The following is a 72,089-nucleotide window of genomic DNA, read 5'->3' on the forward strand; positions in this document are numbered from 1 at the left end:
GAAGACGGAGAAGAAGAAGAAGCTTGGCTCGTGGTGTCCGGAAGAAGACGAAAGCTTGGCTCGCGGTGTCACGGAGGATCAACAGGAATGGAAGAAGAAAAGAAGCAGCAGTGGTCTTCCGAGAAGAGGAGCGCGTTTTTAAATTTTTAACTTAAAGGGCAAAATGGCCATTCACTAAAATTGCTGGGTGCACCAGCAATATTGCTGGGTGCACCTAGCATATCCCCTAACAAGGTCAACCTAGGGCCTTGATTTGAGGGGCGGTGGTCCATGACTAGGAGTAACCCAAAAATTTTAAAAAATACACAAATATATAGTAGAAAAATCTATAGAATTTTTATTAATGGATTATAATTATTGTTTAATTTTATATTTATTTTATTCAAATTAATATATGATGTGATTAAAAGGTATCATTTTTTGGTGGTTAGTTTTTTTTTCTTCTAAAGGTTCTATTCATAAATTAATGTGAAATTTTTTTTAGTTAATTGTGACATATCAGCTTGTAATGGATATCTAATAATAGTCGTGTTTGTTTTTTTTAAGAAGATAAAAAAACACAAATTAAAACTTAAATTATAATGGAATTAAAACTAAAAGTTAGCATGTGAATAAAGAACATAAATATATTTAAGTTTTAATCTAAAATGATGATATTTTGTTGATTATAGATGATATGAACATAGTTAAACATTTCCTTTGAAGGGCTAAATACGAAAACTAAATTATAATTTTGAAATTAATATATTAAATTTAACAAACAAATAAAATAATCATAATAATTAGCCATATACCATAAAACCAAATTTATATAAATTAAACAAAAAAATACAAGACTATAAAATTGCAGTTAGAGAAAATATATTTAGTTTTAAAATTCATTATAGCAATTCAAATGATAAGAAATCTCTATTTTATTTAGATATCATATTTAGAGTTTTAAAAACATAATTGGCACTCATTTCTTATTAAAGTAAAATTAACCTGAGAATAATAAGAATAATGTATTTTTTGCTTCAAACAATGAAATGATATTTTTTATTTAATGAAATTTAGGAAAAAAACAGAGAATCGTTAAAAATTGTTGAAAAAGATTGTTGTATATTATTTGGGAGGTGTATCATATTTAGCGATAAGAGAAACATGAAGAGTAGAGGGAGATAAAATGTGAAATCTAATGAGAAATAAGATGAGAAAGGAATATAAAGAAAGACAGAAAAAGCAAGTAAAGAGGAAGTTGTGAAAAATAAAATTCTATAAAATTGTGTATATTTGCTATTTTTTAGTGGTGTCCTTATATATAGATATTTGTGTGCGAATAGTTTTCGAGGTGTAAATTAAATGATAGATAGTAACGTATTAGTAAATTGAATAAAAAATATGATGCACCTTTTAGAGATTTATTAAAATCATGTCATTCACTTAATATAATAAAATATATCACTTGAAGAAAAATGTTAGGAACACTCTATTTGCTAACACTCTTTCTACTCATCCTCTTATGCCTAGAATCAGATTTATACAAACCTGGGATCTAGCTCTATTTATACAAACCTTTTTGGGCCTTGGTAGGCGGATTATCATCTTGGTAATTTCGTTCTAAGTTAGATTAGATGGCCTAAGCCTTTAGTTTATCTTAATGACTTATTAATCCCATCTTCGTTGGTGGCGAGAGGAGGTCTTAATGGGTGTTTAGTTATAATCGGTCGAATACCCTATGCGACACCTTAGTCCATTAGAGGATCGAATAGGTGTTGATCTCCCTTGACTGAATACCTATTCAGTATACAGGCCCCCAAGCACTTTTGATCTTTTAAGACTGAGCGGGGTTACTTGCAAATGAGGGATGGGGGGGGGGGATTCGGGTGTTGAGATATATACATTTTTTTTGGGCTTGGTAGTTGGATTGTAAGAACGTGATCTGACACAATGTATTTCATCTTTAGTCATTGGTAATCAAAACGCCCTTGATTTCCAACCATTGATTTGTGTTGATCTAATAGTGTAGATCTTGCTAGGAATAGGGCCCATTGCCTATAAAAATGGACTTGGAAAGCCATCATTGTACAAGAGGATGATAAATTCACACAGTTGGTGGAAGTTCGTTCGAAGAAGCATTGGCAAGTTGTTTAAGAGAAGAAAGAGTATCCTCCTATCACCCTTCCCTATTATACTTGGGTGAATGGGGAAGTTGACACATTTTTCTCTCACTACAATGACAAATCTAACATATAGAATTTGTTGAGCTGGCTTACTATTTCTCTAATAAAAGAACCTCAATTATGCCTGCTTACTATGCCAACATGTTGGACCGATGTTGACCCTCAAATTGATTTTGTATATCTAAATAAAGAGAAAAAGAAGCATCATGACTTTTTTTTATGTATGATTGTATATTCTGGGACCTGCATGTGAGAATCCCATTTGACGACTTCACCACGAGGATTCTACGAATGCTTAATATGGCTCCTTCATAACTGCACTCAAATGATTGGATTCCATTCCGAGCCCTTTGTTTGTACAGTTACATTAAGGCCATGCTTGGCCTCTTTCTTCACTATTTTTGTTGTTGGCCACAAAAGATGGCAAGGTGGGTATTGTTAGATCAAAGCTTGATGCCCTTAGTTTTTGGTTTTGGTTTGATAATTTTTCAATGCCTAACATGTTTAATAGATGAGGCATTTGTATTGAATGTTTTAGACTAGGCATGTGTGTGATATAGTCTTAGTTTTTTTCATGCTTAGTGATTGATCAAATATGAAGTGGATGAAGTATTCTTATTCTCTAAGTTTCTTAACAACTTACTTCTACTTGGAATTTGGCTAGCAGCATCGAATTAATCAATTGCCTCATTTGGTAATCGAATGCCCAAGGTAGTTTCAAAAGAAAGAAAGACCTATAGCTTAGTGTAATCAATTACCCAACTCCTAGAAACAAAGAAAAGCTCTTTATGTGATTCTATAATTGATTACCGCACATGATAATCGATTATCTTGTCAGCACCGAAGGAACAAAAATTCTTAGACCGAAATGAGTTAATTGATTACCCTTTTTGATAATTGATTAACCAATTTCTAGAATTGCATAACAAAGGGGATTTTGACGAATTAATCAATTATCTAATTTTATAATCGATTAGATCTGTTTTAACTATAAAAATTTTATAAATAACCCTATGTGTTTTCTAAGTAAAAGACTCTTGATTGGTGCAGTTTATGGAGAAAAACATGTCAAGAGAGTCTTCTAAAAGAATGACACTGTAATTAGTCTGAAGAATGAATTTGATCAAAGAATCATTCATTTTACCATCATGATTTGATCTTCTTGTGAAAAAACACTGAAGATTAAAGATCTACACATTTCAAGTGTATTCAATCCTTTATCTTTTATTCTTTTAGGTTGTGGTTCTTGGTTAGGGTTACTAGGGATATTAGAGAATTTATAGAGTTTCAATTCTGGATTTTTTCTTGTAAGGTTCAAGAGAAAGATTAGATTTCTATTAGAGATTTCTGTATGCGTAGTGTTTGTACTTGTGTTCTCTATATAGTGGAAGTTCTAAGAGGACTTAGAACAACTGGATGTAGGTCCGGATTGGACTGAACTAGTATAAGCTTTTGTGCGTTTCTTTTATTCTCTATAACTCTGAGTCTTGTAATCATATTGGTAGTGGAAATAATCTTAAGGCTCATCATAATAGTTTCTATTTTCGAGAGATCTTTTGAAGAAACTTTGATTGATTTAAAGGGGTGTTCTTAATCGGTGTTAAGAATGAATTTGTAAAGTTTTTGAAAGAATCTATTCAACCCAACCCTTCTAGATTTTTTGCTTGATCCAACAATTGGTACAAGAGCTTGAGGCTTGAAAGTTAATCAAGATTTAGGTAATTGCTGGGAATCAATTGCCATTCACTGAGGATGCATCCATTAACATACCGCCATTGTTTTATGGCACGAACTACCCTTTCTAGAAAGTTCGGATGAAAATCTTCATGGAGTTTGTAAATAGAGGCATTTGAAGTGTAGTGGTTAATGGATATACCATTCTAACCCATGTAGTTGATAACAAGGATGTAGAGAAACCTTACCAATCTTGGTCATCAGAAGAGATTAAAAAAGGTGAATATGATTCCAAGGCAATGAACATTATACATTCCCTATTAAATTTTGATGAGTTTTTCAGGGTGTTCGTGTGCACAACTACCAAAAAGATGTGGGATTTAATACAAGTCACACATGAAGGAACACCAAAAGTAAGGAGAGCTCAGAAGAATTCACTTATCCAAGAATACGAAACCTTTAGGATGAAGCAAGGGAAAACTATATGGGATGTGTAGAAAAGATGTACAACATATTGTAAATTATCTCAAGTGTCTTGGAAATATTTTTGAAGAAGAAGACATCAATGTCAAGGTGTTGAAATACCTCAACAAAACATGGCAGCCAAAGGTCACAACTATTTCTGAATCAAATGACCTTGCAACTATGACACATGCTGAATTGTTTGGGAAGCTGAGGGGATATGAAATGGACTTGACAAGAATGGTTGAAGAATAAGCTATAGATAAGAAGAACAGAGGTTTGGCATTGAAGACTAGCATTCCATAAAGTGACGCAAGTGAGGAGGGTAATGCAGAAGGATCGAATGCTGAAAATCTAAACTTGTTGTTGAGAAGGTTCAACAAATTCCTCAAGAAAAAGAATAACTATGGAAACAAAACCTTTTAGCCTAAGAAGAATCTCAAGAAAAGTGAACCATATTCCTTCAACAGATTCACTTGCTTTGATCACGGAAAGGCAAGACATATTAAGGTAGACTACCCCCTCTAACAAAAGGAGCAACAAGAGTGAAGAATAAGGCTTCATACAAAAAAAAAAAAAAAGAAGGCGTACATTGTTGATGTTTTGGCAAGTGCACCAAATGTCCAAATAGTAAAACTCGGAAGTCCGAGTGTCGAATTCCACAGGGATTTTGTTTTGTACTTTTATTGTATAATTTTCAATTCATAAGGGAAGAAATAAAGAGTGGTGTAAAATAAGTAAAATAATAGTAATAGATAACAACTAATGGTAGAGAAAATGATAGAAAGCAAAATAATTAATTAGAGAATTCACTAGAATGCAACTGTTAGGACCTAACAGGCCTTGTTTGCCTAGGATGTATGATTTTTGGATTTTTCTTTGTCAATTAGGTGAATTTATCCTACCCACATCTATTCAATTACTTGCCCCTGATGCCTCACGATGACAAGCCTACTTTACCTACCTATCTTCCAAATGTCTTTGCAAAGATTCAATAGATAAAATGCATGAAGATTTGATTCTAGATGTGTGCTTTAATGTGTGGGCATAATGTTATCATCCTATGTCTAGCAATGATTTCATTATGATGTCTTTTTCTTTTAGTTCTATTAGAAGTTATCCTCTGTCGAGTGTCTAACCCCTAAAACTGATGCATGCATGTCTTCTTTATATTTTTATCAAGAGTTACCCTCTATCGAGCATCTAACCCCTAACATAATGTAAAAAAGATTAATGCATGAAGTATAAATAGAAAAAGGACAATAGGATAGAAAACACCTGTTGCATTGATAAATATGGAGTACATCATACATCTTTTTGGCTTTTTAGGCCTGTCAAACCCTAACTAGGGGTTTGGCCTCTCATGGTCATGATGACCTTACACTGAAATGGGGGTTTAAGAATTTGTGGAGGAGAAGGGATGGAAGAAGGGAATAAGAAAATGATGAAAGAGAGGAGAGAATTCCCTTAGGAAGAGTTCTCAGGCTTTGGGTATCTGTGAGAGTGCTCTGAGACTCGGTGTGTCCTTTCTCATTGGCTTGACTCTCTTTTTATAGTTGCTGAAGTGGATTTGGGTCTTCGTACTCGCGCTTAGCGCGCTCTGCTCGCTCAACGCAGATGCAAGTTTTCGCGCTTAGCGCGTGTTGTGCGCTTAGCGCCAGTGCTTGCTTACGCGCTTAGCACGGGCAGTACGCTAAGCACATCTTGAGCTGGGCTTGATGCTAAATCTTCAATTTTTCTTCGTAATTTCTATAGCTTTTTGCTTTTAATCCCTTCAGTTTTTATATCTGCAGTCATAATTTGGAAAAACATCAATTCTTAACAATTAAGCACAAATAACTGCTATATAATTATTTTTAAAGACAATTTCACTTTATTTCTCATTATCAAAAGCACATTTATTTAGCAGTTATCATACATCGATTGAGATGACAATGAATCAACAACTTCCAATGACTTTAGTGAAGAGGAACAAGCAAATTTGTGCTTGATGGAAAATGTTAGGGTGTTATTTCATGTTAAATTCAACTTATAGGCCAAGTGTAATCCAATCATGATGTAGTAACAACACTATCGTCCAGGTCGTCTCTCAAAGGAATAAAGTAGGGATTTCATGTAACTATTTAACTAAGAACTGAGTTTTTGTATTTTTTTTATTATCATGAAATAAATAACATAAAATAAATTGCAATAAAAATTAAATGACAATAAAACAATTAAGTAAAGATAGAAATACTAGACTTGGATGGTGACGTCGATCTTGATGAATGAATGTCTGGGTTTGGACTTGGAATTCATTCGATCCACTGTAACTTCACAATTCTCTACTTATCTCTCTTGCTCATCCCCAATTCACTAATGTATTTTACCCCCAACTCCTACATGGTTACAGGTTCTAAACTACTTTCTCGATACCTAATCCCTTCAACATACCAACACAAGCAATCAACATTATTGATCGGGAATTAGCGAGGCTTAACCAAGATTATTCTATCCTTAGAGATAATCCCAATTAAGTACTTGATTCATGTTTAGGTTTCAAAGAGGCTCACTTAAGCGTAATTCAATTCCTAAATTCATTTATAAGATGACCAATCAAATAAAAACATTAAGTACAAAAATAAATAAAGAACTCAAGATGAAGTATTGAATTGATAGAATTAAATTGAAACAAACTTCATCCTTTCCTCTCCTACATGGAAGGAATTTCACTCATAAAAATAATGCAATGAAACCTAAAGTGTCTAATGGAATAATGCAAGTGTCTAGTAGGTGGAGGTCTAAAATATAATTTTAAGAATTGCTCGAGACTTCTACACTGTTACAACGAATGCCTAGCCTCCTATTTATAGAATTGTTGTTAGGTTTAATTAAGGAAATAATCATAGACGGTCTCTCTCAGAAAATAGAAAATTAGTAAATCATATAGGATTGAGAAAAAAAAAAAGAAGCAAAAAGAATCTTGTAGACCCACTAAATGGAGAAGAAGAATAATAAAGGAAGAACTCGTGAATTACTATGTACTTCAAGAGGTGAGTAAAACAAAATTTTCTAAACTTTCATGGTATAGATTTTTTAAAACACATCTTCTTGAGTTTACTGGTCATAAATCAATAAATTGATACATTGATCCTTCCGTGAATTAATCCCTGTGATGATCGTAAAATTTAGGTTATGTAGTATTCTTACGTGAAGTTATTTAAGTGTATGATATAGTCATACAAATATGTAGGTTTTACTATTCATTGGGTTTAATTTAATTTTACAAAAAGGGGTATTGCAATGTATGAATCTTCACTGGTTGCATATTAAATCTTGGAATTTATTTGGCTATCATATATATCATATATATCATATATATCAACTAAAATATATTATGATACGTGTGTGAGTGTGTGTGTTTTATTTCATAGATAATTATTAATTGACTCATATGACGCTATAATTTGGGGTATGATTTTGTGAGTTATTAGTGTGTATGAAATTAGAGTCTCTATTTGGTAGTTATCAAGAATGATATTTTGTAATTATGTGTAAATTGATCATCATCTTCTAGAAGTGGCAACATTGTATATTTTATTTTGAGAATTGAATATGCATGAGATACCTCCATCTGGGATGGGAAAGAGATTCTAGATAGCTCAATATATGGGATGGGGAAGAGATTCTGGATAGCTCCATATATGATAGGGAAGGTAGTGGGACACCATTGCATGAATATGAGCTCATAAACACCTTGAAGAATCTAAGATCCACACCAGTTTTGGGAACCAAAGAGTTGAGTCTAGTGATTATGGGAATCACTAAGTTATGTTTGTGATGATTGTTTGTTCAAGAATTGAATGCAGTGAAGTGTTGGTGTTTATTTACTAGAATGTGCTTTTGTTGTGTGAATAAATTTATGGTTGTTTAATAAGTATGTGTGTGTGTGTGTATTTAATTTTGCAGATACCATGGCTGGATTTTTCGGTTACTATGTTGGTTGAGAATCATACTATTTACAAACTCTTTTAAAACTTGTTTTTATTCATTGGGACTGTTATCTCATTAAAAGTGTTGTTTTTAGAGTTTGAGAAAGAAGCTTTTGAGACAGGGGAGAATTAAAGACTTAGTTTAGTGTTAGTTTTATTGGAACAAGAGAAAAGATAGAGCTAAAAAATAGGAATATATGAAATGTATTATTTAGAAGTTATTTCAATTACAACATGTATTGAGTCTATTTATAAGCAACAGTAACTATGCCTATTTACAAGGTTAACCAGTAAACCTCTTGGTTACAGACTAGAGGTATTGAATTACCCTTTTAACACCCCCCCTATAATTCAAAAGCTCTAGACTTATACAATACTGAACACTGCTAAAAAAACATCAGAAACACACAATGTTCAACATCTTTCTTAGCATAAAAAACCTCTCAGTCTTCAATCCTTTGGTCAAAATATCAGCCACTTGAACTTCTGTTGGACAATGATGCAAACCTATCCTTCCTCTGCACACTTGATCCTTGAGAAAATGAAACTTAGTCTCTATATGTTTGCTTCTCCCATGGCTCACAGGATTCTTGGCCAAATCTATGGCAAATTTATTGTCAATTTACAACTCAATCTTCTCAAAACTGCCACACTTCAACTCAGCTAGTAAGGATAATAGCCAGAGGCTTTGACACGATGCATTGTAGGCAGCTACACACTCAGCCTCATAGGTTGACAAAGCAACAACATCTTGCTTCCTTGAGCTCTAGGATATTGGAGCACCTGATAACAAGAACACAAAACCAGAAGTGCTTCTTCTATCTACTTTATCTCTACACCAGTGTGAGTCTGTATAACCCATGAGATGTAGATCACTCTTCTCTTTCTGACTTGGAAACAAAATACCACAGTTTTTTGTCCCCTTCAGGTACCTCATGATCCTCTTGGCTGCTGCTAGATGAGATTGCTTTGGACGAGTCATAAATCTGCTAATCACTCCAACACCATAAGAAATCTCTAGTCTACTGTGACAAATGAACCTCAAACACCCAACAATTTGTCTATACAAAGTTGCATCTACATTTTGTTCACTTTCTGAGTTGTCAATCTTCAAATTGGCCTCTACTGGAACTGCTACTGAGTTGCAGTTTTGCATGTGAAACCTCTTCAAAGTTTCAGTGATGTATTTCCTCTTATGCATTATAATGCCTCTGCTAGTCTTCATGAACTCAATGCCCAGGAAGTAAGAAATTTCTCCAAGGTCAGTCATCTCAAATTCTGACCTTAGTTGTGTCTTCAAGTTCTCAATTTCCCCCATGTTGCTTCCTGTAATTACCAAGTCATCTACATAAAGGCATAGCAGCAGAGCTTCATCATTCTTGAGAAATTTCACATAGACACCATGCTCTACAATGCATTTCTTGAATCCACTGTCAGTTAGGAATGAGTTAATTCTCTTATTCCATGCTCTAGGTGCTTGTTTGAGCCCATAGAGTGCTTTCTTCAACTTCAACACTTTATCTTCTTGTCCTATAGTCTCAAATCCATGAGGTTGTTGTACATATACTTTTTCTTCTAGGGGTCCATTTAGGAAGGCATACTTTACATCCATTTGCCATAGTTTCCACCCTTTCCAACTTGCCAAAGCAACTATCTACCTCACAGTCTCAAACCTAGCCACCAGTGCAAAGACTTTTTTGTAATCATAGCTTTCTTTCTGCATAAAGCCCTTTGCCACTAGTCTGGCTTTGTGTTTAGCAATACTCTTATCTGGTTTGAGCTTGTTCTTGAAAACCCATTTGACCTTTATAGCTGTTTTTCCATTTGGTAGACTAGCCAACTTCCATGTCTTGTTCCTCTCTATGGCTTTCAACTCTTCTCTCATAGCTTCTAACCATACTTCCTTTTTAATTGCTTCTTGGAAAGTGACAGGTTCTGCTTCTCCCATTAGTGCTAGATGAACCAATTTACCATCATCATCTATTGCACTATTAGGAAACATCTCATAGTCTTCTAGTCTTATTGGCAAGCTTCTAGTCCTTGTGGATCTTCTTCCCTCTACTGCTTGAACTGCACTTGTAGGTTTAGCTTGAACTTCACCTGTAACATCATCAGGTTCTGGTTCACTTAATATTTCTGCATTGATATGCATCATTGGCTTCTTGCTTGGATCATGCTTGTCCTTCATCCATGTGTTCAGCTTATCAAATTGCACATCCTTACTAAAAACTATTTGATTCGTTCTTGGATTTAAGAGTTTGTATGACCCTATGGGATTGTAGCCAACAAAGATCATGTGTTCACTCTTGTCATCCAATTTCGCCCTTGTTTGATCAGGAATATGTCTGTAACATGTTGAACCAAAAACTCTCATATGCTTCACAGATGGTGTTTTCCCTGACCATACAGCTTCTGGTACTTGATTTTTAAGTTGTTGTGTGGGGAACCTATTCAGTACATATGTTGTTGTGACAACTGCTTCTCCCCATAGGCTTTAGGTAGGTTCTTTCCTCTCAACATGCTCTTCACCATGTTCATGATGGTCCCGTTTCTTCTCTTAACCACACCATTGTGTTGTGGTGTGTAGGGGGCTGTTATTTCATGTAAGATGCCTTTGTATGTGCAAAAGGCTTCAATTTCTCTAGATTTGAACTCTCCTCTTCCATCTGTTCTAAGGATCTTCAACTTCTTCCCTGATTGTTTTTCAGTGATGGCTGTGAATTTCTTCAGGTTCTCAAATACTTCACTCTTAACCTTGAGTAAGTATGTTCACATTTTCCTGCTAAATTCATCAACAAAAGACACAAAGAACCTGTTCCCACCTAGAGAGGGAACCTCAAATGGTTCACAAACATGAGAGTACACTACATGTAGTAAATCATTGGCTCTAGTGGGTGTGTAGTTGCTAAAGGATGCTCTTGTTTGTTTACTAATCATGCAATGGTCACATATAGATTTGGGGATTCTAACTTGTGGCAAACCAGTCACCATATCTTTTACATTTAGAAGGTTTAACTCTTTGAAATTGAAATGTCCATGCCTCATGTGCCAAAGCCAAGACTCATCATATTTGGTTTATGCATTTAGGCACTGAGAATCAAATGCTCCTAGCTTCACTTGGAAGGTCCTGTTCTCTGAGATTTTGGCCTTCAGTATTTTCTTCTGCATTCTGTCAAAGATCTCCATTATGCCATCATAGAGCTTCATGTTGAATCCTTTATACAGTAACTGACCAATGCTTAACAGATTGTTCTTCATTGTGTGAACATACAAAACCTCTGTTATCAAGGCATGGCCTCAATCTTTCCTTTGGATAAGCACATCACTAGTTCCTTCTACTTCAATGACTCTATTGTCTACGAATTTGACCTTGCTTTTCTTCTTCATATCAAAACTCACTAGCCACTCTTTATGTCCAGTCATATGATTGGAGCATCCTGAGTCAAGATACCAAGTATCATCGTTTCCAACCTCTGTATTTGTTGTCATCATCAATAACAAGGTGTTATCTTCTACATCATCATCTTCACCTTTTGCCAAGTTTGCTTCTGGATCTTGTCTCCCTTTGGACTGATTCTGATTTGGTGCCTGGCATTCTGTATATAAATGCCCAATTTTACCACAATTGAAGCATTTAAGCCTTTTTCTATCAAATCTTTTCTTTCCTCCTCTATACTGCCTATACCCTCCTTTACCATTGGACGATTCAGGCTGTTCTGAGTCATGTTTTTCAGGTTCTTGTTGTTGAGGAGCCTTTCCAGCATTTGATCTTGGATCTCTACCCCTACCTCGTGTTTTGTTGTAGCTTTTACCACTGCTTCCTCCTCTTTTGTGAGTTTATGCTTGCAACGCCTGATCTGTGTGCCTCTTAGTGGTTCTTTCATTGATTCGTTGCTCATGGGCTTCAAGGGATCCTTGAAGTTCTTCGATCTTCAGAGACTCTATCTTTCCAGATTCCTCCATCGGTACAACGATATGATCGAATCTTGGGGTTAGATTTCACGATATTTTTTCAACAATCGTGGATTATGTGATTGTTTCACCACACGATTTCATCGAATTAGTTAGCTTGATAATTCGATTGAAGAAATCTGCAATCTTTTTTGTATCCTCCATTCACATTAGCTCGTACTGATGCCTCATGGTTTGCAACCTTACTTTCTTCAATTGATTTGCACCGGAATTTCCCTTTTCCAGAATGTCCCATGCTTCTTTGGAAGTTGCAGCTCCTGCAATCTTCTCAAAATGGGGAATATCAACACACTAGTGAAGAAGACATATTGCCTTACAGTCTCTCTTCTTGTTCTCCTTGTGGATAGTTTTCTGCGCCTCCGTGGCCCCTTCAGGAAGGCTTGGGTAGCCTTCTTCCATGATGTCTATGACATCTTGATAGTTGAGAATCGCCTTCATCTGGATGCACCATCTTTCTCAATTCTTGCCATCGAGGATGGGGAGGATGGTGGAAAAGCTTCTGGTGTTAAGAGCCATTATTGCAGTAGAGTCTCCCTGGGATTCCTTGCTCTGAATACCAAATGTTGGAACCAGAGGAAAGATAGAGCTAAAAAATAGGAATATATGAAATTCATTATTGAGAAGTTATTTCAATTACAACACGTATTGAGTCTATTTATAGGCAATAGTAACTATGCCTATTTACAAGGTTAACCAGTAAACCTCTTGGTTATAGACTAGAGGTATTGAATTACCCTTTTAACAAGTTTAACTTTGTAGATGCCTATATTTGAGAATAAAATTGTTTATTTATGTAAGGACTCATTTATTTATAATATTTAAATTATTTTGAACCATTGAAATTTCTAAATTCTTGTTTTATGGATGTTTTGAAGTATATTTTTACTATGGGTTATTATTGTAACAAAAGGTGTTCAAAAAATAACAACCATGATTGGATTATATTCTCCGGGGCATTTAATGATGTGCAATGCTTCAATTAGGTAAGATATTACAATAACATCCAAATAATTGCTACAAAAATACTATGTTCTAAAAAAAGTAATATTCGAACACACCATTTGGGGGGGGGGGGGGATCTGTTACCTTTATTATGTAAAACTTGTCTAAGTTATGGAACTTATATATAGTTTCAATGAACTTGTCTCGAGAGAAACAAAAAAGTGCATTCAAAATATCAATTGAAGTAGTTATACAAGAAGTTGAATGTCCCATCAAAGGAATTTATTTTGATAGAGATTGACATTTTCGACAACTTTATTAAAGTGCTTAGAAGCAAGGCCATTTAAAATTTTGAAATTTCAGTTGAAGTAGTTATAAAAGAAGTCACACGAAGACATCAAATAACATTAGCTCTGTGAATTTAGAGGTATTGTTGTATTTATAAATAAGACCTCTGACTGTTAATTTTAGGTGGATTAAATCATTATCACTTAACTCCTAAAACACCGACAATGTCATACATTGAAATTGGTTGCTGGTTCAGAAGTTCATCATGTATGTATTTATTTCCACCTTTTATGAATTCATATTTTTTTTACTTTACTACATCTTTCCAAATCCTTTACTTTTCCAATCTCATTTCTTCTTGAAACCTTTACTATTTCAATTTCTATTTATGATTAATTATAAAGTTACTAGCAAAATCGAAATGATTATAGAAATAACCTTTAAATTGAAAACACTATTATAAAATTTACTTACAAATCATCTTACAAAGCATTATACGATATTATTATAATTATCTATGGATATCTTTATTGAAATTACTATTATATATATATATATATATATATATATATATATATATATATATATATATATATATATATATATATATATATATATATAGTAAGTATTAGATCATTCTTTGATAAGTTGAAAACTATGAATCTGCTTGTTTGATAAAAAAAGCTTACAATTGAAAATGGATTCTGCCTCATCGTTAAATATTTATTTTTTAATAGAATGATTTAGTGAAAATTACTCAGTTGTTATAATAATATGTTTCTTTTGAAGAGTAAGTACAATTTTCACGATTAATAGGTGGGCAAGTTCATTTTTATAGTTGATTTTGTAATTTTAAACAAGGCAAATGAGGATGAACCTGTCATATTAGGATGACCTTTCCTTAGTGCTTGTGATTTGCTTGTTGATGTTAGGCTTGGTAGACTCACCCTTAGATTAAGGGATGACAGAGTAGTGTTTAACTTGTCTAATACTTTGAAACAACCATCCTCATTTGCTTCTTGTAGTTACATTGAGTCTGTTGATATATCTGATGCATTGATGGAGGGTATGTTTTCAAGTGTGGGAATGTTTGACCTTCTAGAGAGAATTCACACTGATGAGGACTTTGAATAGGAGTTGAACCAAAAAATGAAAGAAATGCTGACGTTTCTCCACTCTCAACATGGTCCTAAACCAATTAGTTTTGAATGGTTGAAATGGAGAAATGGCCCAAAGCCAAATTTTTCTGTTGAGGAACCTTTTAAATTGGAGTTGAAGCCTCTTCCTTCCAACCTCAAGTATGTTTTTCCATCCCCTTCCCATCTTTTCTTCTAGTTGTGATTTCTACAGGTTTACATGAAACTGAGGAGGACAAACTGTTGCGGGTTCTCAGGGGCAACAAGGAAGCCTTTGGGTGGAACATTCATGACATAAAGGTTTTGGACCCCACAATTTGCACCCATAAAATCAACATTGAAAAGGGTTTCCACCCAAACAATTATCCCAAAGGAAACTTAATTCCAATATGATGGAGGTTGTCAAGGGAGAGAATGCTAAGTCCCCTTTCAAGATGAATGCGTATAAATTCAAGGTGTATTATGAGGGATTCCAACAGGTGTTAAACATTGTACACCTTTCCAACCTTTAGGTGACTTAACATTCACACATTAAGCTTGTGACATTAAACATGTGCTATCCGAGAGGCAACTCATGATTGGCATACATTTATTTACTGTTTGTTGCATGTTTTCTTTTAAATTATTAAGACAAATTGTCTATCAGTACAACGGTCGTGATCATTTGGCCGTAACCCAGGCAGTTAGCGTAGGTGTCGAGTACGGCCATGGTGACTTTACCACGATCATAGTCGGTTAGTTTTTTAGTTTCGGCATTTTCATTCAGTTGTTATTTCAGTAAACTAAATTAGTCCATTTTATTTAAATCTTTTATTTATTTTTTTTCTTATTTTTTTATGCATTGAGGACACTACATATATTAAGTGTGGGGATGGGTATCATTGCTCCCCCAATTTTGAGTTCTCTAACATATATGTGACCTCTTACATTGTTTTGGTTCTAGTAACGTGCAAATATCTTGGGTTTAGAAATTTGTGTTTTATGTTATTCCCTTGATAAAAAAAAAAAATTGTGTGTATACTGGGGTAGTTGGGGTTTTCTTCATTAGGGAACATTAGCATGCATGATTGTGAACTATTCTCAAAGCTATCCTCATATAGGTGAGTTTTGAGTCTTGATTTTCTTGGTGTGTGTGAATTGATCCTTTCAATAGAATTATTCTATTCTCTATTTTGACATGCATATCCTTGAATGAATTCTGAATTTTCAGAAATGATGAGACATTGATAGGTTTTCTTGAGAGTTGTAAATCTTTGATAAGTTTTCCCTAGTCAATCACTTTGAGTCAAAATGATTTTTTTTTTGTCCTTGAACTATATTGTGTGAAATATTGATGTAAGGAAAAAAGGGGAGCTAATGTACATTAGAGGTTGTGCTAGTGAATGAATTATAACTTCTTCTCTCAAGTGAAATCAAAAACAAAAAGGGGTTGATGAAAAAAAAAAGAAATAAATAAAGTTTACCTCGAAGCAAATAAAAAGAGAGAAGGAAAAGGGATCAAAAGTTGAAGTGAAAAGAAAGGTGCAAAAATAGGTAAAAGTTCCCTTGCTTTCTAAGAGTTTTCATATGCTTGTCTGGAACCTTTTATTAGCCATTTTTTCATTCAGTACCTACCTTACATTACACGCATGGCCCCATTACAACCTAATATGTCTCACTTGTTTTGAATTTTTGGGATTTATCTGGGTTGAGTTGATTGATCTACAAAGTTGTGTACTTGTTCATTGAATTCTAATTTTGAGTGTCACTACCTATTTGTATAACACTAAGATGGTGAGCGGAGTGAACTTGAAGCTCTTTAAGAATGTTTGCATGTTGATTATAAACCTAATGGATTCCTGAGTAAATTTCTAATGACCCAACGTGTGAGTTTTTACTTTTGAATAAATTGGGGGTTTTGATACTTGAGTTCTGGCTTGGGAGAATTTATTTTGATTAAGATAACTAGAAAAATTGCTTGAGGACAAGCAATGCTCAAGTGTGGGGAGGTTGATAAACCACTTTTTGGGTGACATTTTGTGTGAGTTTTGTGTCATTTTCATGCATTTTCTTGGCAAAACTCATGCTTAGACACTCATTTTGTCTTGGAAAAGTATAGCCGCTCAATGGAGTGAAAGAGTTGGAAAGTGCATGCTTTATGAAGATTTGAACAACTTTGTCACTTGACCACTATCGTGGTAAGTAGCACGGCCATGGCAAAATGATGACATCCCTTTTGAACAATGTCAGCTTTCGACGACAACTATGGTAAACTCATCATGACCATAGTCCACACCATGACGATCGTAGTCATTCCACAATGCCCCAAAGCTTCAGTGTCACAAGTTTCCGACCACGACCATGGTGGAGTTCAACACAATTGTAGTGTGTTTTCTGGCTGATATCTTTAGGAAGCTATAAATAGGGGTTGTTTTCTGTATCTTTGAAATCTTTTACCTAATTACGAATTTAAGAGTTTTGAAGCGTGGATACCACCATGAGGATGAATTATGGTCATCATTCCTACCTTGCCGGTATGTCTATGCTAATTTCATATATGTTTTTGAGTTGTGCTTTGATCATGAGCGACCAGTCACCATAGTCCAAGGGTTATGATGTAACTATCCAATGGTATCCCTTTCTCTGTTCTTAATGAAATTCCTCAATCTTTTATGTTAACTAATTCTCTTCTTTATTCTTATTGTTTAATTGGGAATTAGTCAATCCTAAGCTTAATTGAATGTATTGTGGTGATGATTTTGTATGTTGGGTAGACCTAGGTAGAGAATGTTTTACAACAAATTACATGATCAAACTATTTAGGTAATCTCTTATAGAATAGTTAATCCTTAGTTGATTATATCCTTTGACTTAAATTGATATATCCATGATCATTGGAGTATTAATTTAAGGCAAAGATCATCCTTTGACCTTGATCATAGGCTTTGGTTGAATTTGGAAATTGGTAATTAATTGTGGAAGGAACTTCATTAGAACTGGGATTGGGGGGAAAATTGGTAATAATGAATCATAATCCCTAGTCGCTTTTACCATCACTTAAATCTCTCTCCTGCAATAGTTTATTTGTTTTCTTTTAAAAACCAAAAACCACAAAAAATACCTAAATCTTCTTTTGAATTATCCCAACTATTTAGTTTAGTAATTTTGACTATTTGAGAATACAATTGGTCTGTAGAGTTCAATAATTGGACTTTTAGTTCACTATTACAACTGCATAGGGTATACTTGCCCTTGTGCGAGCATTATTTTTTACACATCAACTTTGACATCTCAAAATAAGAAAAGGAAGAAGACTAAGGATGTTGAGAAAAGGGTATTCTTAGCATAAGAAACAAAAGAGGGTTAAAGAATTTATTTGCTACTTCTGCAAGAATTCGGGACACATGAAGAAAGAGTGTCCCATGTATGTCACTCGGCATGTAAAGAAAGGTAAATTTCGTACTTTAGTTTGTTCTTAAGTTAATTTGACTTTTGTACCTAAAGATACTTGGCGGGTGGATTTTGGTGCACTACTAGCATAAGTGAGTCTTTGCAGGGTTGCCTATGGAGCTGACCGCCAAGTGATGATAAAAGATTCATCTTTGTGTGAGATGAAAAAAGGTTGCGATAGAAGCTATTAGAACTTTCAAATTGAAGTTGAAAACTTGATTTTATTTGGATTTATTTGAGACTTTTGTTGTACCTTCTTTTAGATGGAACTTGATTTCTATTTCTAGTTTGGACAAATTTGGATTTTCTTGTTCATTTGGAAATAATAAAGTTATTCTCAACCCAAATTCAACTATTTTTGGTTCTAGTTGTTTAGATAATCTTTACATGATTGATGTTGTTATTTCCTATAATGAAATATTGCAAACAAGCACACGTGGTACAAAATGAAAATTAAATGAGAATTCAACCACCTTATGGCACAAGCATTTAGGCCATATCTCTAAATAGAGAATTCATAGACTTGTGTTGGATGAGATTCTTTATCCCTTAGATTTATCGGACTTTGAAGTGTGTGTTGAATGCATAAAGGGAAAACAAACAAACATAAGGAAATTAGGTGCCGAAAGAGCTTATGACGTCTTAGAACTAATAAATATGGATATTTGAGGTTTTTTCCCTACTGCTTCTTGGAATGGAAAACTAATAAACATCAAATTTACCGGATTTTCATATGCATTTTGTGATGTTTATTTTGACATTTTAGTTAACTTTGGGCCCTGTTTTGAATCAAAATAGCTTTAAATTCAGTTTTTACTTTGTCTTAGGTAGAATTTTATGTTTTAGTTTTCTTAATGAATTTTTTTATAGTTTTTTAGCAAAAACAAGTCATTTTGGCCAAAGTTCTAGATGTCCAAAATCAGCATAAAGTTCTAGAAGGAGAACTTGCGAAAATTGAAAATAGAAGCTAAGAAAATTAAGTGCAAGATATATTTCAAGGATAAATCAGCTGAAAAAGACAATAATTACTTGAATTAATTAGATACATTATTTGTTTGTAATTTCTTGTGATTATCTCCTTAACTAAACCTAACTACAATTCTATAAATAAAAGGCTAGGCATTCATTGTAACGGGTAGAAGTCCCGAGCAGTTCTTAGAATTATATTTTAGACTTTCACTTACTAGACACCTCTATTATTCCATTAGACACTTTAGGTTTCATTGTATTATTTTTATGAGTGCAATTCCTTCCACCTAGGAGAAGAAAAGATGAACCTTGTTCTACTTTAATTCTATCAATTCAATATTTCATATTAAGTTCTTTATTTGTTTCCGTACTTACTACTTTTATTTGATTGGTCATCTTATAGATGAATTCAAGAATTGGTTTGCGCTTTGGCAAGCCTTGTTAAACCCGAACAAGATGAATCAAGTACTTAATTGGGATTATCTCTAGGGATAGAATAATCTTGGTTAAGCCTTGCTAATTCTGTAACGACCCACCTCTCTGCGATATCACTAACTCTAAAATGCAATATTTCAATTTTACATGAAAGCTCCATTAGTTTGATTATCAAAACAAGGGTAATTTTTTTTTGCGATATTCTTTCACTAAACCATGCGCAAATACATGAATAAATACACACACACACACACACACACACACACACACATATTAAACCACTATGCGTCATTCACATAATTAAGTTTTTACGTGTATCTAAACCTGGGATTTACATGCCTAATAAAAAAAAGTCAAGGAACAAACTAAGGAAGTGTTGATAACAAAACACAACTCTCTCCCAAAATAAATTCCAACGTTATCATGTCTACTTGGCAGCTCCAACAGAAGACTTCCCTCCAAGATACCTACTACTACTCATCTGCTCCCATGAATAGAAGTTCAAGATCATCACAGACACCAACCACATGGTACAAAAATTACAAGGGTGAGTTTATTATAAAAGATCAACAAACACTAGATGACAATGATTGGCAAGAAAATAATAACAATAACCACGATCATTCTCAATAATCCATCAGTTCAACATACATTTAACAAACTAGTCATAAACCTTTTGATAATTCAAATCAATTATACTCAGAATGATGCATGCACTTGACTCAACTCTAAAATGTAATGTGGTACCATTCATCAAGAAATAGCCTAAGCATGTCCACATGACACTCTTACTTAGGAAAACTAGGCATCAAGTGTCGATGTCACCCTGTCGTGCACAGGCAACTTCCCCACTAGGGTGATTAGCTTGAGTCTCAAGGAAGTTCCAACTCGAGTAAAATGCCCCCATGTACCAGTATTTTTTCCTCATAAAAAATTACAAGTACTTACTAACAAAGTTTATACTATTTTCATGCAATTATAAAGTATAAAACATGGGCAGCATCAATGCACTGACCATGGATAGTTAAAAATTCTAAGTGATCCCCTTCCTTCTCCAGGGATATCCAATAGGTCAGTGCACCCCCCCCCCCATGTACATACACAACATACATTCATCACGATGGCATCATCAGCATCAACATCAACATCATCTCATCTCAATGTCATCATCAACATCAATGTTATCTCATCCCAATGTTATCATCAACATCTCATGTTAATATCATCATCAACATCAACAACATCTCATCTCAATATCATCATCAACATCAACATCATCTCATATCAATATTATCATCAACATCACAAGCAATCGTATTCCACCTACATACATATAGATTCATGCTTGAGATTCACATTCCCCAGGTCTTTAGATAACACAAACCTCATATAACAATAATCTATAATATCACGAGAAATCTAAATTAAAGAGGAGAACTATGGTATTCAAAACAAACTCTTATGCCTATTTAAAATTTAACAAAGAAGTAAATAGAAGAACAAATATAAAATTTTGGGTAGAGTCTCCTTTGTAATTAATACTTTTCCCAAAAATTTCAATTATTACAACAACAACATTATTCACAAACTCAATCATCAATAACAAATATATCACATCCCAGTAATTACAAAAACATTTTTTCTTAAAAACCAGCATGCCCAGGGACAGACATACATCCCCATAATTGGGTTCCCTGACCCCAACTATGGTATCAAAAGCTGTAAACAAACAATAAACTCCCTTCACCTATCTATATCTCTTCGTTAGTTCCTTGCGGCGTTGTTCTGAGATCTCTTAGGTTCATGTCCATTCATCCAAATGCAGAGCTCTATATACCAAATCAAAGACAATTTAGTAAAGATTTCAAAGACAAGGTTAATATAAACTTTTGGAGTCAAATACCCATTCGATTAAAAAAGGGCATAAAGGGGTGTTTTGAGATCCACATCAAAGAGACGTCATTTTGAAATTTTGTTCACATCATTATGAATGGGGTTTAGCGAAGGTTACAAAAATGAAGTCTATTTTATAAAAATGCAACTTTTACAATGTCTGATTTTCAAGGGTTTTTCAAAGGAAGTGTAAAAATATCCAATAACGGTACCCAAGTCACAAGAAATGCAAAGATAGGCTCAAACTAACTAGGAGAAGGCTTAGAAATCATGATTACCTTGAAGAAACATCAAAGGGAGGATTGGAGGCTCCATTCTCTATCGAATCCTCAAGTTGAGTTTTGAAGATTCCGCTCCGATTAAAGTGTTCCTCTCTGTGCGGTGGTCTGGTGACAAGCAACAGTAACTCATGGCAGTCACTGGTGGTCGTGGGTGGTGGAGAAGGAGGTTTGGGGGTGTTGGTGAGGGTTTGGGGAAAAAGAGGGGAAAAATGTGTGTTTTATGCTGCTAGATGTATTTGTAGCTTGCAAGACTCGCCCAGGTGAAATTTTGCTTGCCTAGGTGAGCTAGCCCAACTCAAACTTGCCCGGGCAAGTTCTGGGTGAATTCCTGCTCCAACATATTTCACTGCTTCTGTGCAAAGGTCATATCTCAGGCTCCAGATGTTATTTTGAAAATCACAATGGTTAAAACCTGAAGACGTGGATTTTGAGCCTACAATCAAATTTGAAAATGATCCAATGGTTAACAAATCTAAGATCATGGTTTTATCGAAATAGGTTTTGAGTCAATCTCAGAATCACACAGTTCCAACGTAGATCAATCAAACTCCACATAACCTAATATCCACACCAAGCAGTTGCCCAAGGATAATTCACGCAACACTTCAACTAATCCAAATTAATCAAGCAATCAAATAACACAAGAAATACATCAAACATCTATTTTCAATTATCGAGATTTCAGGGCATTGCAACTCGACCATTAATGATGACTACTTGTGTCAGCATGTCCAAGGGATTGGGTATCGGGCAAGTAGTTTAGAATCTGCAACCATGCAAGAGTTGGTGTAGAATACAGTAGTGAATTGGGGATAAACAAGAGAAATGAGTAGAAAATTGTGAAGTTATAGTGGATCGAGGGAATTCCAAGTCCAAACCTAGCCATTTATTCATCAAGATCAGCATCACCATCCAAGTCTAGTATTTCTATCTTTACTTAATTATTTTATTGTCATTTAATTATTTTTTCAATTTTTTTTGTTATTTATTTTGTGACAATCACAAAACAAAAATGCAAAAACCTAGTTCTTAGTTAAATAATTACATGAAATCCCTCATTTATTCCTTTGGGAGACGATTTGGATGATAGTTCAGTTATCATGATTGGGTTACACTTGGCCTATATGTTGAATTTAACATGAAATAAAACCCTAACAACAAAAATATTTCATTACGTTCACAGATGACCACTCTAGACATGATTATGTATATTTGATAAATGAGAAGTCTCAATCCTTAGATGTTTTTAAGACCTTCAAGGTTGAAGTTGAACTTCAACTTGGAAAGAAACTTAAGGTTGTCAAATTTGGTCATGATGGTGAGTACTATGGCAAATATGACAGATCAGGAGAACAACGTCCATGGCCTTTTGCACTTTTTCTCAAAAAGTCTGGAATTGTTTCGCAATACACTTTGTTGGGCAAACCTAGCATGAATGGTGTAGTAGAACAAAGAAATCAAACTCTTAAGGATATGGTGAGAAGTATGATTAATCATTCTTTTTTGCCAAAGTCACTATCGGGAGAAGCCTTAAAGACCATAGTTTACATCCTTAATAGGGTGAGAAGTAAAGTAAGCAAATAACAAAACCCCTTAGGAACTTTGGACTGGCAAAAAGCCAAACATTAAACACTGGCACATTTGGGGTTGTCCAGCTAAGGCACGACCTTATAGGCCAAATAAAAGAAAGCTCAATTCAAGAACAATTAGTTTTTATTGCCTTGGCTATGTTAGACGCTATTGGGGAAATAACTATTACAATCCCATTTCAAGATCTTCTTTCGAGACAAAAAATGCTAGATTTCTTGAGGAAGTTGAGTTTGGGAAGGAAGAGAACATAGGGATGTTGCCTTTGAGGAAAAACCTATTATTGACAATGATCTAGTCCTCATACCTATTAATGTTCAAGACACAATCCTGTAGTAGAAAACAACGATTAAACTATTGTTGATGAAATTGTTCCAGAATAAGACAACAATGAGGTTCTCCCTCAAATACCTATAAAACAGCCTCAACAACCTGAAGAAATGTCATTAAGGAGATATATTAGAGAGAGGAGAAGTGCAATGCCAAATGATTACATTATCTTTCTCCAAGGACACGAGGATGACATTGGTTTAATAAAGGAAGATACAATTAACTTTTGTCGAGCTATGCATAGTTCTAACTCTAAAAAATGGATTGATGCCATGAAGGATGAAATTAAATCTATGCAAGGCAATGACGTTTGAGATCTCGTCAAATTTCCTGAATGTGTGAAACCTATTGGTTGTAAATGGGTATTTAAAACCAAGTAGGATTCAAAGGGTAATATCGAGACATATAAGACTCGTCTAGTCACTAAAGGCTTTACTCAAAAGGAAGGCATAGACTATAAAGAACCATTTTCTTTGATGTATTCAAAGGATTCTCTTATAACTATTATGGCACTGGTAGCTTATTTTGACTTAGAGCTGCATTAGATGGATGTCAAGATTGTGTTTCTAAATGGTGACATTGAAGAAATGATTTATATGGTGCAACTAGAAAACTGTGTCAGGTGACTCAAAGTTTGTGGTTTGCAAATTGAAGAAATTCATCTATGGTCTCAAACAGGCTTCCCGTCAATGGTATTACAAGTTCCATCAAGTCATTATCTTATAGGATTTTGAAGCAAATGTAGTTAATGACTATGTATATCATAAGTTTAGTGGGAGTAAATACAAATTCTTGGTATTATATGTTGATGATATACTACTTGCTAGCAGCGATATAGGCTTCTTGCATCAGACCAAGAGATTTCTAACAAAAAAAATTGAAATGAAAGATCTTGGGGAAGCTTTTTTTGTATTAGGTATCAAGATACTAAGACATTGCTCTTAAGGTATCCTAAGGTTGTCACAAGAGAGCTATATCCATAAGGTCCTAGATAGATTCGGCATGAAAGATAGTAAACTAAGAGATACCCCAATAGCTAAAGGAGACAAATTTAGTCTCAAACAATGCCCCAATAATGACCTTGAAAAAGTTGATATGCAAAAGATTCCCTATTCATCAGCAGTAGGAAGTATAACGTACCCTCAAGTTTGTACTCGTCCTGACATATCATTTTTCATAGGAGTTTTAGGCAAACACTTGAATGAATCTTGAATGCAACACTAGAAGGCAACAAAATGCGTGATGTGTTACTTGAAGAGAACAAAAGGGTACATGCTCACTTATCAGAAGTCTGATAATTCAGAGATCATCAGGTACTCAAACTCTGATTTTGTTGGATGCCAAGATAGCAAAGGCTCCAAATCTGGATACATATATATGTTGGTTGGTGGAGCTATCTCTTGGAAGTATGCTAAACAGACTTTCATAACTTCTTCAACCATGGTTATGGAGTTTGTTGCTTGTTTTAAGGCATCCAACCATGGGATATAGCTGCAAAAATTTGTCACCAGTTTGCATGTGATCGATGACATTGAAAGGCCATTGACAATTTATTGTGATAATAACTCAATGATTCAATACTCCAACAATAATAGGGTACAACTAAGTCAAAATTCATTGACATCAAGTTTTTGGTTGTTAAGAAAAATGTTTAGAATAGGCAAATTTCCATTGAGTATATAGGGATTGATTCCATGATAACTTACTAAGGTTTGGTACCTAAAGATTTTCATGAGCACACTACTCATATGGGTGTGATTCCTTATAGTACCTTAGTTTATTGAGAGTCTTATTTATGTTGTATATCCTATGTTTTCCAGATATTTGTATTGTTTGGATTTTCTACAGCAATAAAGTTGATGTTTATCATTTTATTATGATCTTGTTTTGTGTGCAATATTTATGTTGCATTAGGATTTATCTTTATAAAGAATAAAGTTTGAACTAGTTGGAAATAAACATGATTAAGATCACATTGCATGTAAATTCCATTCCACTTATCTATATTTGATTTGTCATCAAGTATGAGTGATAGTGGTGATCATTATAGCTTTGTCATGTTATGTTGTCATGAAAACCACAGTGGTTCCTTGTTGCTATATATGAGATGGACCAAATTGTTTAAAGAGAAGTCTAAAAGTAAATAACATACAGTTACACGCCTAAAGAATTCTATAGTATAAATGTCTAAGGTTAATATGAAGCCTAAATGGAAAATTGTTAAGAATTTTATGATTCCTAATTAATAAATATGGGCTACATATTATATTATAACATTTATATTAGTTATTTACATTTGGGTGGACTTAATATAAGTGATCTAATTTAGTGAGCCCATTAGACTACCAATAGAAAATAAATATAGGCTCAGTGAGCGGAACCCGATTTGACCCATTAAGGGATAATGAGAACCCTAATAAGTTAAAAACTTGAGGCACGATTATGGTCCCCAACACATCAAATCGAGAAATAGTTTCTCATCTTTCCATCTAAAGAGAAAATGGTCGTCCCATAAGGAATAAGGTGATTTGATTGAGGAAGATCATAAAACCAATTTTTCGTGATCGTTCTTATTCCGCTGCATTTGTTTGATCAAGCTTTATGAATCCAGGTATTCCTTAAACCCTTCTCCCTATAATCTAACAAAATGTGTTTGGTGCTCATTTGGCATTTTATATGATTTGTTAAAATTCCAACAATGGATGCTTTACGCTTTAATGGAGAAGACTCTGGTAAGTAGCGACGACCTTCAGTGAGAAGCGGAACTTGCATACATCTATACAACCACTTTGATGCCAAAGTTATAGAGTGTAAAAGATGTATAAAATGAGCTTATTACCAATAGGCATGAAATGCTTTATATAGTAGTGGTGAAACAATTAGGCATAGTTGTCTAAATGGCCCATCAATCACATGGGAAGCCTAAAGGAGTCTAGAACACACACCACCCTACAACTAGCTAAAAATTTTATTTCTTAACTAATCGCAAACTATCACATTTTACCTTTATCTGAATACTTGATCTTTTTAACCGTTTATACCTTTCAATTTATTCTCTATTATCTCCATCCCAAAATTGTATTTCAATAATTCTTTTAAAAGATATTGTCAACAATGATGCATAACTTTATATTGCAATTTAAATTATTCATTATAAATTTAAAATATATTTTATATTTTTGAAATATTAATTTATTATAAATTTTAATTATAATATAATTTATATATTAAAATTATTTATTTATTTATTACAAAATTAGTTATATAATTTGGAGAATGCATATGCTAAAATATTATTATTATATATTCAATTTTTTATACATAGTATATATATTCAAAACTTATTTAGATGGACCAATTTCAATTACCTAGTCAACAAGGGTGGAAATAGGCTAGGCCAAGCATGGCTTTGCTTAAATAGGTTTAGGCTGTTTAAAAAACTTGAGCTTGAGCTTGGCCTATAATCTATCATAGTCTTTATTTTTAGGCCTAACCTAACCTATTTGGAAGCTTGACTTGACCTGTTAGCCTACTTAAAGGACTATTTCACATTAGGGTCTTTATATAAGTCTAACTTCTCTTTACATGGGACAATAGGTGATAAACCCAACTTTGATGATGCTTTTAAGTAAGTTTTCATGTGGTAATCATGCATTTTGACATACCTTTCTTGGCAAAACTCTTAGTTTTTCTTACTAGTTTGTGTCAGATAGGTATTTTGTAGCATTTGTTTGGAAAAAAGTTGAAAAACATGTAAATTTGAAGCAAATGGAGCATTGTATGAGGAACCACGATCATGGAAGACTCAAGACAGTCTTGGTAATCAAGACGGGCAAGGCCAGTTGACCTTGGACTCAAGATCAACGCTTACAAACTTTACCACGGTCATGGTGGTCCCAGGATGGTCATGGTCATCGTCATGGCTCTAGTTTGTTGACCACGGCCTAGACATCATTGTCTTCAAGTTTTACCATGATTGTGGCTCAAAAACCAAAGTCATGGTCCACCTGCATTGATTTTAGATAGAAATTTGATATCTTTTGATCTTTTGTGCATTTTTGGAGTTTCTGAAGAGATAAAGGGGGCATGAAAGAGTCTTTACCTACAGAAGAGCGTGAAGATCATAAATGAGATCGATTCTTGTAAAGTCTCTTTCTCTTTTGCTAAGTCTATGTTCTTTATTAGGTTTTCTAATTTTGTCATGACCATGAGCAGCTAGTTCCTCTCTAGTCAAGGATTGTGATGTAACTATACCCCTTTACCCATTTTTTATTTTAACGGAATTCTCAATGTTATTTAGTCAATTAAATTTCTTCTCCGTGTATATTTTTATTTTAAAACTGATCATTTTGAATCTTAATTAATTTTTTGTGAATGGTCATTTGTATGTAATTGATTGACTTGAGAAGTAATTGTCTTCATACGACTTGCATAAACAAACTAGTTGTATGAATTCCTAGTAGATTAATTGTTAATCAACCTTGGTTTGAGAACTTAATCCTTTGAACTAATTTGATAGTTCTATGATCAATTGAGTATTGAATTAGGGTAAATAGCATGATTAGACCATGACCAAAGGCTAATAATTGAATTGAGGGATATTGGTAATTGAAGATTAATTGGGGTTTCGTTAGAAATAGAATTGGGGAAAAAGGGGGTATAATTGTTTTCTCACAAACTTTTCTACTTTAATTCTTCTTTTCTCAAAAGGATAATTGAGCACAACTCTTTCTTAAATTGATAAAAACACATATTGCTTAGTTATTACTACATTGATTATTTAGGAACACAACTGGTCCTCTAGGTACGATATCAAGACTTAAGTCCATTGTAAGTATTGCATAGGTTATGCTTTGCCCTTGTGCAACACTATTTTTATGCATCAATAGGCTCATAGATTGTTAAGATTACATATTATTTTATTTATTTATTATTAGATAGTAATTAATGATTTAGTTCTTATTACTCATTATTAGATTGTTCCCATGTAATCAATACTGATCCTATTTGCTCATTATAAATAAAGGCTTAGTGTGGTCATCCTTGGCACACAAAAATTATAGTAAAACTATTATTTGCATGGCATCAGAGCTTAAGTTATTTTTGACATAGGAATAACAAAAATCATGCTCCATCGGGGACCTATTGTCCCCAATTTGACCTTTCTATTTGTTGCCCATCTTATAGTGACCCTTTCTCCTTTCCCAATGCGTTTCCTGGTGACCGCTGCCACTGCCATCACACACCAAATAATTTTGGTTCCCTTTTGTTTTTTTCCTTCTTTTCTTAGCCACAACCCCATTTGTTGCTTGAACAGTATCACAACTGCTGAGAGCACTATTACATCACCACCACACTACCTTTTGTCGATGTTCCTAGATGATTGAAAGTGTCTCCCTCCAGCGAACCTAATGTTGCCAACCTCCCCATTGTGTATTGCTCCACACGTCGCCACACTCTAGCGTGTGACACTCGTGTGCTTGCATCGGATCATCGCGTGGAAATGTTTTCCATGCGACCCATCCTTCGACAACCTCCTTGTCGTGCTTCTTCTTCTCCTGCAAACCTATTTTGGTTTAGTTTGGCTCATAAAACATTTGGTTGGCATTGTTTGGTTGATTTGGCTATTATGTCTACAAACTTAGTAGCCAAACAATTATGGGATACCTTTTATGGACGTCTAACGACTATGCCATCATCCTCTTCTTCCTCTAGCGACCATATTTTGTTGTTGTTTTGGCTCTATTTTACTGATGTTTGGCTGACCCATAGCCTAGCGACCACACTATCGTGCTTTGTCTCCCTCTAGCAACCTGTTTAAGCTTTTTTGGTGACCTCTCTAAAGACCATCAAGCTGTCCACATGCACAACCAATTCAAAACACTGCCGCACTTGACCTGATGTAGGGTTCTAGCGTGTGAAGTTCACACACACGATACATGACACATCTTCGGTTAGTGTCACACTAGTCTTTTCCCCCGCTGCCTCAAGGCATCCTCAACTAACCTTTCTTCTTTTTTCATCAGTGAACAATGCCCACTATCATCGCAAAAGACTACCATGTCGTCCACATGCACAACTAACTCAAAATATTGTCGCATGTAGGGCCCTAACACGTTAAGTTCACGCATACGACATGCGACACATCTCCAACGAGCATCACACTGGTCTTCATTGTCACTATAAGCCTTCATTGGCTACCGTTATGTCATGTTTATCTGACACAACCACACGACTCAAATCGCCTATTGATTCTATCAGGTTGACCACATTTGTAACAAGCTCGATCCATATGACACATGTGCTCGAGCTTGAGAGGGAGTTTTAAGAATACATATTATTTTGTTATTTATAATTAGATAGTAATTAGTGATTTAGTCCTTATTACTCATTATTAGATTGATCTCATGTGATCAATGTTGATCCTATTTGCTCATTATAAATAAAGACTTAGTGTGGTCATCCTTGACACATTATAGTAAAATAGTGTTATATAGGCCATTGAGAAAAACTTCGGGAAACAAACTATAATCTATAAAAAATCAAAATTGTTGTTACTCAGAGCATGAAACAAAGGAAGAAATAAGTGAACTAAGTTTTATAAGACTCAAGTCTAACACATAATCTGATGGAAGCTTGCTTGTGGAGCTTCTATGGAGGCTGGATCTTTGAGCTTCAATGAGGTCCTTTAATGGTGATTTTCCACCATGGAGATGTAGTGGAAGACAAAGGAGAAGAGGTAAGAGGCGGCACCATCCACTAGGGAATAAGCCATGGAAGAAGGAGCTTCACCACCAAGATGAGCCTTGGATAAAAAGCTTGGAGAGGATGCTTCAATGGAGGAAAAGAAAGAGGGAGAGAAAGAGAGAGGGGGGAGCACGAAATTGAAGGAAGAAAAAGGGAGAGAAGTTGAACTTTGAGTTGTGTCTAACAAGACTCTCATTCATCAAAGTTACAACAAGTGTTACACATGCTTCTATTTATAGACTAGGTAGCTTCCTTGAGAAGCTTTCTTTAGAAAACTTCCTTGAGAAGCTTCTTTGAGAAAACTTCCTTGAGAAGCTAGAGCTTAGCTACACACACCCTATCATAACTAAGCTCACCTTCTTGAGAAGCTTGCTTAAGAAGATTCCTAAAGAAGCTAGAGCTTAGCTACACACACCTCTCTAATAGCTAAGTTCACCTCCTTGAGATGAGAAGCTAGAGCTTAGCTACACACCCCCTATAATAACTAAGCTCACCCCTATTCCAAAAAAAAAACATGAAAATACAAAAAAAGTCCTTACTACAAAGACTACTCAAAATGCCCCGAAATACAAGGCTAAAACCTTATACTACTAGAATGGCCAAAATACAAGGCCTAAACGAAGGAAAAACCTATTTTAATATTTACAAAGATAAGCGGGCTCATACTTAGTCCATGGGCTCGAAATCTACCCTAAGGCTCATGAGAACCCTAGTGCCTTCCCTTGGATCTCTGGCCCAATCTACTTGGAGTCTTCTATCCAATGCCCTTGCGAGGTAGGATTGTATCATAATTAGTATGATATTACCTTTGTTCCTATATATAAGACTCTTTCAACAAATTTATACTTTTTAAGAAAAAAGGTTAATTTAGTTAATCACATTAAATTTGTCAATAATTTATTCTCCTCCTATAAGATTACCCTTCATTTCTGTCTCTACTTAATTACTTTTCACCTAATTAATTGATTTGACTTTTTCTATTCTCCAATCCTAATAAGAGATAGTGTAATTAATTAAGAATATTATAGAAAACAAATAATTAATGCACCAAACAATTAAAAGAAGATCTTAAATTGGATGGAGGTAGTATAAGTTTATTATCTTCAAGATAAACTTAGTTAAAAACCTATTTTGTAATAAGTCATCTAAATAAAAAAAAATTTATATGTTTGACTCTTTATATAGGTTAGCATTCATAATATTTTTAAAGACTTAAATAAGATTTTGGTCCCTATAATTTAACTTTGTTTTTTCATTTTTGGTCCCTATAATTTTTTTCTTCAAAATAGCCCCACATAACATCAATCTATACACATTTTTTGTTTGTGTGTCACTCAATAGTTATAATATAAAATAGTAAATTATAAAAAAATCATTAAACATCTTTTATAAATAAAAAACAAAATACACATTATAACACAATTTTAGGTTGTAATTGTCTATGTATATGATATAATTATTTTTTCATTGTGTATTTTTGGGGTGAAAAAACATATATAATAAAAAACACGATTTCATTGTGTAATTGTATACTTGTATAAAGAAATCCTATATTTATTCTATATGTTTTTTCACCTCCAAAAATACACAATAAAAATATGATCTATCATATGCCTATGCAACAAATATTTGCACCCAAAACACGATTTCATTATATATTTGCACAAAAAATCATGTTTTAGTGGAAAGGATATTTTTGGAAATAAGTAAAAAGCCATCCATATGGGTGGTGAAAAAAGTGGTGGAGAACAACAACTCCTTCTCTGCTTGTCAACAATGCACGCTTAAAATTAAAACAGAGGTAGCTAAATAAAAACAAAATTTAAAGGAAAAGACCATAAATTAAAGATTCCTAAATTCTGGAGGCGTGTTTTGATTATCAGAAGACCAAATCGAGGAATCCGGAAAGGGAAGGAGAGAGTGGTTTCGTTCTTCCCTTTTCGACTCCTTTCAAATTGTTCCTTTTTCATTTCAATTCGCATAGAATTCTTTTCCTTCTGATTTGATTAGATTAGTGAAGATGGGAATGAAACAAGTCATTAAAAACCTCGACGCCTTTCCTCGCGCCGAGGATCACTTGTTGCAGAAAACCCAATCTGGGGCTCTCGGTAATTTGTATTCTTCTTTCCCAAATTTTTCTTTTTTAGTTGATTATTTGTGACTTTTCTTTAATTTAATTTAATATTGCATCGTCGTTATGGTGGTTGCAGTATCCGTAATTGGTTTGATTATAATGGCCACATTGTTTGTGCACGAGCTCGGTTATTATCTTACAACTTACACCGTTCACAAGGTTTTTCTTTCTTTCTTTTCAGACATAAGTTGAAATGGAATAAATGACAAGTTGTGGTGATTAAATCGGTAATTGAGAAATGGTTTTGACTTTTTGCAGATGTCAGTGGACTTGAAGCGAGGGGAAACTCTTCCAATTCATATTAACATGACGTTTCCTTCTTTACCTTGTGATGGTTAGTTAGCTAGAGCGCTCTTTTTTGTCTATTTGAAATTGCTATGAGCTTTCTTTTGGGTTTCAATGTGGTGTTGTGTCTTTGCGGGCAGTTTTGAGTGTAGACGCCATTGATATGTCGGGCAAGCACGAGGTGGATCTTGATACGAACATATGGAAAGTAAGTTGGTTAGTAGTTCATAATAATGTGCCTCGTTTGAAGTGTTTAGAATGTCTAGGAGTGTGTGTTGAGATGTAGTGATTGTTTTTTTTTTGCACTGCAAAAATATGATTGTATTAATAAAACTTCAGTACTAGATGTACTGAAGAGGTAAGTAATTACACAGGCATAATCTGCCAAACCCAGCTACAAAAAGAATCACATAAGATAACAACCCTATCCTCACACACCCCTAGGACATTTCTGCCTTCAGCCTAGTAGACCATTGGTTAAAGTGGATATGGGAATTTTTCTCCATGCCATTTAACCAAGACCAAGTGTGAAATAAAGTATATCGTTGAAATTTAGTGTTATGTCATAGCTTGAAGTTTGTCATTTAGATGTAGTGATATGTATGTCATTTGAAATTTGAAATGTCTAGGAGTGTGTGGTGAAATTTGGTGATAGTATCTTGTAATATATCATGGAGATGTGGTTATATGTGTTTTGAAGTATGTCAAAGGAGCTTCATGAGTAGGCCTTGATTTTTTAGATGAGTGCCTGCCACACTCATATTGTTGGATATTCTGATGCTAATTGGGTGGGCTGCCCTACTGATAGAAGATTCACTTATCACTTATCAGTATTGTTTCGTACTGGTCAATAGCCAAGAAAGCGATGCTATTGCAGTGTGTTGCAGTAGCGTATTATTGTAGCCGTCTCATTATTGAGAGTTGTATTGATGCTTAGATTTTTCTGCTATTTGCTGATGTGCAGTTGTAGCAGTGACTACATCAACAATGAACAAAATATCCAATTTGTCCTCCCCTTGTCTTCATTGGTTGGATCTGTTTTTAGATTTTAGTATTTCATAACATTTTTTGCTTCAGAAGTTCTTTATAGTCAGTTTTTCGTCTGGTCTTCAAGCATCTCCTTGTTTTGGCAGTCACAGGCTTCTCTAAAGTCCTAGGCTTTTCTGGCCATTTTGCTCCCTTTTTTTACCTTTCCATGAAAGCATGACCCCCATGCTCTATGTGCAATAACTTCAGAGGCCTTTGCCCTGCCTATGTTTTGAACCTTAATTCTTGTGTTTGAACATATAGGCCCCTACTACGTTCAACCTACAAATTTGATTTAAGATGTTTGATTTTAATGATAAATTGTTTGACTTTGACAAAAAACTGTTCCAAAATGTTTAATTTCAATTACTTTTGTTTATTGCAACCTCTGGTAGTGTGTTTAGACTTTGTCTTTATGATGTTATTATTAGTGACAAATATCTTTAGTTTTGAGTATTTTTTTCTAGCATTTATGTGCGTGTTGTATGAATTACTTTTTTGTATTCATTATTGTTGTTACAGTGGCCTTCTTGCAAATATTGCTATGGCCTTTATTTAGTTTGTGGTCTGCTGGGTTAAGGGTTATGGGGGATTCTTGTAGGGCATTTGTGTTCTGTATTTTTGGACTCATGTTCCTGGAGACATTATCTCCTTCTTATCATGTAGTACCCCTGGTACTATTATTTGATTAATATATATATTATCTTTGCAGTTCAAAAAAAAAAAAGTGTCAAACTATAATATTAAACCACTGTCTCAACCACTCATGAACTCGTTTACTTAAAGCCACTACTTTTAAGAGCTTCAATTTAGGGAGATTATGCAAATGATGCTTAAGTATGAATTTTAAGTTGCTTTGCACATCCACTTGAACCCAATGTTCCTTAAGGAGGATCAAATACATGAGATAGATTGTCACTTTACAAGAGAGGAGATCCTGTTTAGAGACATCACTAGCTTTGTCAATTAAAAAAATAGTGGATTTTTAACTAAGTCCTTGGGCGGTTCTCAAATAAACATGACACATTATATGCTCTAGCTCGAGAGAGAATGTGGACAGCATTATTATGTTAATATGTATAGATTGATTGTATAGGCTAGAGGCTAACCAAATCATATACTAAAATGATCAAGAAATCATATAATTGTTTTTCTTAAATTAATTTGATAAATTCAGCCTTGTTGTGTAGTAAAGAGTAAAGACACATGGTTCATTATATGTTAAATGTGCACAGTGATTATTATTTTCTGTCATCTATCTGTTGTTTTTCTTTTTAAGCCTCATATGATTAATCATTATTTACACTATTTTGTTTGGACTTGTTGCAGCTTCGCTTGAACAGTTATGGCCATATAATTGGCACTGAATATATATCTGATCTTGTTGAAAAGGAACATACCAATCAAGAGCATGGTAATTTCTTGTTGCATTATGCGTATTTATGATTTCAAAATTCCAGTTTAAAATTCCATAAAATTTATTTGGATTCAATTCATTTATTGAGTGTTAGGTTCATTTCTATTATATTTCTTTTGGATGATAAAGGGATGCTCTTCTCCAACTAGTCTTTCTATTTTGTTTTTGAATAATTAGTCATACATGTTTTGACAGAAGTTCTTACTTAAGAGCTAAAGGTTCCATGAGCAATTTCATGTCCTTCCAGAATTACCTGTTTTAGATGAATAGGCATATACTTGGTTATTGGTAACTGTTAGATATAAAAAATATTCATGTACTTATCATGTGAAAACCATTTATTCGCCTTCACCAAATATCTTAAAACTTTAGAGTGTTGATTTTTTTACCAAAATATTTCTTGTTAAACCTCCAGCTGGTTCTTTATGCTGATGAAACACTGGGGTAGCTTGGTTATCTCAAATAAATTTCATTGGACTTGTTTAGCACTGTCTCCAAATCTCTAATATTGAAGAAATTATTTCTACTGTATAATTTCACAAGTTGCAAGAGTGATAGCTCGGTATCTACATCTGCACTCATCATTGCAACTATTTTGTGATCCTCTCAGTACCCATGAATTTATATTTAAATTTAATTAAAATCATATTACAATTGAAATCCATGATAAAAAATAACTCCTTTTCGGAACAAGATATAAAGATATTATCTATAATCTATATTGTCTATAATAATCAACAAATAGTAGATAATGATAATAATTGTTTTGCTGAGAATTAAATTATAAAGATGCATGTGGAAAATAAATGAGTCAATGGGTCAAACCAGCGTCTGGAGCTGATACAAATCCCCAAAACATAAGCATGAAGCCAAAATGGCATAGTGCAACCAATGGGACAGACAAACAGCAAAGCAAAATATAAGAGAAACTTATGGAGGAGCTGGATGCCCATCTTAACAAAAAGTGGGCTTCTCTGATTGATGATGTTAGGGTATTGAAATCCCTAACAGCAGAGAAAACAAGAGAAACAGAAAATAGAAGAGTATACGGAAAATACTGGGAGCAAACTGAATTTATTCAAGAAGGAAACCTTCTTCCAAGGGAAAACCCTTTACAATTTCTAATTCTTCTCTCCCCCTTCCTCTAATGAGAATACTCTTATTTATAATATCCTAATCCAACTAATTGATAAAGATAAAGATAAAGATAGAATAATAAAGATTAGATGATAGAATAATAAAGATAAAGATAGAATAATAAAGATAGATGGCCCTAAAGATTAAGCTAATAACTAATTCGATCCTATCTCCCGTGTAGGGGCTTTCTTCCTTCTAGAATAGACCCTCCAGATAATTGGTCTATCTTGAGATCTAACAATACTCCCCTCCAAAGAATGAACCTTGTCCTCAAGGTTAAATTTAGGAAAAAATAGATTCTGAATCACATCCACATTCTCCCAAGTTGCCTCTTCCTCAGATTTGCCATGCCAACGAATCAAAACTTGACGTTCGACTTCATGCTGTTTTTGAACTTCTCTGATCTTCAAAATTTGAACTGGAAAGTATAGTTCAGCCTGATGTTCCAAGTCAGGGGGTAATTCTTCTTGTGCTTGATGATTTTCGAGGGCTCTTTTCAATTGTGAAACATGGAACACTGGGTGTATTCGTGCCTTCGAAGGAAGCTGTAATTGAAAAGTTACTGCCCCAACCTGTCTAACTACCAAATACGGACCGTAGAACCTAGCTGTTAATTTGGGATGCAATCGCGGAGGCATTGATCCTTGGCGATGTGGTCTGATTTTTAGATAAACCCAATTTCCAACGTTGATATCATGAGGGCGCCTGTGATTGTTTGCATGTTTCACCATGAGACTCTGTGCTCTTTCCAAATGATGCTTCAACTGCTTCAAAGCTTCATCTCTATCCATCAAGTCTTGTGCCACGACCTCCACCAAGGTCTCCCCGGGTATGAACCTGGTTATGGTTGGAGGAGGTCTGCCATAAACAATCTCGAATGGAGTGCTCTGGGCAGCAGTGTGGAAACTGGTGTTATACCAATATTCTGCCCACAGAATGAAATCGACCCATGTCTTTGGTTGCTCAGAGCTAAAGCACCGTAGGTTAGTTTCAACCGTGCGATTCAACACCTCCGTTTGTCCGTCTGTTTTCGGATGGTAAGCTGTGCTAATCTTCAATTTAGTTCCTTGCAATTTGAAAAGCTCCTGCCAGAAATTACTTAAGAAGGTCGGGTCTCTATCACTCACAATGGAAATAGGAATGCCGTGTAGTCTAACCACTTCCTTTGTGAATACTTCTGCCATGGAGTGGGCTGAGTATGGATGTTTAATCAAAATGAAGTGCCCATACTTGCTGAGTCTGTCAATCACCACCAAAAGTGCGTCATATCCCTTCGACTTTGGGAGTCCCACAATGAAATCCATGCTAATCTCCTCCCAAACAGCATTAGGGATCGGTAAGGGTTGCAACAAACCCATTGGTGATGATGCCTAGTATTTGTTGCGTTGACAGGTGTGACAGGCTGCCACAAAATCTGTTACTGACTTTTTCATTCCTAGCCAAAAAATGGATTGAGCTAACCTTCTATGAGTTTTGAAGATGCCTGAATGACCCCCAGTTGGGGTGGTATGGAATTCTGTCACATGTTGTAATTGGGTCAACTGAAGATGGTCAAGTTTTTGCTCCTCACCTTGAGTTGCTCCCTCTTGATCTCGGAGCAGGTTTGAATAGAAAAGTATCATGGCAGCAGCCTCAACATCTGAAGCCCTCCCAAAGACCTTCGCTGAAAATCCCTTCTTTTGCATGCTATAGTCTCCCTTGATTTGGGTGGGTGACCCTTGATAGCGAAAAGACATGGTAAGAGTCTTCCAATTGTGTTGTACCTCACCTAATGAAGCCAACCAGGTCATCCCGAGGATGACATCCACACCACCAAGATCAAACAAGAAAAAGTCTCCAGTGTAAACATAACCTTGCATCTTTAGGATCAGATTCTGGCAATATCCCTGAGATTCCTGTCGGTGTCCATTTCCCAGCTGAACCCCAAAACTTCTAGTAGGTTGAATCGGCCAGTTCATCCTTGAGATTAGGTCCCTCGCTACAAAGTTGTGACTAGCGCCACTATCAATCAGAATGGTAACCCCAACACCAGCCATTTCTCCCCATAGGTTCATGGTTTTTGGAGGCGTAATGTTCCGCTGGACCAGTTGAGATAATTCCATCCATTGGCAGTGGTATTGATCCCCCACTACATCATTGGTCTCCTCTGGTTCCTGTTTGTCATTCTCTTCTATGTTGTCGCCTTCGTCCTCCCCAAGGATAGTGATCCGCAGACTCCCTTCTGGACACTTATGTCCAAAACCAAAGGCTAAACCACATCTAAAACAGTGGCCCTCCTCTTTTCGTTTTAAAAATTCAGCGTATGGCAATTGTCTAGCTCCCTTGTTTCTTGAAACGGTGCCAGCACTGCCGGAATGCGGGTTATTTGATCCACACGAAGAAACCCCTTTTGGAGCTGTCATGATGTTCCGTGCTCCAGTAGTAGCTGGGCGTGCCTGGGATGCGCTATAATTGCCTGTTGTATTGCCTGCTGAACTCGCTGGGTTGCTAATCACGACGCTTCCCTTATGTTGAAAACGCGGATGAAAAAAAACCCTTTGAGAAGGAGGCTGACCACGAGCAAGGCGGAGTTCTTCATCCACATCTCTTGCAATTTCCATGGCACGCAAGACCTCTGTCGGCCGGAAAGATCGCACCCTACATCGAATCTCCGGCTGGAGACCGCCCAAGAAGTATCCCAGCATCTGATCTTCTGATGGATCAGGGAATTGAGCCACCAAAATTTCGAATTCCCTCAAATAAACGTCCACGGACTCCTCCTGTTTGAGAGTTTTTAAACACTCGAAAACATTGCCCTTACTACCTTCACCAAAACGCTGAAGCATGAGTGGGGTTAAAGATTGCCAAGAAAGAGATGGATTGCGTTTTCGAATGAAACGATATCAGTGTACCGCCTCCCCTTCCATGCTAATGAATGCCAATCGAATCTTCTCTTCTTCTTTCACTTGATGTACTTCGAAAAAAATTTCAGCTCTAGCTATCCAAGACAGAGGATCTGTTCCATCGAAGACCGGTAGTTCCACCTTCTTGGTCCAAAAGCGTGGTTCAAAAACCACCTCAGATTCGGTATTGCTCTCTGACTTGGTATCGGAGGGGTCTTTCTGTAGTCGTTCCAGTTGCTGCAGTACGTGATTCATGATGCCTTCTACCCTCTGGATGCCGCCTCTGAGATCAGCTATGTCTTCTCCATGGGTCATCAAGGTGCGGTCTAAGGTGTCTAGATGTGAATCCATCTGGAATGGTAGAGGAAAGAGCAGGTCGAACCAATTGTTAGGGTATTGAATATCCCTAACAGCAGAGAAAACAAGAGAAACAGAAAATAGAAGAATATACGGAAAATACTGGGAGTAAACTGAATTTATTCAAGAAGGAAACCTTCTTCCAAGGGAAAACCCTTTACAATTTCTAATTCTTCTCTCCCCCTTCCTCTAATGAGAATACTCTTATTTATAATATCCTAATCCAACTAATTGATAAAGATAAAGATAAAGATAGAATAATAAAGATTAGATGATAGAATAATAAAGATAAAGATAGAATAATAAAGATAGATGGCCCTAAAGATTAAACTAATAACTAATTCGATCCTATCTCTCGTGTAGGGGCTTTCTTCCTTCTAGAATAGACCCTCCAGATAATTGGTCTATCTTGAGATCTAACAGATGAGATGCGCCATCCTTTGTGAGTTGACTCCCCAGTTTCTGACATCAAGTGCAAATACTTGTCTTGTGAGCTAAGCTCTTGCTGTACTGAAAAACCAGATCAAACTTCCCTCTTTCTCTCCACCATACAAAATTTACCCATTTATTGCTTCTTCTCCTAAAGGATCTCATTTATATTGGGATTGCAGACAGGGATGGCGGCCTACAGAGGGATGTGTTTCTTTGAAAGTGTTGTTTTCCTGTGCTGTTTTTGTGAGTTTTTTCCCGCCAGCCATAGCCTGAATGACCCTTAGTTGCTTTTGCCTCCAATGATGCTTCCAAAGACCCTCCAAAGGCTTAACTAACATCATCTTGCTGTCCGGTGCTGCTTTTAGGCTCTCCCTGTTCTGTTTTGATCTTGTTTGGTCTTTGGACCTCTATTCTGAAGGACCCTCTTGTTTGGATGCTGCCCCAGTTTATGTTTTCTGTGTCCCTCCTGCTGTTTGGTGGCTGGCTGCACTTGCTTTGCTGCACCTCTCTAGTTGTTTAGTGGTTCTGCTTGTTTCTGGATTGTTCTTACCCTAACCTCTGTTTTTGTTCCCATGTGCTATTAATCATATTCTTCTAAATTCAACTTGTAGATTAATTTCTGTTGTGTGGTGTTAAGGGCTAAACATTTGATTGTGTGTATCATATTATAATGACAAGTATAAAGTTCATCTTACAGTTACATTCTTGTGAAGTCGTTTTCTTCCCACTTACTGTCTAATAAAAACTTGTGAACAGATGATAATAAAGATCATGATCATCATCATGAGCATTCAGAACAGAAGATTCATTTGCAAAACCTTGATGAATCTACTGAAAATATTATCAAGAAAGTGAAGGAAGCATTAAAAAATGGGGAAGGATGCCGGGTATAAATTCTAAAATTACCATATATGAATTATTTTTTGTGAAATTGTGTCTGACCTTCAAAATTCTTAACATTTTCTTTAATGCTATTAATTCTATTGCAGGTTTATGGTGTTTTAGATGTTCAAAGGGTTGCTGGAAATTTCCATATTTCAGTACATGGACTAAATATATATGTTGCACAAATGGTAAAATATTATTATTTCTTCATTAATCTTACCTAAATATAGTGTTAAAAATTATGCATATGTAATTCATTGACTAGATTTGCGAAAGCTTACAGGTGTATGTATATTTAATGGCATTAAAGAAACTTTTAACTTGAACTAAGTCCAAAGATTACACTTCTTTTAATTGTTTTCTGAAGCTTTTACATTCTGTCCCAAATTTTCATTAATGAGTAAATAGAACATGAGAGTGTTCAAGTGTGGAAGTTACATCATAAGAGTGAATATCCTGCCAAAGCAAAAAAACAAGATTATGAGCCTTTATTATATATTTTGATTGTCCTATTGCATTGGAAAGCTTTACCTTGGTTGAGAGCCCTCATGTAAGAGGTGTCCTGTTAACTTTTCAACATGGATAAGGAGAAATCTGGTAGCTATGATGGCTTCACCACTGCTTCTTACAGGTCTATTGTGTTTCTAAAGAGTTACCTGATCTGTTTCTTTGGGAGTTTTATGACAAAGGGAAAGTAGAACTTATATGAATTTATTAATTGTGATTTGACATATTTTTTTTGTGGCATTGTAATATTGAGAGAGAGAAGTTACAATCTCAGTTTTATTACTGAGATAAACCTTCTGTTTTGGCTGAGTCAAAAGAAAGCTTTCACTCCTCAATACAACTGAATTGTAAAGGGTCAACTACAATGCTGTATCTCTGCATAAATAGTAGGGACTTCTGAAAACCATAACCAAGTTCAATTATTTGCAAATTATACCAATTTATACAGGGATAAATTTTCCATTTCTCGTCTTAATTAGGAATATGCAGATAAGTTTATTCCAATGCGACTTTTAGTAGCTTGAATGAGACCTTCCTGTCAAAAACTTGCTTAGAAAGATGCTCATCATATTCATGATTGCTGCATATCAGATAATTAACTCAGTTGTGATGGTTTTCTGCAGATCTTCGATGGAGCAAAGAATGTGAATGTAAGTCATTTCATCCATGATTTATCATTTGGCCCCAAATATCCAGGACTTCACAACCCACTTGATGACACAACAAGGATTCTGCATGATACCAGTGGAACATTTAAATATTATATAAAGGTTCGGGATTTAGGTTTCTTAAATAATCTTTCCACCTAGCTTAAGTAACAGTGCAGTTTGCTATGATTACTCCTCCAAACTCCTCTTATAGTTTTGAGATTGCTAATTTGTTTATTTTTCTCATCCTTTTTCATTACCTACATTGATTCTTTGACTTTCTGCTGATGAAAGGGGCTGTTAAATATTTGTTGTGTCCTCTTGGTTATTGAATATATGGTATATGGTAATAAAATTGCAAACGAAATTAAGATTGTGCAGACCTGAATAACAACATACTGTCATAATAATCCAACCATCTTTTCCTTTCTCCCTATATTTATTTTCTTCTTTCAAAACCTTGATAGTCTTCTGAGGTTCTCTTTTTCTCTCGAGTGTGGTTAGATCCAGTTCATCAAACACTTATAAAGTAGTCAAGAGGATTTTAGAGTGCATAGAAAGGGAAAAACTTGATCGGGATCAAGTGCAAGTGTCCCATAACAGTACCAAGTACCTACATAATATAACTTTAAGCTTTCCGTTTCTTACCAATTGAAAACCCACAAATAAAAAAGCAATGAAAACACCAAGATCTAAAAGAATTCAACCCAAGTGAAATAGCAAGGTTGGATGTTAATTTATAGAGCTTAGTTTGATGCTTTTGGTCTGTGAATGTACGATGTTGAATTTTTGCTAGAAATATTTAGAGTTCTAGTTTTCTAAATTTGGGTCTTGTCTTCTGGATTTAGAGTCAATTAGATATTTAAATACTTTCAGAATTAGCTAAAATTGTATTACAAACAATATATTGTTTATGTTGAGAAAGAAGATAATCACAAGGAGAGACATGGGAGGAATTCCATGTGTTAAAATTACACTGCCGAGCAAATATTTTTATTTAGAGTGATAAATACAAGGGTAAGTCCAAATAATTTCAAGAATATGCAGTTATTCTAATTAACATAATAATTACATAGCATAATCTGCCCTAATACTATAATTGCATTATTTCCAACAGTTTAGTGTAAATTTTTTAAATTAAAATCAAGGATCAGTATATGATTTTGGTTTTAGCAGAGGTGCTATTTCTAGATTGCTCAATGCAATCACTCCATTAGATTTAAAGGCTGGCTTATATCTCCTCAATTTATAGTATTGGTCAGACTTTTTTCTTGACCAGCCACAATTAAATACAGTTTACTTTGAAAGCCTATGTTAGGATATAAGGAGAAGTAAAAGTTAGTTAAGATAGGTAGTTTCTTTCTCATTCCAATTCTAGGTTCCTAACTGCCTACTTCTCTTCCTTTAATCTGCTAAAGCAACTAGCAACTCCTGAAGTGAGAATTGAGGGTACTGTTAATAATCCTAGGGCAGCCCTCTATCCTAAGTACAATTTAGTGATTGTATTCATAATTCCAGCATCTTTCTTTGGTAAAATTCATAAATTTCTTAAACTGATGCAGGTAGTTCCAACCGAATATAGATATATCTCAAAAGAAGTTCTACCAACTAATCAGTTCTCAGTATCAGAATATTATTCCCCCATTAATCAGTTTGATCGGACCTGGCCAGGTTGGTTTTATATTTGACGTTGGCTTTGTTCATATTTTAGTCTAGATTTTGATTATCGTTTCCCATTTATACTTTGTATGCAGCTGTCTACTTTTTGTATGATCTATCACCAATTACTGTCACTATCAAGGAAGAGCGCCGTAGTTTTCTTCATTTTATTACTCGGCTTTGTGCTGTGCTAGGTGGAACCTTTGCTGTGACAGGTTTTGTCCTTAATTACTGATTCCGTACCATACTTTTTTTTCATATGATCATTATATCTACATGATTGACTTATATCTTGCTTGCAAAAAGTGAAATGTATAGAAAAGTTCCTGAGACATTATTTCTGTTGGTTTTAGCATAGTTCAAGTTATGACACATAATTTAGATAATTCAACTGTCGTTTAGTTCAAGCAGGAATTCAGGCTAAATTAGGTGATATAATTCCATCTCTAGGATTACAAAGTTATGATATGCTATGATATGATATTCATAAATAAGCTCTCAAATGTTGGGTTTTCTGGAGTCTTTTTGAACTAAAATTCTTCCTGCTGCGGTCTATTTTGTTTCTTTCATGTCTAAAACTCATTTATATCAAACAGGAATGCTGGACCGTTGGATGTACAGACTTCTTGAAGCTTTGACTAAATCAAAGTCTAAACGGTAGATCATGAATTCATTGCAATTTCTAGCAACTACTCTACGTCTCCAACCAAGGGGTTTCAGGCACTGTATGGAATTTGCTGCCACTAAAGATTAAAAAATATAGTGGTGGCATAGTTGAATCAAGCATTAACTTTTAAGCACGTGATCATACAGTTCCTTATATTGTCTGACATCAATGACTAAGAGATCTTAATCTCTTTTCTTTTGGAATGAATATTTTGGGTTCGGTTTTGACTGTAGACAGCATTGTCTTGTCTACCACACCTGTGGAATTTACTTTGTAGAACTCAAATTTTGAATATAGAGATGTAGATAGATTGTCTGTTTCTCGCTGTGCAACCCAACATTGGATTTTCCTGATTAAATTATCCTAAACTGCATGGAACCTGAGATTTCTGTTAGAGCACTTTGTCAAGTTTTCTCCTTTTCCATTAAATATACAGAAAATCGTTAGTGTTACTTATTAAGGAAATTTTGGAGTACTGCACATTTCTCAAAAGATAGTGGAATAATCAAGTCACGAAGTTTGGGTATACAGTTTAAACTTGATTTATACACAAAGTATAAACTTGGAGGGGACTTTCAAATTCCAAATAAAAGAAAGGGATTTGCTAGGGGCACCCAGCAGCATTGTTGGTGCACCCAACAAATTTCCAAAATGGCAAAAATGTCCTTCAGCGTTTTTGCCAAACCTCTTCCGTTGACACTCGCAGAAGAAATGTTCCGCGGGCATCCACGGAAGAACCTTCTTCTGCAACGGAAGAAGATGTGGAAGAACCTTCTTCCGTGAAACTATGCGGAAGAACTTCTTCTGTGGGTTGCCACGGAAGAAGGTTCTTCCGTGGGTTAATTAGTTAAATTATTTTGTTAATTTTAAGATTATTTGATATTAGTTAAATGATTTTTTCCTCTCACAAGTTGACCAATGGCCGATTCTTCTACGCACCACATGATATATGTCGGTCACTTTTTTCCTCAAATATTTTACAGTAAAATTCATTTTGGACTCCTCGTTCTTCAGAGTTACACACACTTCAGTCACACACTTCTTCCTCTCTCCATTTCTCTAACTCTGACCATGCAATTGGCGTTGGTCTCATTGCATTCTCTGTAGAAATGACGAACAAGGCCAAAGGAAAAGGCAAGGAGGTCGCCGGAAAAGGTTCTGTCGGCAAGCGTAAGGGCGCCTTCGACGATGACAAGACCGGTGGCGACCGAAAGAGAAACAAGCGAGGTGTCCTTCAGTTATTTTTGACGACGAATTAAATGCCGCGCCAAGAAGGATGGACATGCCAGATAAGGGCCAGAGTAGCAGGCCACGTGTCGTCCCTCAAGAGGAAATGTTGGCTCGAAACAAACTGTTTTGAGTTTTGGACCTTCCGTTGCAGGCCGTGTTCGAATGCACCGGTGTCTCCTGTTATTTTTTTTGGATTCGTTGACGTGCAAACATGAGACAAGCCACCTTTGGAGAGTCTCACGGCTTTCCCAGATAATTTTAAAAAACCCCGAACAGGGGTACTTAGGCAAGTTTACATGGCCTGAAACTAACTTTTTTGAGTTTTGGGTCTTCCGTTGCAGACCCTGTTCGAATGAACCGGTGTCTCCTGTTATTTTTTTTGGATTCGTTGACGTGCAAACATGAGACAGGCCACCTTTGGAGAGTCTCACAGCTTTCCCAGATAATTTAAAAAAAACCCCGAACAGGGGTACTTAGGCAAGTTTAGATGGTCCGAAACTAACTTTTTTGAGTTTTGGGTCTTCCGTTGCAGGCCCTGTTTGAATGAACCGGTGTCTCCTGTTATTTTTTTTGGATTCGTTGACGTGCAAACATGAGACAAGCCACCTTTGGAGAGTCTCACGACTTTCCCAGATAATTTAAAAAAAAACCCCGAACAGGGGTACTTAGGCAAGTTTACATGGCCCGAAACTAACTTTTTTGAGTTTTGGGCCTTCCGTTGTAGGCCTTGTTCGAATGAACCGGTGTCTCATGTTATTTTTTTTGGATTCGTTGACGTGCAAACACGAGACAGGCCACCTTTGGAGAGTCTCACGACTTTCCCATATAATTTTAAAAAAACCTCGAACATGGGTACTTAGACAAGTTTACATGGCCCGAAACCAACTTTTTTCTCAGACGACAATGACTGACGTGACCCAACAGTGAACGACGTGATAGGAGGTTGCTTTAGTTTTACGCTTCACAATGTAAAATAGTCACGGGTCTGGTAAAAGGGAAGCCATGTGCCTGGCTGAGCCATTTATATAAATGATAGATGGGGATGTCCATGGTACTCCACAGCAACTGGTATTCAGAGTTTGTCAAATTAATTTTCGATAAACAATGGCATTCTTAGGAGAGACTTCGTCCCAGACGATCGTGAACTCGAGGTTGACATTCATTTTTCCAAATGGAACCGTCATTCACAACGAGTGTGGGGTTTATTTTCAAAGTTCTAGTCTAGTGCCCATGCGAGCTATGCGATTTTTCAACTCTCAAAAGCATAATACACAACAGTCTTTGGCTAAACAACAATCAAGTTGTGGATGAAATTCATTACCGGCGACCAGTGGAAGATACAGGTAACAACATTTACTTTGAAAGTATGCAATTGAAAAATGACATGGATGTGAACACCATGTTAATGTATAATGATCAATTTTCATTTGTTGGACCGATTGATTTGTTATGTACCGTTGGTAGAACAACAAATGCAATTTTAAACTTACTTGAACGCCCCAGCATTCCTACACATGATGCGGTTCTGTATTACAACGGAAGGTGGAACATGCCACGCCAAAATAACTTTGTGGGTTATGCGTTCACCAGAATAAATCCAAAAAAATTTGATATTCCAAAAGGATGTAGCATAGATCAACTGAAGGATTTGATCAAGCAAGTAGCACCTAAAGGGAATCCTCCTCATGGGATTCACGAATCCCAAGTTGTAAGGCGTTTGTTTTATCGACAACCTAGTCATTTGGAGTATTCTGAGAAAGTTTTAGAATTTGAAATTGTTGAGCTGAAATGTGACGACGACGTGCTAAAGGTGCTGGTAGAGTCTAATTACTAGAAACAATTTGTGCCAATAGAAATTTTGGCTCTCTTTAGTAAAGTGGTTATGGAAAATGAGGACGATGTGGTTACATCCTTGCGTGATTGAATGCTAGTTAAATGTTAGGCTGTTACGTGCAAATTAAATTTGTGTCCATGATGTTCTAGTCGATCTAATATGTCTTAGTGTGTCAATTTGTTATGTTTGTGACCCGTTTGTAATGTGTAGTATGTATCAAAAAGAAATAAAAGTTTTATTATCAACTTTTAGCAAAAAAATTTATAAGGAATAAATGTTTGTGACCCGTTCGTGCAAATTAAAATTTGTAACTTATTTTGTCCAATCAATTACATTTAATTAAAATTTGTAACTTATTTGTTTCAATCAATTTAAATTTGTAACTTATTTGTTTCAATCAATTAAAATTTGTAACTTATTTGTTTCAATGATTAACTTTTTTTAAAAAAAATTTCTAGCTTATTTTTTAAAATTTCTAACTCATTTTTTTTTAAATTTCTAACTTATTTTTTTAAATTTCTAACTTATTTTTTTAAATTTCTAACTTATTTTTTTTTTAAATTTGTAACTTGTTGTTGATTAAATTATATAATAATTTTAAGTAAAAATTAAAATTTGTAACTTATTTTGTCCATTCAATTACATTCAATTAAAATTTATAACTTATTTGTTTCAATCAATTAAATTTTCTAACTTATTTGTTTCAATCAATTAAAATTTGGAACTTATTTGTTTCAATGACTAACTTATTTTTTTAAAATTTGTAACTTATTATTTTAAATTTGTAACTTATTTTTTAAAAATTTCTAACTTATTATTTTAAATTTCTAACTTATTTATTTAAAATTTGTAACTTATTTTTTTGAAATTTGTAACTTATTGTTGTTTAAATTATATAATAATTGTTAGTATAAATTAAAATTTCTAACTTATTTTGTTCATTCAATTACATTTAATTAAAATTTCTAACTTATTTGTTTCAATCAATTAAAATTTGGAACTTATTTGTTTCAATGACTAACTTATTTTTTAAAAATTTCTAACTTATTATTTTAAATTTCTAACTTATTTATTTAAAATTTGTAACTTATATTTTTTTTTAAATTTGTAACTTATTGTTGTTTAAATTATATAATAATTTTAGTATAAATTAAAATTTCTAACTTATTTTGTCCATTCAATTACATTCAATTAAAATTTCTAACTTATTTGTTTCAATCAATTAAAATTTGGAACTTATTTGCTTCAATGACTAACTTATTTTTTCAAAATTTATAACTTATTATTTTAAATTTCTAACTAATTTATTTAAAATTTGTAACTTCTTTTTTTGAAATTTCTAACTTATTGTTGTTTAAATTATATAATAATTTTTAGTATAAATTAAAATTTCTAACTTATTTTGTCCAATCAATTAAATTTAATTAAAATTTCTAACTTATTTGTTTCAATCAATTAAAATTTGGAACTTGCTTCAATGACTAACTTATTTTTTCAAAATTTTTAACTTAGTATTTTAAATTTCTAACTTATTTATTTAAAATTTGTAACTTCTTTTTTTGAAATTTCTAACTTATTGTTGTTTAAATTATATAATAATTTTCAGTATAAATTAAAATTTCTAACTTATTTTGTCCAATCAATTACATTTAATTAAAATTTCTAACTTATTTGTTTCAATCAATTAAAATTTGTAACTTATTTTTTAATATGTCTAACTTATTTTTAAAAATTTCTAACTTATATTTATGACATACATAAACAAATACTAAAATTAACAATTTAAGTAAAAAGATAATTTAAATACATAAAGAAATAAAGGCATTATCTAAGTCAATGTGTTTTAACAAATACAAAAACAAATACTAAAATTTAAATACATAAACAAATACAATAAAAAAGATAAATCTTAATCTATGCGGGGTCTCTGTCGCGGCCTAAGACTGTCATCTGGATCGTCATCTCTAGCTATCCTCAAGCAAAGATCTATGATATCATATAAGTCAGTCCCTGCGGTCACCATCTTGAGGTTGATGACGCGCTCCAAATGCTCAACAATCCTTCCCATCATGACACATGCTGTGCAATCAACCTGTCTCAGTGAAAATAACAAGTGAGTATGAATTTATAAAAAATAATTAAGTTAACAAAAAGTACACAGCTTACCACAGAATGCATCTGACGCGACTGGAACCTCGGCGACTGGTGGCTCCACGAAGTCATCATCATGAGTGGGAGGGGGAGGCGCAGGTCTCGACTCAGCAGTGTCCTCCGTCGGCGTCACAAAGGAGTGCGAAATCTGAAAAAACCACTCCATGTAGTCTGGGGCCACCTGCCCAGGAACTACACAGAGCTCCCCTGTAGGCGCTACATGATCTGAAAAGTGTACTCACCGATCGTCTATATCAGTACCTGTCAACGAATCACGAACCGGTGGCGGAGGAACGGTCTGAATGTACCCCATCTGCCGAACCACCCTCTCTGGTCGAAGGTAGACGATGATCAGACCCCATCTGACTTGCCCCGTGTACGAGGAGATCAAGTCATAGCCCCGAACTCCCCGATGCTCAGCATACGGCATCCAACAGACGTCAGTGACTGTCAGGGCATCAATACGTGCTCTATAAGGGGCTCCCTTAATCTCGGCCATCTGGGCCTTACCCGTAAGCCACCTACAGGCACGTGGGCTAGCCTCAGCATAACCATCGTCAACAACAGACCTGTGGACTGATGGAAAGTGCTCGTAAATCCAACACTACAAACACAAAGTCAACATCAAAAATCAAACATGGATTGAATTTTACTTTAATTTAAATTACAAGCAGCGATACTCACCTGAAGTAGTGAAATGTAACCAGCTATCTGCCGTGTAGGGGCTTGCGACGCCTCGTTAAGCTGATCGTACAAGTGGACCAAAGCGGCCACTCCCCAAGAGAATGCCCCTGCCTGTCCTAGGTCTCTGAATGCCTGCAGGTGCACAACATGGACATGGGTTGCACTCTTGTTAGCGAAAAGGGTGCAACCAACTAAATGAAGTAGGTAAGTCCAAGCTGCAGCAACCCACTGCCTGGCCCGACACCTACTCTGGTACGTGTCCCGAAGCCAGGACAATCGAACATGAGGCTCACTTGCCTAACGTGTCTCAGCTGTAGCCTCATCTGGGGTGACCTCAAGTAGCTCCGTCAATAGGGCCACTGCGTCAGATGTAGCCAGCGGCTCGAATGAATGCAGTGCGCCAGTAATTGGAATGTGCAGGAGCGACGAAACGTCATCTAGAGTGATCGTCACCTCCCCTACTAGGAGGTGGAATCTGCTCGTCTCCCTATGCCACCTCTCAACAAAGGCGGATATGAGTCCAGGATCAGTGGTGATCACAGAACACCTGATCAATGGATCCAATCCGGTGGCCGCAATCATACCTTTGATCTCAGCAGTCGGTCTCCCAAATTTATCTACTTTCCTACCATGAGAGACCAACTTGAGATCGGGTCGCTCCTAAATTGAATATCAGTTTATAAATTTGTGTATTTCAAAATAAAAGAAACTACTTTCTAATTACTGGAATAAAATAAGTACGTACCTGTCCACTCTATATGCTGTGTGCCACATGATCAGCAAATCCTATCAAAACAGATGGATCTTATGGCCCACCGAGGAACCCCTCATCATCAGCAGCTGTCCCATCACTAGCCACTCGATCAGACTCAGCACCATCGGCGGTTCCTGTCCTCTCTGGGCTACCATCAAACGCATGAGGCACATCCTCAGCTAACTGAGGAACATCCTCGACTCTCTGGGTAACCCGTTGCCTACGTGCTGAGGCAGTGGGCCTACGACGCCGAGGAACATCCTCAGCCACATGCTGACTAAGGTCTCTGCCTCTACCTGTGCCTAACACACGACGTAGACCTCGTGTTCTAACCATGATCTGAAATCATGAAGAACATTTACTTTTATTCGTCAAATTAAACACTCAAATAATTTGTGTAACAAAGCTTTTGAATCCTAACTAATCCACATAATTTATCCAAATCCACATAATTTATCCAAATCCACAGATTATATATTTAGTTCAACATAATTTATCCAAATAATTGACATACAAATGCATATATAACAAATGCATATATAAATCACACCAAATATAATTCAATTGATTAGTAGAAGTCAAATCCTGTCATTGTGATTCTCTCAAGACACAATTCTAGTTATTAAACCAGAAGGTTTATTTTTCTTTCCTTTATACATTGCTATTAGAATCAATTACAGTGGTATAGATTCCTTTAATTCATCTCTAAGTTCAAGTTAAATCAAAGAAATTATATGAGGAGCTTGTGAACTTGGTGATAAACCCAACTGAAACCACTTGGCAAAGGCATGTCCACCAAATGCTTCACAATTTTTCCTTTGCTCAAAAGTAGTAACTGACACATCAAATGCTGGAAATTTTGAATATATGAAAATCTTAAGTTTTACCACATCAAACTCTCGGGCAATCAATGATGTTCATGCAAATTATGGTTTCTGCAACCACACACTCCAATATTCCAAATGGACACAACCATGTCACGCAATGGTTTCCTTGAGAAACACCAATTGGTGTTTTGATTATGACTTCATTGACTATGTACCAATTTTCTTTTGGCCAGCCATTATTGGCCTTCAAAAATAGGTCTTATTTGATTTATTACAACACATCAAGGTTGACATAGGTTTTTAGCCCCCCTCCCACTTAATATAGAATACTTCAACTATTTAATTGTCAATGAGGCCAAATCAATATCATGTTGGTTTAGTTCAAATTTGACAAAAAAATCATGAAATTCAAACTAAATTGAACTAATTAAATTCAATCATTTTTTTTTCAAATCCGAATCAAATCAATCTATCAACACTCCTAATTGGAACAATCAAGTTTGCTGAAAAGCAAATAACATCATAAAACTATATATAAACAAAAGCAAATAACATCATAAAACTCCTAATTGGAACAATCTACCTGTTGGTGTATCTCTTTTTGACTGACTTCGACGAGTTTTTTTAACTAAATCATCTACATTCAACTAATTTTAAGTGACTTCAATGTTTCATCCTTTAAACACATTGGTTGACCCGCACTCATTGTCTATAAGACACTCGTGCCAACCAATATAGTTGCCATTCTCTTTAAATTTTAAAAGCACACTACTACTTTCTCTAGTTCTTATTTTTAAAGAATCACTACTCGATCTTAAGCTGGTAACAATAATTCAACTTCGAATTAATTCCAACACCTTCCACATAACTCAGTGCATGTTTAGCTTGACATCCATGATTCATGTTTGATCAAATTTTCATATCAAGATGTATCAAAAGCAACTAAAAGTTGTTTCTATGATTCATATTTGAGTTGTAATTGTTAGCTAATTGACAACCACAGTGCCTTAGCTGAATACCATTAGCTAATTGACAACCACACTGCCTTATGGGCAGTGAAGGCAGTGTAAGTCATAGCTTAGCTTCATTAATCATCCTACTCAAATCACACCAAATTGTAATTCAATTTACACATATAAATGCATATATAAATCACACAAAATATAATATCAATTTACACATACAAATGCATATATAAATAACACAAACTAAATAATAATATGAACAAAAGATGGTTCTGGAATAATTTAAAAAAAAAATCCAAAATTCTATAAAACAGGTACTCGCGAAAGAAGGTTCTTCCGCAGGAAGGAAAAGCACTCCCGCGAAGAACCTTTCTTCCGCAGATGCCAGCGGAAGATGACTCTTCTGCGGGAGTCCGCGGAAGAACCATCTTCCGCAAGAAGGAAATGGAACGTCTTTGACACACGCGGAAGAAGCTTCTTCCGGGGGTATCTAGTCTGTCACATTTCCTTCTCGCGGAAGATGGTTCTTCCGCGGAATCCCACGAAAGTGCCATATCTTCCATCTTCCGCTGGAGTCCGCGGAAGAAACAATCTTTCGCCCGACCTCCAACGGCACCCAGACACGCGCGGAAGAAACGAACCTTCCGCGAAAGAAGGCTCGTCTTCAACCTCGCGCAACGAAAACCATGAAAAACCAAACCAGACCAAACATGTCTTCTACCCTATGGCCACCAAAAGCGATTAAAGGAGAAAAATGAGGTTAGAACACTAACCTATAGGGCGTAACACGAATGCTTCAAAGCTTCAAATGTCGGCAATGGAGGACGACGCGCGCGGAGAAGAAGACCTGGACGCGGGGTGAAGACTGCTGGACGCGTGGAGCTCTGGTCGCGGAAGAAGAAGAACTCAAAGGTGAAGAAGCTTTGGGTCGCGGAAGAAAGTTTCAAACAAAACGGGGGAAAGACTTTTTTATTAAAAATTTTAATTTATTAATTTTATTATAAGGGACAATTGTGTAACTTCACATAATTGCTGGGTGCACCTAGCAACAGCCTAGTTCCAAAGTGTCCCTTGAATCTTTTTAGCCTGCTACCAAACCTGATTCCTTGAAAATGGACCAAGTATTAAGCCCAATAATTTGAACCAACATTGATCAAAACGCGGGCTTGGCTGAATTGCAACTACCCCACTTCACCCAATACTCCCTTAAAAAAAATATAAATGAAAAATATTGTTAATTTTTATTAAATTTTATTTAATTTTTAATTTTTTTTATTAATATTGATTGTCATAAATTTTTTTGTAAAAAAAAAATCTGCCTTTATTTAGTGATAGCATAATACTTAGATTTATGTTACATTATAAGTAATTATTTAGTATCGATAATTTTAGTATTTTTTTTAAAAAATTACATTTTAAATAGGTCATATCAGTAAATATTTATAAAAAAATATATATGAAAGGTTGTATTTAGATATATGTTACGTTATATTTTTGAAAATTTAAAAATTTACAAGAATCAAATCAAAGAAAATTGGAAGATGTTTTGGATGATTAGAAGGATCACTTTGGTCATGCGAATTATAAGAGAGGTCCAGTAAAAGCAATTCTGTCTTTATTTAGAGATAACATAATACTTACATAGACTCTATAACGATTCTCTCCAAAAGGATGCAAAGCTAGGGGAGATTGGAGAGTGGAATGGTGAGAGGTGGGTTTGGTGTTTGGCTTGAAGGAGATCTTGGTTTGAGTGAGAGATATACCTTTGGTGGAGAATTTTAGGGAGAAAGTGGAGGGGGTGGTGTTGGTGAGGGACTCTTATGATGCTATATCTCGAAAAACTTGTTCAACAAGTCTTTACTTAGAAGTGTCTATTTTTTCCTTCTTTCATCTACAAGTCTTGTTGAAAAACTTTTCCTTAAGCAAATTTTGGAACTTTTTGTTCCAAGATCAGTCGTGATTTTCCTTTGGAGGCTTGGCTTAAATAAGTTGCCAATAAAGAATAATCTTCTTCATTGGAGAATGCATCACATTATTAATTCTACACTTTGTCCCTTTTGTAAGAACCATGAAAAAACTTTGGAGCATTTGTTTTTTACTTGTAATTTTGCACAGAGAGTTTGGAATAGGTGTTTACATTGGATAAGAATGGTATCAACACAGCCATGCCGACTCATTCAACATTTTCGTGGATTTCAATGTACTTGGTTTAATGCTAAAAAGAATACTATTTGGTTGTCCGTATGGTGTGCCGTGGTATGATTTTTGTGGAGCTGTAGAAACAAAACCCTCTTTCAACAATTTCAACTGGATTTTGATACTATGATGGAGGAAGTCATTTATAAATCATGGACACTTGAGGCAAAACATGGTGAGTTCTTCTTCTCAAGGTACCAATGGCAATCAAATGTTTTAGATTTCATTCAGTGCCTTTAATCAACAGTTTAGGTTGCAAATAGTCATATAGAGTATATTCATAAAGTGTTAATTCTTGTCTAATTAGATACAACATTGGTTCCTCTATAAAGGGGTTGGTTCTACTGTAGGAGTCATATTTTGTTCTCTTTTAATTTGTATTGGAGATTGTAATCCCATGGGTACCACTAGTATCTTCAATATTAATGAAATTATTTTTTGGTCGACAAAAAAAACATAATATTTAGATTTATGTTATGTTATAAGTAATTATTTAGTATCAACAACTTTATTTTTTTAAAATATTAAATTTTAAATAGGTCATATCAGTAAATATTTATAAAAAAATATATATATAACAGGAGGTATTTAGATATATGTTACGTTATATGATAATAAAGACTTTTTGAAAATTTAAAAATTTACAAGAATCAAATCAAAGAAAATTGGAAGATGTGTTGGATGATTAGAAGGATAACTTTGGTCATGCCAATTATAAGAGAGGTCCAATAGAAGCAAAAAGAGACACTATAAGTTCAAAAGGAACATTACCTTCTCATTTTTAAATTACCTGTGCCTCAACAACTAGACACCATTTTGATACGAAAGGTGATGTACATGAAACATGATGTGATTGCATTTTTTTTATAAAAATAAAAATACCTATCGGATCTAATTTCAGTTTTTTTAAGCTGTATTCTATTAATTAATGAATTAATTGGATTTTAGACCTTAGTTTTCTGCTTGTTCTTTATCTTTATTTTGTGATGTATAAAAAAATGAATTAATGAACGTAAGATTATCTTCTTTTTTTTCTTTCTTCAATAAGTAGATAAAAACGTGTAACTATGAATTATTCTGATGATAATTAGTTTTTAAACTTTACTAAAGTAAATCAACTTGGTAATTAAAATAGTAAACATTCAATATTTTAGGAATCACTTGAATTATTTTATATTTTTATGTACTATTTAAGAAAGAAGATAATAGTTTCTTAACGCAGAAAGAAGGAAATAGTTAGAGGATAAAAATAGTGGTTTATTCAATATAATATGGGTATTTTTACATTTTACGTTCAATTATAAAATTAATTATTTATATAAACAAATTAATTCAAACGTGCAACTGTGCAACTGCTATTTTTATTATAGCATTAAATATTTTATTATTTCTGTTCTGTGAGAACCTAAGATGCAGGGGGAAAACAATGAAAATCATGTGAATGCAGTTGAAAAATGTTGTTTTGGGGAGAAGACAGACATTACAATTTGCAACGGCTACATTGTTGTGTGTCGTTGTGTCTCTCTCTCTTCCTTTTTTCCTTACACGGCAAATCCAAACCCAACAAAAGCTTTCAAAAGTGTTAGGTGTAAAGAAAGTAAAGAGAGTGAGAGAGAGCAAAAGAAGCAAAGACCAACTAGTGTTAATTTTGCAATGGAATCTCAAACACTATATGAGAAAGAAGAAGAAGCACTAGTGTTGAAAACAACAAAAGTGGTAGAGTATTTGGTGCCAAAGATGTCAATTGAGCTTCTGTGCAAGTTTCCAGACAACTCTGCCTATGACTTTGACTACTCTCAGAGCACAATCTGGTCCCCTTTGCTTCCAAGACCTTACAGTCCTATGGATTTGGATCTTATCACTCCAAAGAAGCTTTCCTATGACATGGGTTTGGGAGCTAAATGCAGTGTCAAGAAGGTGGGTTCTAAGCTTAGGAAGAAGTTCACTGCCTCTGCCTTCAATCTCAACCTTGATTTCATAAAAAAGAATAGCAAGAGTAAGAACAAGAAGTTGCCTTCTGATTTCTCTCCAACACCCTTTAAAGGTGCTTGCAACCCCATCTTGAACAAGGTAATTTTTTTTTTGTTTTTTTGTTTCTGCTTTCTTTTTTGGTTTGTGGTTTCTGATTCCCATTTAGATTTCTGGTACTTTTTTTTCCTTTCTATTTTATGAAGTCTGGGAAACATTATATTATAGAAATATGAATATGGGCATTGTTTTCTAAAAAGAGGAAATGAAAGAAAATTAGTAAAATGGGATTTGATTGAAATAAAAAAAAATTAAACATAATGTGAGTTTGATACATAATATATTCATAGATCTTATTTGTAATTAACAACTAATGAACTAACCGGTCAAGCTAACTAGCCAACTGACTATTTTTAACTAACTAATAACCTTTAACAAATGATTGATGTTGAAAGATTTGTTTGTGATATACATGGATGCCACCAAATTTGTTTCTCACTTTTCTGGTTCTGATTCTATCTGGGTTTCTGGAATTTTTATTTTGTTTGTCGTGTTTTATGGAGGTTGATTTTTTTCCATCTCTCTTTAGAAATCTGAAATTCAGAATACAATATTGAGAAAACATCTTTTACTTCAATTTTGAGAAACATATATTACCTTTAAATCTTTCTGTTGAAATGATTTCCCATATACTTGCTGACTCTATCATACTGTTGAGATTGTTAGATAATGAAAGGGGTAAATGTTAAATGTTATTATGTATTGTACATTGGAAATAACTTGGTGTTTTTCACTTGATCCAGCGATGGGCAAGAGCACTGAAAGCTGCCTCAAAACAGTTTAAGAAATGGAAGGTGAAGAGGAGAGACCCCATTGCCCATGTGATGCTACCCAGATTGTGATTGTTTTATTTTTTATTTTTAAATATTTGTTGTATTGGTGTTGTTATTACTTTATTTGTAATTTTGGCATTTTTCATTCAGTAACTGCATTTCTCATTGTTTATCGCATTAATTGGCCTATGGAAGTAAACTGAAAATGCATATATAAATGTAATTTTTTAATACTGCTCTTGTTTAAGGCATTGGTAGTTAGAACTTACAAGCATTTAGCAACAAAATTTGATTGTTGGTTGATGCTTTAAGGCTTTGAGAGTGAAGGGTCCAATCATTAAAGGAGCTCTCACTTGGCAACACAGATTCACAAACAATCATTTTTCTGTCGTCTAGAAGTGCAATGGGTTTGCCTTATTATATATAACGTTGATGAGCTACATTCCGCAACACAGATTCACAGACAGTCATTTTTCTATATTCTAGAAGTTCCTTATAACAATTTTGAAACACTAGCTTGGTTTCCTTGTTTGTTCACTCTCAAATTGCCATTGCAAGTACAATCAAGACAAAAGAACAAACATATATCATTGCCGTATTCAAAATGGACTTATTTATAAGGTTTAATTGTAAAATCTCTCATCCTATTTTGTCTATTTCACTAAATCGGTCCTCTTATTTTATCTATTATCATTGATACATTGAAGATGATGACATGACAATGAGATGTTCACAATCAGACGTGATAACGTAACATTTTATTTGTTAGGTCATCACTTAACGAAAGACGACTAATAATAGATATAGTCAAACGAAACTGAAATTTTTTTCGAATATTTGGATGAAAAAAAAAAATAAATGTTAGCTACATATAAATTCTTCTTTCGCTAAACACTCAATAGTGTTGATATACTGTTACACAATAATTGATGCTAAATGCCGGTTACATTAGCTACATATAAAGTTAAGCTCACATTGCAGGAGGAGAAGGAGATCAACTAGAAATAATAGAGAAAGTATTGAAATTTAAAGTATGAAACAAAATAGATCAACTTGATTAGGATAATGAATAATTTAAATATGAACTGAAATTTAAAGTACTGAAATTTGGACGACTGCACAACTAAGTTTCGTACTAAAAAAATGTTCAACCGATACCGAATTTCACCCGTTGAACCCAAGTTGGTGACATCATATCTAGATTAGATACATTTTTTTTTATCTAATTAGCAACTCGACCCGACTATATATGCCTGGTTCTTGGGTTGACCGGTTCAACCGGTCAGACAAAATCGAGTATGATATTACCAATTTCCATAGAACTTAGTTTGCAGGTATACTACTCAAATTTAGATATGGTTGTTTATCTAACAATGTAGTTATTGTTTCTTACAAGTCGAGTGATATACGTGGAGCTTCTAATCTCATTTTTAGTCCCAATTATTAAGATTTACTGTTCACATATTCAAACATAAATTCCTTTTGATTATTATTCTCCTGCTAAACTCAAACTCGTATATTATCAATTTTAATGAGTGCTAATTTATATTATATATAAAAAAATTAATTAGTATATTTGGTCATATGAAGAACATGGTTTAACATTTCATACAAATTACTCAAATATTAGCTATAAGCCAATATCATTTATCAGTTTGACTTTCAAGAATTATTAAATTTATTGAAGTAGATAGTTAGTCACAACACGACACAACTAGTGGTTAGAGTGTCTGTAAATCTATATAAAAAATACTTTTTAAACAATAAAAGTTAGTGTTATATTTCTATTGTGTGATGACGTAATTAAATCAAAGTAAGTTGAAGTAGAAAATAAAAATCAAAAGGAAATTGCTAGCCCCACTTTTAGTTTTAGGGTTTATAGGTGTATGGAAGAGATAAAGAAAGTGAAAAAAAAGAAAAAAAGTGACAAATAATACAATATAAATAATATAATAAGATAAAATTAAAATAGAAGAAAACGTGAGTGCATATTTATAATTATCCTAACCAAAATATAGCTAATTCTATGAGTTACATGTTGTGTATGCAATTTTACAAACTTCAGAACTTTACGCACATTTAGTCAAAAGTATACTATACAAGGTCAACATTGGTGACAGTTGAAGTGAAATTATTACACGCAAATTTCAAGAGGTTATCTATTACAATAATGGGGTTGTTCTTAGCTTTAACTACTCCAATGGGGATTGGAATTGGCATAGGGATCACTAATGTTTATGATGAAAATAGTCCAACTGCCCTTATTGTGGAAGGAATCTTCAATGCAGCATCGGCTGAGATCTTAATCTACGTGGCACGGATAGATCTTCTTGCAGCAGATTTTAAAAATCCAAGAATGAAAAAAACTGGTAGCCTTCTAATATTTTTTTAAATATGTTTTTAATTCTTAATAAATATTCGATTTTATTTTTTATTTTTTCATAAATTTTTATTTTGTGTTGAGTTCCTAATAAAATAATAATTTTATTTTTTATCCTGATATTTTACTTTAATTCCTGATAAATTATCAATTTTTGGGTTTGTTTCCTAATAAATTAACAAATTTTGCTAACTAAGAGATTTAAATAACAAATGCTTGAGTTTCAGCTAGCCTCAACCTAGGCCAACCTATTGGTGCTAACTAACCAAGGTTTCTTCACCAAAGATTTTCAACTGAACCGTCTCATCAACCGAGAGATGATTTCTAACCATGTGTGACAAGTGTTGAACAAGAGCGATGATGTCGTCAACTGGACCAACTTTTGGTAAGGGTTCGGCCTCGACCCACTTTGTGAAATAGTCAACAGCTACTAACAAGAATTTCCTTTGTCCTAGTGCAGTTAGCAAGGGTCCTAGGATGTCCATTCCTCAAACAATGAAAGGTCGTGGGGAGACAATAGGATGCAACTTTTTAGCCGGTCAGTGTATCAAATTTTCATGCTTCTAGCATTGGATGCATCTTTAAACAAAGTTTGAGTAGTTCATTCTAAAGGTTGGCCTATAGTACCTAACCCTCAACAGTCGTGCGGCCATTGTTCTTTCCCAGGAATGCATACCATAAATGCCTTTATGTAGTTCTCAGAGCACATAGTTAGCTTGGTCTTGGTCAAGACATTTGAGTATGGGTGAGGAAAACCCTCTCCTATATAGTTCACCGGCCACTAAAATATACCTAACAACTTGTGTTCTTAGTTTTTTGGCTTTCTCTTTGTTTGTTGGGGGTGTCTTATACTTTAAGTATTTGACTATCTCTTTCTTCCATCCTAAAGAGTTTTCTTCAATCTGTAAACACTCTTTGCCCAAAACACTGGGTATACGAATTGAATGGAGTATGAACATTTTTCTACTGCCCATGTTTAGGTGAAGTTGTCAGCCGAGACAACTCGTCGACTTTGTTATTGATTTCTCGGGTTATGTGAGTCACCTGAACTTCCTCGAACTCTTCTTTGAGCCCCTCAAATGCATAATAGTACTTCAGGAGTTGAGGATCCTAGATTTGAAACACTTTGTTTATGTGTTCAGCGGCGACCTTGGAATTGATTTGGCACTTGACTATTTGGGCACCGACCTCTTTGGCAAGTCTCAATCTTTCTAAGAAGGCCTCGTACCCGACCTAGTTGCACGTGGCTTTGAAGCTGAAATGTAAAGATTGCGTGAGGGTTATGCCTTTGGGTTCTTATAAGATAACCATAGCTCCACTCCCATGTTGGTTGGAAGAGTCGTCCTCATGCATTGTCCACCATTCTTGCTCCAAATGTGGTTGTGGAGGATGAAGTTCATTGATAAAATCAGCTAGCACCTGAGCTCGAGCATTCCCTCTTGGCTTATAAAAAATTTCATACTCTAAGATTTTAATGGACCATGCCATTATCTATCTTGCCAGCTCAGGCTGGTGCAATATTTTAGTTGTGGGACAATCAATCTGAATGGTGATTCGGTAACTCCAAAAATATTGACGAAGACAGCGGACCACATTGATGAGCGCTAAGGCTACTTTCTTCATCACTGGATACCTTGTTTTTGGATCCCGAAGTACTTATCTCACAAAATATACCGACTTTACTTCACCACCTTCTTCCTGTACTAGCATTGCACATATGGCTTCATTCGAAACCGAAAGATAGACAATCAACCTTTTGTTGGTGTTTGGCTTTGACAAGACATATGGTGTTGCCAGCGTTCCCTTCAACTGCCAAAAAGCTTTTTCACATTCTTTCTCCCAAACCAAGTTTTTGGCTTTCTTGAGAAGGTTCATGATTGGTCTGGCCTTCTTGGCGATTCTAGGCAAAAGTCTTGATAAAAAGGATACTCTACTAGCTAGCCTCTAAGCTTCCTTTACATTCTGTGGACTCCTCATTTTCAAGATGGCTTGACATTTGTTCGGGTTGGCATGTATCCCTAATGAGTCAGCATCAACCCTAAAAAATTTCCTTCTTCTACCTCAAAGATGCACTTCTCGAGGTTCAACCTTATGTTATCCACATAGACTCGACTACCATGCCATCCACATAGACTTCTAGGTTTCATCTGAGCTGACCCTTAAACACTTTGTCTATCAAACGCTAGTAAGTAGCTTTGACATTTTTCAGTCTGAATGGCATAACTTTGTAGTAGTTTGCAGATTCAGTAATAAATGTCTTCTGCTTCTTGTCCATTGGGTCCATCTTTATCTGGTTGTAGCCATAATACGCATCTAGAAAACTTAACAATTTGTGTTTGGTTGTTCCATCGACTAGGCGTTCAATGTTCGAGAGTGGGTACACGACCTTTGAGCATGCTCTACTCAGGTGCGTGTAGTCTGTACACATCCTCCATTTTTCGTTTGGTTTCTTCACCATGACCACGTTGGATAGCCAAGTGGTATAGTCAATTTCTCTGATGAACTGAGCAGCCATCAACTTGGCAACTTCCTACCATATAGTTGATACCTTTCTTCCCCCATTATTCTCTTTCTTTGCACAATGGGCTTTGCATCTTTGCATACAACTAACGTATGGCAATGAAAGCCTGGATCAATTCCGGGCATGTTTGCCACAAACCATGCAAATAAGTCAGCATGTTCCTGAATAGTTTGTTGGATACAACTTTAGTCGTCCTCAGAAAGTTGGCTCCTCAATTGAGTAACCTACACTTGCTTAGGGTTGAGTTGGAAGGTGGATGTTTCTTCAAGTGGCTTCACTCGATTGCCATTGTTAGTTCTCGGATTGAGCTCCAGCTCTTCCACTTCTTCGGCCTCTGTCCTGACCTCCACATAGTGCATGATTGATAAATGTCAAAATTACCATATTTTCATATGCAATTTGAGACGTTTATTTAATACTTTAACATACTTTAGGCCTTATTTTGAATCAAATTCATTATGTTTTCAATTTTTTATATATTTTAGATATGAATTATGATTTTAGAAGTTTTTAATATGATTTTGTGATTTTTTACATAGAAATAGGGTAATTTTACAAGGTAGTCTTGCTTAAGTGAGGTATAGGTCACTTAAGCCAACTCAAACAAAGAAGAAGATGCAATTTTACAGAAGATATCTCACTTAAGTGAGAAGCGCACTAGATAGTGCTTCTATAAACTAAATTCATTCAAAGCAGAGATAATTATGGAGATATAGGTCGAAGATAAATGAAGAAAATCACTTTGAAGAAAATTACAACAGTTAAAATAGGTTATATCAGCTAGAGATAATTTCCTAGTATATATTATATTATTTTGTAAATTAAGAAGATTATTTGTCTCTATAAACACATTTATGATTCTATAAATAGAGAGACATAGGCAGCAACAAAAAACACACCTTTACACACCACCATTCACTAAAAAACCATTTTTTCTTCTCTCTTCTTGTATTTCATGAGTGGCTAGTTTCTTTCTTAGCTAGGAAAGGAAAAGATTGAATCCTATTTGATGTAATTTTCTCATATTAATATATTATTTGAGTTCATTATTCACCTTCTATACATAATTCTTTGTGAGCCTGTGCACCTCATAGATTATTCCAAGAATTGACGTGCACTTTGGTGAGTCTCGTTGAAACCCAAACTGAATCAAATGCTTAATTGGGGCTATCTCCAGGGATAGAATAATCTTGGTTAAGCCTATCTAATTTCTAACCAATAATGTCGATTGTTTGTGTTGGTTTGCCATGGGATTTAGAATCAATGCAAGTAATTTAGGGTCTATCACCTAAGGGATTAGGGACAAAATACATCAATGAATTAGGGATGAACAATATAACGACGTAGCAGTGTAAGGAATTACAGAAAATAAGGAGATTCCGAGTACAATCTTAACATCTCAACATTATTGTTTTTTTCTATAATTATTATTGCATCAACAAGTAACATCTTTTTCTTTTAATTTTTGTTATTAAATTTTCAACACATTAATCTCTCTATAAAAATATGTCTTTTATTTTCTGTTTTGATTAATTTTACTTTTAGGTAGTTTAAAATATAAAAATATATTTATCTGAAAGGCTTTAATTTGAATATTCATCCTTGTACTATTCCCTTGGGAGACGACTTGAGCTTTAGTTTAGTACTACAATTAGGATTCGGTTACACTTGGTCGACATAAATCCTAACGTAATTAAAATGTTAACAATGAGTCTTGGGGCTTCCTCCTTTGTATAGGGTTACAATCGAAGGCTGGCCATGTAGCATTCTCTGGCCATCCTCTGATCACCATGCACAATTATGATGGTTCCGTTGTCCGACAGAAACTTCATTGCAAGATGAGCGGTTGAAACAATCGCGCCCAAAGCATTCAACGAAGGATGATCAAGAAGTATATTATATGATGTGTGCACATGCACTATCACATATCATATCTTAACTTTTTTTTACAATGGACCTTCATGTCCAAACTTAGTGTATAGCAAAATACACCTTTTCATCCTTACTTGTTCCCCAGCGAAACTGAAGAGTGGGCCATCATATGGAAGGATCTCAAACTCAGGAATTTCCATCTACTTGAAAGCATTCCAGAATAAAATATCAATTGAGATCCCCTAGTCACTAAGGTTGTTCCTAATTACACAGTTGGTTATCTCTACACTAATAACCATGGGATCATCTTGTACCGAGTCGATTGATTTAAAGTCTTCTAACGTGAAGGTGATAGAAGGCGTGTTAGGTGCTTAGTTAAGGGAGACCATGTTAACAAAGTAGACATGTCATAAGTGCCTTCTTCATCTAGAGGCGGTTTCCCTTCCTCCGACAAAACCTCAGGCAATGGTGTTTATGACATGTCTTGGTTGGTTGAGGGGCTTGTACTCTCTTTCTTTTGATCGACTTCAGCTTCTGTGCCTATATAAATGACTTGTGTATTCTCGACCCTTCCCCCTGCTTGACTCTTGTTTACAAGGGTTATGAGGCTTGAATGATTGTGGTTTTTGGATGAACTCCTTTAGATGACCAAACTTAATGAGGTCTTTTATCTTGTCTTTTAACACACTGCACTCCTCTATTGAGTGACCGCGATTACGGTGGTATCAACAACATTTTGAGTAGTCGACCTTTGGTGGGGGTGTTGACCATTTTTGACATGGTCAAAATATCTATAGCTAACGCCTAATCCATGATATATTATCTATTGGTAGTAAGGGCTGCGTACTAGGCGTAATGGGGTTCTTGTGGCAGCCGACCCCTCTTCCCATCATCTTGGGCTTTGTTGAAGTTAGGTTTACCATTGTCTTTTTCGGTTGAAACAACATCTGCCTGTACTTGATTCCTATACTCGACTGGCTCCTCCATCTACATGTACTTGCCTGCTCATCTTCAAAGTTCCTCCATATCAGATACTTGCCTGCTCATCTTCAAAGTTCCTCCATCTGCATGTACTTGCCTGTTATCAAATGGTGCATGGCCACCGCATGGTCTAGGTTTTGGATATTCAACGCAACCTATGAGAACTGCTTGCTACTTGGATAAAGATAAAGCTGGTCAATCAATAGATATAAAGAAATATAGAGGTATGATCGGATCTCTTCTTTATTTATCAACAAGTAGACCGAATATTATGTTTAGTGTTTGCTTGTGTGCTAGATATCAAGCCAATCCCAAAGAATTTCACTTAAGTGTCATCAAAAGAATAATGAGATATTTTCTAGGCACTATTAATCTAGGCTTATGGTATCCTAAGAATTCTTCTTATAACTTAGTAGGATACTCTGATTCTGACTTTGTTGGATGTAAAACCGATAGAAAAAGCACTAGTGGGACTTGCCACTTTATTGGTTCCGCACTAGTATTGTGGCATAGCAAAAAGCAAAATACTATTTCCTTATCAACTGCAAAAGCAGAATATATTTTTGCTGGAAAATGTTGTGCACAAATCCTATGGATGAGACAACAACTCTTTGATTATGGTTTAATGCTTGATCACATTCCTATTCGTTGTGACTATATGATTGCAATCAACCTATCTAAAAATCCTATTTTGCACTCTAGAACAAAACACATTGAAATTAGGCATCACTTCCTTAGAGACAATGTTCAAAAGGGTGATTGTGTACTAGAGTTTATTGAAACAAAAAATCAATTGGCCAATATCTTTACAAAACCTCTGCCCAAAGAATTTTTTTTTACCATTAGACGAGAATTAGGGATTATTGACCAATCTGACTTAGATTCCTAGCCCATAAAATTATATATAATATTTTCCTCTTTATATATTTAATGATTTGAGGGCATGTAATCGATTACATTAATTCTGTAATCGATTACCAGGGAAAAATAACGGTGTAATCAATTACCATAGGTTCGTAATCGATTACCAGAAGGTTAGTCTGTTATTTCTTAAGCATGTAATCGATTACAATAGATATGTAATCAATTACCAGACAGTTAGGTAGTTACATTATAACGCTTGTAATCGATTACAATGGTATGTAATTGATTACTAGTCATCCCTGTCTTTAAATATGACTTTTCCCTCTCTCTAAGTTCAGAACACTCATCTCCCCTCTCTCTCTAACAGCATCCCACACCCTAAAAATATCAAATCCTCATATCTTCTTCATTTCTTCACCAAATCGCTTCAAACAAAGTGCGGAATTCTTCTCTTCGAATCCTTTACAAAACCCACCGATTGAAATTTTCAGAAACTTCACCAAATGGCAGAATCATCAAAGAGGCGCAAGGGCTCATCATCCTCCACCACCACTGTCGGCCACCACCGCCATAGTCCTTCTGTTGACCCTCCGGCACCACCCAATCCTTCTCTTTCCTCACCGCGCTCGCTCACTCTGTTTTCCACTGATGTCCGACGTGAAAGGTATTACTCATCATTCTCAAATCGTGATATTATTGACCCTAAATACCTTGACTCTGAATTCTTTGAGGAAGAAAACTTTGATTGCTATCAAGTGTTTCAAAATTTTGAACTAGTGAATTTCATGACTATGAAATTACCCTATTACCCTGAATTGGTTCGAGTGTTTTATAACAACTTAGAAATTCATGAAGGAGTGATATTTCTGAAGTAAACAAAATACCAATTGTTGTCGATCAATCCTTGTTTTACTCCCTAACCAAACTGAGCAGTCAAGGTGTGCCTTTTGAAGGAACTTTAGTAGATGATTGGAAACCAATTTGTTCTAGTCTTGATGCTCGTAAAATGGTTTGTGTTGTAAATGCTGATATGTCTGGTCGCTTACTTGCTGGATCCTTTACTTTTGAATGTCATATCATGCATTACATTATCTATCGTGTGTTGCTTCCTCGTTCTACTAACCTTGCTCAAGCCACTGAGGAGGACTTAATTTTGATGTGGGCACTATCAACTGGATGCCAAATTGACTGGGCACATCTTGTTTGTTATCGTATGCACAAGGCATTACGTGAAAATGCCCCTCTACCATATCCCCATTTGGTTACTCTATTTTCGAAGCACTTCAAAGTCTCTCTTACTAATGAACCATCTGTCAAGGTTAAGCATTCATTTACAATAAGAGCTGCTGCAGTTGCTTCTTTTGGTTATAAGAAAGATCTTGATGGACAATGGGTCCATAAACAGGATTACCAGGCAAATGCTCCCGACGAACACACTCCATCTCCACAACCTAGGGACCCCTCCTCTGTTTTAGTGAATGATGTTCTCAACAAGATTCGGGATCTCCGCGCTTTTGTTGGTGAAAGGTTTGATTCCATGGATTCTCACATCACTTGTCTTGAGGATGACATGGGATTTATCTGTTGTTGCTTTGATCCTCCAACAGATCCTTAGCATTACAATTAGTTATAATAATTATTAGAATTTCAGACTTGTTTAAGTTACATTAGGATATTTAGTACTTTAGACTTTCGGACTTATTGCTTACTATTATTTTGCTTGGATGGTACTCTGAACGATAATATTTTACTTATTATAATCGATGTATGCTCTTCTTCAGAGATGTGTCTTTTCAAAATATTTTCTGAAACTTGTTTCACTGATAATCGATTACATGACTTTGGTAATTGATTACACAATCATATCTTTGAAGGGTTGTGACTTTTCAATAGTTTTTCTGAAATATCTTCGCTGGTAATCAATTACATGAATCTTGTAATCGATTACACTGATCAAAATTCAAATAATTTTGTGTCGTTGGTTTATCAATTCAAAATTTTCAATATACCATTTTCACAAACTCTCTGGTAACTGATTACACGAACCTGGTAATCGATTACCAGTTCAAAAAGAGATTTCTAAACTGATTTAACTTTAATAAAAGAATTTTAAAAGTAAATATTTTGAGACCAAACTATAGCAATCAAATTGAGATTCTTTTAACAAATTTACTAAGTTCTTATCTTAGATTTTCTTGATCTTGTTCTTTGACTTGATTCAATCCGTGCTCATCAAGTAAACCTTTGGCATCATCAAAACCTGTATGATATGCATTCACATTCTCCCCCTTTTTGATGATGACAATGTTAGTTGCTATTCATGTGATTATATAGAGTAAGAAATTTAGGCTTTAGAGGTTGTAGGAGACATCCTCAACCATCTTCTTCCATTTCTTTCACCAAAAATATATATGTCCCTACTTCAAAAAATAAGTGAATTATCAGAGAACTTAACTTTCAAAACCTCTCTAAACATCTTTGGCCAAACTCTTGAAAATTATTGAGAATTCTTCTAGGAACTTCAAGTCGTATCATATGCTCTAAAAGATAGAAATCATTATGTTCATTTTATAAAACTCAGTTGTGTCGCAACCTACCCTTCGGCAGGGGTGCGAAAAGGCCAATATCATAGGCCAAAAGCGTTTGTCTCCAAGGGAGAAAACGAGTGGAGTTGCCACCAATGTTTATTCGAGGAAAATATTAGAAAAACCAAAAAGACAACGGTTTGTGGATTTTGAAAATGAGGGTTCGGGAATTGTTTACACACGGGGAAGGTATTAGCACCCCACGCGCCCGTCACAAGAGACGTCAACCCTTAATTGATTGTGCAAAACATGACTTCAAAACTATGTACTTTCCCTTTTTTATATTTTTTATGTATTTTTCCTTTTTATTTTTTTTTTACTTTTTGGGGTTGACAAGGGTGTTGCCCTTACTCCTACTATCCTCAGGTACGATGAGGAATTCAGACCTACGTAGTTCTTTAAGTATGAATGTTTGTTTTGTTACATTGATTTTATGTTTTTTGATAGATTGATTTTAATTACGAACAAAAGTCGTTTAAGGAGTTGGACCTTGAAACGATCTTTTAAACTTTGAAAAGCGGAGAGAGTCGTTTAAGGCGTTGGACCTTGAAACGATCTATTGATTTTTTAAAAGAGGAGAGAATCATTAAGGCGTTGGACCTTGAAACGATCTCTTGTTTTTTTTTTATGAAATGAAGAAGTTTATGAGTTGGTTTTATTTTGTTTTTGCTTATTAATCTTCAATCCTTTTTTAAAGATAACTTGCGGCGTTAATGATCGGTTAAAACTTACTTTACAAAAGAAAAGCGATTACCGATGATCAAAGAAGGAGATGAAGATGTACAAAACAATAGAGAGGACCCCTAAGGGTCCATGAATCATGTTCAAATCCTTAAAGACAAACTCTAACCAGATGAAGAACGAAGAATGACAAAAAATGACCAAAGAACGATGTAGAAATCGATTGCAGTCGCGATTCAGCGACAGTTTAGCTTCTTTTTCTCTTCTTCCTTCTTCTTTTCTCTTCTTTTTTCTCAATGCTAGACCTTTGGACCTCTGAATCTCTCTCTCAGCCCTTCTTCACATTTATTTATAGCAAAACAAGGCATTTGGGACAAAGGCAGCTCGATTCGGCTAGCAAGAATCAAAACTTGAGCAAATGATAGTCCCTGGACGAAATTAGGGTATGACAAGTTGTAATCAAGAGATTGTTTGTCTCTTGGTGTGTGAGAAACTTGAACACAAAGGTGAGAGATCCCAAGGTGTGTTCAAAGATTGTAAAGGGTTTAGAAGGATAGTGAAAAATCTCAAGTGGGTTACTTTAGGACTGGACGTAGCCACGGGAAGTGGTCGAACCAATATAAATCGAGTTTGCAATTCTCTCTTACCTTATCTCATTTATTTTATTGCAATTTACTTTGTCTTGCATATTTAAAGAACATTTTTAAATTGATTGTTGCTTCTTCTTTTACATTCTAAATCTATCACATATAATTTAAAAGGGGATTAAAACTTGTTAGTAAAAAAAATTTAAGACTTAATTCACCCCCCCCTCTTAAGTTATTGATGCCACTTGTTCAACAATAATTGATATGAGACGATGTTGGTATTTATGATAATATTGATATGAGATGATGCTATTATTGATGATTATGTTGATATGAGATGATGTTGTTGTTGTTGATAATGTCGTTGAGATGAAATTATGTTGATGTTGAGAATGACATTGAGATGAGATGATGTTGATGTTGAGAATGACATTGAGATGAGATGTTGATGTGGAAAATGTCATTGTGATGATGTATGTTGTGTATGTATAAGGGGAGTGCAATGACCATGATGAATATCCCTAGTGGGGGAAATAGAGTGGTTAAAGAGTTTTAAGCATTTTTGGACGGGGATGACTTAGAATCTTTAATTCTCCAGGATCAGTGCATTGATGGTGCCCATGTTTCATACTTCATATTGCATGGAAATAGTATAAACTTTGTCAGTAAGTACTTTTAGTTTCTCATGAGGGAAAATTCTTGTACTTGGGGGCATGTCACTCTGTTTGAAACTTCCTTGAGACTCAGGCTGATCGCCATGGGGGGGGAGTTACTTGTGCACGACAGGATAGCCTCGACAATTGTTGCCTAGTTTTCCTAAGTGAGAGTGTCGCGTGGACACACTTAGGCTATTTCCTGACAAGTGGCACCATATTGCATTTGAGAGTTGAGGTCTGGTGTATGCATCATACTGAACATCATTGATTGGAATTATGGACGGATGATGACTACTTGTTGAGTGTATATTGGACTAATGGATTTCTGTGTATGATTATGGTATTTGTTAATGTTTTCTTACTAATCATGGTCATTTGATTTTTGTGTTAATTTCTTTTATAATAAACTCACCCTTACAATTTTTGTATCGTGTGGGTTGTACCTATGATGCTCGCGAACCTTTATTCGTAGGAGCAAACAGACAATAGTAGAATACGTGAAGTAAGATTCTTTTGTGGAGCCGCCAAGCCGACATGATGACATTGGGATTATTTTGGGAGATAGTTGTGTTTTGTTAATCAACTCCTTTGTAGCTAGTTCTATAATTCTTTTTTGAATTGAGTATGTAAATCACATATTTAATCATATGTATAGACTAATTTACTTTCTGTTATGTGAATGATATGTACTGAGTTAATATATATATATATATATATATATATAATCTAAGTAATTGTACGTTGTTTGGTGAATGTATATCGCAAAAAATTTACTCTCATTTTTCATAAGCAAATTAACGGAGTTTTCATTTAAAAGTTGAAATATATGTGGTTTAGAGTGATGATATCGTAGTGACGAGGCGGGTCATTACATAACCCAGGTTGTCATGACCCGTTATATTCTCGCAAATGCGCATTTTCACGCCGAAGGGCGATGCCTTCTTCGGTGTGATGATGATGAATTTTTGAAACCTGAGCTTGTAGTCTTTTCATGATCGAGGATAGGCTGATCTGGTCTTCTACATGAATCTCCTCATTTTGCTAATTTGTTGGTTGCTCCATTGCAGTTGTATTCGTTCCAATTTTGGTTATTGCCATAACCTCTTGGGGTCGGGATATAACTTACTCGATCCCACAGTGAGCACCAAAATATTCCTATCACGAATGGATCAGACACTATCTCCTCTGTCGAAGGGTCTCTTGCTAT

General features: G+C 35.0%; 4 protein-coding genes across 4 annotated transcripts in view; 2 read left to right on the plus strand and 2 right to left on the minus strand.

Annotated features, from left to right (window-relative positions):
• Window positions 1-32,055: 32,055 nt before the first annotated feature.
• LOC114382651 (endoplasmic reticulum-Golgi intermediate compartment protein 3-like) lies at window positions 32,056-44,704 on the plus strand. Its single transcript, XM_028342211.1, has 11 exons — window positions 32,056-32,386; window positions 32,489-32,571; window positions 32,671-32,746; window positions 32,838-32,905; window positions 35,053-35,137; window positions 40,705-40,835; window positions 40,938-41,021; window positions 41,964-42,110; window positions 43,550-43,658; window positions 43,742-43,861; window positions 44,243-44,704. Exons 1-11 carry the CDS (start codon window positions 32,299-32,301, stop codon window positions 44,305-44,307), a joined length of 1,056 nt encoding a protein of 351 aa, XP_028198012.1. The 5' UTR covers window positions 32,056-32,298; the 3' UTR covers window positions 44,308-44,704.
• A 5,062-nt stretch (window positions 44,705-49,766) lies between these two features.
• On the minus strand, window positions 49,767-50,794 carry LOC114382666 (protein MAIN-LIKE 2-like). Its single transcript, XM_028342233.1, has 3 exons — window positions 50,515-50,794; window positions 50,213-50,403; window positions 49,767-50,132 (listed from the first exon to the last, which is right to left on the minus strand). Exons 1-3 carry the CDS (start codon window positions 50,792-50,794, stop codon window positions 49,767-49,769), a joined length of 837 nt encoding a protein of 278 aa, XP_028198034.1.
• A 5,555-nt stretch (window positions 50,795-56,349) lies between these two features.
• On the plus strand, window positions 56,350-57,990 carry LOC114381832. Its single transcript, XM_028341056.1, has 2 exons — window positions 56,350-57,024; window positions 57,726-57,990. The coding sequence occupies exons 1-2, from the start codon at window positions 56,365-56,367 to the stop codon at window positions 57,822-57,824; spliced, it is 759 nt and encodes a 252-aa protein (XP_028196857.1). The 5' UTR covers window positions 56,350-56,364; the 3' UTR covers window positions 57,825-57,990.
• Window positions 57,991-71,661: 13,671 nt separating this feature from the next.
• Window positions 71,662-72,089, minus strand: part of LOC114380812 (zinc transporter 8-like) — a 4,737-nt gene continuing 4,309 nt past the window's right edge. Inside the window, exon 3 of the mRNA XM_028339872.1 lies at window positions 71,662-72,089. This exon is cut by the window's right edge and continues 69 nt beyond it. Within this exon, the coding sequence (XP_028195673.1) occupies window positions 71,916-72,089 (174 nt within the window). The 3' untranslated portion in view covers window positions 71,662-71,915.

Source organism: Glycine soja, chromosome 13 (genome assembly GCF_004193775.1).
Source record: "Glycine soja cultivar W05 chromosome 13, ASM419377v2, whole genome shotgun sequence".
In the NCBI taxonomy this organism is placed as follows: domain Eukaryota; kingdom Viridiplantae; phylum Streptophyta; class Magnoliopsida; order Fabales; family Fabaceae; genus Glycine; species Glycine soja.

What these genes read in the sequence shown, in the direction of transcription:
- LOC114382666 (XM_028342233.1), bottom strand. Translation starts at nt 50,794, where the DNA reads ATGATTGCGGCCACCGGATTGGATCCATTGATCAGGTGTTCTGTGATC. An exon ending in TGAGGCTACAGCTGAGACAC is followed by an intron (nt 50,404 to 50,514) that starts GTTAGGCAAGTG and finishes TACTTCATTTAG; the next exon opens with TTGGTTGCACCCTTTTCGCT. An exon ending in GTTACATTTCACTACTTCAG is followed by an intron (nt 50,133 to 50,212) that starts GTGAGTATCGCT and finishes TTGTGTTTGTAG; the next exon opens with TGTTGGATTTACGAGCACTT.
- LOC114382651 (XM_028342211.1), top strand. Translation starts at nt 32,299, where the DNA reads ATGGGAATGAAACAAGTCATTAAAAACCTCGACGCCTTTCCTCGCGCC. An exon ending in CAACTTACACCGTTCACAAG is followed by an intron (nt 32,572 to 32,670) that starts GTTTTTCTTTCT and finishes GACTTTTTGCAG; the next exon opens with ATGTCAGTGGACTTGAAGCG. An exon ending in TTGATACGAACATATGGAAA is followed by an intron (nt 32,906 to 35,052) that starts GTAAGTTGGTTA and finishes GACTTGTTGCAG; the next exon opens with CTTCGCTTGAACAGTTATGG.
- LOC114381832 (XM_028341056.1), top strand. Translation starts at nt 56,365, where the DNA reads ATGCAGGGGGAAAACAATGAAAATCATGTGAATGCAGTTGAAAAATGT. An exon ending in GCAACCCCATCTTGAACAAG is followed by an intron (nt 57,025 to 57,725) that starts GTAATTTTTTTT and finishes CACTTGATCCAG; the next exon opens with CGATGGGCAAGAGCACTGAA.